General features: G+C 34.6%; 6 protein-coding genes across 21 annotated transcripts; 3 read left to right on the forward strand and 3 right to left on the reverse strand.

Moving 5' to 3' along the window:
• Window positions 1–281: 281 nt before the first annotated feature.
• Window positions 282–4,631, forward strand: LOC146898442 (cysteine proteinase inhibitor 6-like). Its single transcript, XM_085735729.1, has 4 exons — window positions 282–509; window positions 1,557–1,782; window positions 2,771–2,916; window positions 4,329–4,631. The coding sequence occupies exons 1-4, from the start codon at window positions 297–299 to the stop codon at window positions 4,464–4,466; spliced, it is 723 nt and encodes a 240-aa protein (XP_085591855.1). The 5' UTR covers window positions 282–296; the 3' UTR covers window positions 4,467–4,631.
• A 2,822-nt stretch (window positions 4,632–7,453) lies between these two features.
• Window positions 7,454–15,932, reverse strand: LOC146898443 (uncharacterized). 16 transcript variants are annotated; one of them, XM_085735726.1, is made up of 7 exons: window positions 15,459–15,932; window positions 13,404–14,714; window positions 10,090–10,647; window positions 9,828–9,961; window positions 9,474–9,706; window positions 8,692–8,794; window positions 7,454–8,200 (listed from the first exon to the last, which is right to left on the reverse strand). In XM_085735726.1, the coding sequence occupies exons 1-4, from the start codon at window positions 15,853–15,855 to the stop codon at window positions 9,936–9,938; spliced, it is 2,292 nt and encodes a 763-aa protein (XP_085591852.1). In that variant the 5' UTR covers window positions 15,856–15,932; the 3' UTR covers window positions 7,454–8,200; window positions 8,692–8,794; window positions 9,474–9,706; window positions 9,828–9,935. The 16 variants fall into 16 exon arrangements, with proteins under 16 accessions (XP_085591852.1, XP_085591851.1, XP_085591850.1 ...); XM_085735725.1 differs by having other exon boundaries at window positions 8,692–8,749; window positions 9,828–9,964; XM_085735724.1 differs by having other exon boundaries at window positions 9,828–9,964.
• A 120-nt stretch (window positions 15,933–16,052) lies between these two features.
• LOC146898444 (uncharacterized) lies at window positions 16,053–18,189 on the reverse strand (the record flags this gene model as incomplete). Its single annotated transcript, XM_085736557.1, has 2 exons — window positions 17,675–18,189; window positions 16,053–16,930 (listed from the first exon to the last, which is right to left on the reverse strand). Coding segments are annotated over exons 1-2 (1,275 nt in total), but the record flags the coding sequence as incomplete, so codon positions are not given.
• Window positions 18,190–21,520: 3,331 nt separating this feature from the next.
• On the forward strand, window positions 21,521–25,508 carry CYSB (cystatin B). Its single transcript, XM_085735728.1, has 4 exons — window positions 21,521–21,777; window positions 23,058–23,283; window positions 24,374–24,519; window positions 25,205–25,508. The coding sequence occupies exons 1-4, from the start codon at window positions 21,565–21,567 to the stop codon at window positions 25,340–25,342; spliced, it is 723 nt and encodes a 240-aa protein (XP_085591854.1). The 5' UTR covers window positions 21,521–21,564; the 3' UTR covers window positions 25,343–25,508.
• A 2,807-nt stretch (window positions 25,509–28,315) lies between these two features.
• On the reverse strand, window positions 28,316–32,056 carry LOC146898446 (uncharacterized). The gene is made up of 6 exons (XM_085735730.1): window positions 31,761–32,056; window positions 30,770–30,842; window positions 30,587–30,680; window positions 29,728–29,859; window positions 29,584–29,641; window positions 28,316–29,122 (listed from the first exon to the last, which is right to left on the reverse strand). The coding sequence occupies exons 1-6, from the start codon at window positions 31,791–31,793 to the stop codon at window positions 28,595–28,597; spliced, it is 918 nt and encodes a 305-aa protein (XP_085591856.1). The 5' UTR covers window positions 31,794–32,056; the 3' UTR covers window positions 28,316–28,594.
• Window positions 32,057–53,960: 21,904 nt separating this feature from the next.
• Window positions 53,961–55,174, forward strand: LOC146898447 (F-box/kelch-repeat protein At3g06240-like). Its single transcript, XM_085737638.1, has one exon. The coding sequence runs from the start codon at window positions 53,973–53,975 to the stop codon at window positions 55,146–55,148; it is 1,176 nt and encodes a 391-aa protein (XP_085593764.1). The 5' UTR covers window positions 53,961–53,972; the 3' UTR covers window positions 55,149–55,174.
• The last annotated feature ends 7,227 nt before the right edge of the window (window positions 55,175–62,401 follow it).

Consider the following 62,401-nt stretch of genomic DNA (forward strand, 5'->3'; position numbering starts at 1 on the left):
TCCAAAACTTGCAGTTACAGCCCCCTAACTAATTTAAATACAAAACAGCCCCCTAAGTATTGAATCTTTGGCAGTTTTAGCCCCCAACGCTGACGTGGCACCCTAAATGAGGTGCCACGTGTCATTTTTTTTAATTTTTTTTTAGCCTTGGGGGGCCAAAACTGCCAAAGATTCAATACTTAGGGGGCTGTTTTGTATTTAAATTAGTTAGGGGGCTGTAACCGCAAGTTTTGGAAAGATAGGGGGTCAAAAGTGCAATTAAGCCTAAAATAAAACTTAAGATCGATACACCTACAATGCTACTCAGAAATATTGACCAGTCAGAGGGTTTGTGTAATGGAACAAGACACATAGTAACAAGACTAGCAAACCATGTTATTGAAGCAAAGATTATTTCAGGCAAGAACATTGGAGCAATTGTATATATTCAGGATTCCCCTAACTCGGAAAATTCTCTCGAAATTGAATCTCTTGCTCGATTTGCTGTCGATCAACACAACACCAAACAGGTATTCTTTTTTATTTACTTTTTAAATTCCCAATATTTTGGTTCTGTGATTAATGATCCTAGTTTAGTTGGTTCATATGAATTGTTTGTGATTATAATAAGCCTTGTTTGGATAAACAACTTAGTTAAGCACTTATTATATAAATGATTATGCATAAACTATGAAGTCAAATTGTTTCATTATAAGCTATCCTGAAGAGTGTATGGAAAAGCTGAAATCAGCTTATGATCATGTCATAAGCTAGTAAATAAGCTGTTACTGCAACCTCTTCCAAACTGTCCCACCAGTGTTTATACATGTAGATGAACTCAAATAAACAAATCCAAACAGTCATCAAGTATCACAAGTGTCTATTTTGATTTTCAGAACATTTTGTCAATTATCTCTAAAGGTTACCAAAAGAAATTGTGATCTATAAAGCATTGTGCTTATGTTATCTTGAATTTGACCAGTTGTTGTGACTAAAACATTTTGCTTATGCTTGCTTGGGAGATCATAGGCTCTTCAAGTGGGATTTGGTTTCTCTAAAGCGAACTATTCACTTTAGAGGGTAGAGTAAATAATCTCATCAATTGATGGGAAAATCAACAGTTGGTGTTGTAAAAAATAAATGTGTTATACATGTGCACGAAATATCAACCTGTTTAGACTACATACTTTTGTTAATTTCATAGAAGCTTAATAAAGCAGTATCTGGTTTGATTCTTGGTTAGTTGGAGTCCAAAATTGTGTTCCTCCAAATGTTGGTCATTTAAGTACAATAATGTTCGGAACCTGGTTGTATTGATTGGATAAATGAAAGAGTTGAATAACACATATGTTTGATAAAAAACGCGGGGGGGGGGGCATATTAATAAATTGGGCAGCTCACTTGTGTTTTTTGTCATAAGATTGCTCTAATGTAGTTTTTTACTGAATTGCTGATATTTTTAATTTTTGAGGTGAAGTTCAATCTTTCTTGTGTTGTCTCCCGTCTTACTTTCAATGCGACGAAGAATGTTTTTTATGTGAACTAAAACTGTTGACTTTTGTCAAATGGTGTTGTAGAATTCACTTCTGGAGTTTGCAAGGGTGGTGAAAGCACGGGTACAGCTTGTTGCTGGTTTACTGCATCATCTTACTCTCGAGGCTATTGATGCGGGTGAGAAGAAGATCTATGAAGCCAAAGTTTGGGTAAAACCCTGGATGAACTTTAAAGAACTTACAGAGTTTAAGCATGCTGGTGATGGTCATGCACCATCATTTACCACTTCAGATCTTGGTGTGATAAAGGGTATGCCATTTTGTGTAAACCGCTTATTTCTTGATATGATCAACAGGCTAGTCATTAATAGGGGTGTTTGAAGGGGTGTAGTGAAGTACTCCTTTGTCCCTTTCCAATTGTCAAAAATTTTTTTAGCAGATATTTGTTTCTATTTATCATTTGTTTTCAAATTTCAAGGTTATATTACTATTTTTTTTTGTCAATTATACTCTTATTTTATCAAATATTTTACAATTAAATTAATGAAAAGAGATAGTAAATTACCATTGAAAGGTAAGATTATCTTTGAAATTTGCTTACTAATCAAATCTATTTCTTTATTTGTCACATCAACCTTAAAATCCGTGCATTTGAGTGGTTAGAAGAAGGAGTAAAGATCCTCTCCATTTGCTTAAAATAAGTGGACAATGCCATTTGATGAGAGATAGATACAAAAAAGTATGTAGTGGGTCCTACCACTAAATAGGTCCCACCACTATTAATTATTTAGGTTTTTTTTCAAACTTTTTGCGTCTTTATCTCTCCAACTGGAAGAAATGGAGAGTAATAAATGGAGATGATGCTAACTCGGTTAGAAGGCCTACAAATTGCTAAAATTGCTGTGCATCATCATAAATCCCGCTTTAAAGTGAACTTGGAGATAGTGTTTGTTTTTGTCAGCGGGGTAGTGAATTTATGATATCCTATTTAGTGCAACATCAGGATGTGAGCATTGGTATTTTTATCCATGCGCAATTTCCATTGAAAATGTAGAAAAAAGGCTTGTAGGAGTGAGGCCTGAATTTTATCTGGAATTTACCTTAATACTTGGTTCCTGTTATTTTATAAGTAAAAAAGACAATCTAACCGTTATAATCATAGTTATTAACTGATAAGTGATGTATTAAGTTCCTGGACATAGGTTATGATTGCTTAATTTGTCTTGTATTTCTTTTTGAACATTTGAACTTCAGGTGTTTGCTAATACCATCTTCTGCTGTTCTGTTTTTGTTATCAGATGGCCACAAGCCAGGCTGGCAGTCTGTTCCATCACATGACCCTCAAGTTCAGGATGCAGCAAATCATGCTGTTAAGACCATCCAGCAGAGGTCCAATTCACTAGTGCCCTATGAGCTCCATGAGGTTGCTGATGCAAAGGCTGAGGTCAGTGCCTTATTTCTAGTTTTGAAATGCCACATGGTTGAGTTCTCGGTTGTAATTTGATGTTTATATTTTCAGCTCTAGGAAAATGTCATATAGAAGGTCTCATTTGTTCCAAGTTTTATAAAAAACTAATAATAAAAGTGAAAATTAGGTTAAAACGAGAAACAATATAAAGTTGTTTTCAACCATGTCATGGTTTTGTCTTTAGTACTATTCTTGTATGCTTTTGCTCTTTCTGTACGAGTTCTACTAGCCGTTTTTACTACGTATTAGCATGTTGTCCCCTTTATTTTGTATATTATCATTGTTATTTGCATAGAGATAATGCAAGCGGATGAGATTCTCTAGTGCTCGTGCTTTTTTTGAACAAAGAAATGGCAAAATAGGGTAAGGAGAAACAGACTCGTGCATAGTTGGTTTTCTTAACTTAGTTTATCAGTTAAAATTGTTTGGTTTGACAATGGAACTTAAAAAATAATAATCTATTGAAATGCTCATTTGTTATGCGTTAGTAATCAAGTAAAGAGTTATATATGATTCGCTTATGAAGTATGGGGAAACTGTAAAATTGTCTACAGTCTAGACCCACAAAGATTGACGGACGGACAGGCATACATATACATTTCAAATCCGTAGTTATATTTGTGGTGTTTCATCTACTGCACACTGAATGAATAGATAGAAAAGGTGTAATGAAACAAAAAAATTAAAGTGCAAGTTGCTTAAAATAAAATCATTGATTACAGAAGTTTAAGCTAAAAAGCTCATTTGTGAAAATTATGTGCATCTCTATCTGTGACCTCTTTCTTTGTTTATTATTACTTTTTACATACAGGGTTCCGTTCTGTTAAGGAAGAAAATATGTTACAACTTGCCAGATTCCGTCAAATGTGTCTTTTCTCATCAAAACCTATTTTAAACATTTGAAGTTAACATGGATGATTTTGTCCAATATGTGGAAGAGGCCTATTGAATATTTAAGTTGAGAAATTTTAACAATAGGCCTCTCCCATTATCAAGTCTCATTAGTATAGCATGAGAAAACGGAATATATCAATGAATAATGAGTAGCTATGTTCTTGCTGTTAGGACACTGTTCCCAAAGTTATGGAGTTTATTTTCATTAGTATAGCATGAGAAAACTGAATATATCAATGAATGATGAGTAGCTATGTGTTCTTGCTGTTAGGACACTGTTCCCAAAGATATGGAGTTTATTTTCATTAGTATAGCATGAGAAAACTGGATATATCAATGAATAATGAGTAGCTATGTTCTTGCTGTTAGGACACTGTTCCCAAAGACATGGAGTTTATTTAGTGAATAAAACCATACATAAGAGAATATGCATTTGGGTTGCTTAGAAGCTTCTTGGTTTTTCATCACTGATGGATGTCTAAATTGTTGTGCAGGTCATCGATGATACTGCCAAGTTTAACTTGCTTCTCAAGGTCAAGCGGGGACAGAAAGAAGAGAAGTTCAAGGTAGAGGTGCACAAGAATAACGAAGGTAACTTCCATCTAAATCAGATGGAAGCAGATAATTCCTAGTCCTACTATTAAGCTTGGTCACAGTAGCATTATAGGCCTGCTTGGACCCTAAATTCGCACTTTTTATATATGGGATTGTATCATGTATGACTCACACATAACTAGTACGTTACGAATATTGCCCTTGTTACATATGTCTAAACAATTATATCAGTGCTTTCTTTATTCCTTGGCCTAGCTATTGTTTTGCAACTTTTGATGGTTTCATTTATTTATAACAAGGAAACCCATGATCTTAATTACATTAGTTTGTGTCTATGAAAATGTGTGTGTTGACTAGGGATTACAATGGTGTACTTGCAGAGAGTACGATTCTTAAAACTAGGGTTTTATGTGTTTAGGTCATGCCTTGAGAATACTCTCAAGGTTAATATTTATAGCTGGACCAGGAAAACCCGGACATGGGGCATGGTGCCCTAAACAAGGGCCAATCCGCCCTTCGTATAGGTCAAGAAGCCTGAAGCGCCCCTATCGCTAGAAACCTTCTAGAAGCTACCAGAAGCCTGCTAAATACGCATCCTAAACCTAACCGACTCGGCGCCTGAATTACCGGGAAAGTAGGCCCAAAGTTGGCTATAAATATTAACCTTCGAGAGTATTCTCAAGGCAGGACCTAAACAGATAAAACCCTAGTTTTATAGAATCGTACTCTCTGCAAGTACAAATGGATATAGCCTGTGTTAGGGAAAACTATTGGGAGGCTTGTACCGACCAAGTTCATGGATGTAAAGGACAATTGCAAACAAGAGCATATATAGAATTCAGAGTTAAATATAATTTTAGGCCTTATAAAACCATGTACCTTTGAAGTTTAGTATCACGTCTAGCTAATGCAGGGAACTCTTTTTGTTAAAAAATGAAAATGTTGGACACTTTTAGTTCGTTTAAAAGAAGAACATCGTCTCTTTGAAAAATTTCTTCATACAATACCTTTAGTCTTTGACTATATGGGATCACCAACAATACGTGACAAGATCTTATATTTGCCATTGTCATTTCCGTCACAACACCTCTATTTTCTCATCATAGTGCAAACAAATTTTAGAATCTTAATAGTAATTGACGCGTGTTTACAAGAAACATCCAATAGATGACTTAATGTAGCAAATTTTGCCTCGCGATAAAACACATTTGTAAAAGAGTGCGGAGAAAATGTTGTAATATTATTTGATAAAGTGAAGTATTTTTCAAAGTTTGTCACGTGTGGTTTTTCTCTCATTCATAAAGGGTTTTTCGAATTAAATATTGATGTTATTGAGCGGTAAATTATGCTGTAAAATTCAATTTCTTTTGAATTTTAGAGTTTTAATTTACACTCGTATTACGTTTGTTTAACCCAGCACATATATCTATCATTTGTCATTCCAATTATTTGTTTCAAAACGTCCAAGTCCTCTTTTCGTTCTCACTATGCACACCATTACCAATGTTGAATTCTACATCCTAGGTATCTCTATCATTATCTTAGTTTGCTTCACTAATTTTAAACATTTCGATAGTATCCAACAAGAGAGGCACAATATATGACAATAATCTTAATTCAGAATTAATTATATTATTATAATCTTGTTCAAAAAAATATATATTATTATAAGATCTAATTTTAGACAATGTACGTTACAACATATACCTCTATCTCTCACTTAGTTTCTCTTCACACATACAAGGATTTCGAAAATTCACTAAAAGACAAGGGAACATCATATGACGAAAATACAATAAAAGACAAGGAACATCATATGAAGTCCCTATTATTTATGTTCAAATGTATTTTTTCCACATTATATTATATTGATTACTTCACGTAGAGCTTAAAATTCTAAAAAGCACAATGCGAATTTAACTTAATCGTATGTAAAACAAATTTATTAATCAAACTAATTTGATTTACATATTCCATGAGTATATGTCATCTTAGCACCTTTACAATAAATCTATCACCTTATCAAAAATCAACATGTTCCATAATATTCAATGTCAAACTAACATGAGGAAGAGTTAACTTTTCATGCACCATCGATATAAAAAGTTGTACATTGTGACACATCACAATATTTCTTTGAAGTGACACATCACAATTAATCATGCGTGTAACTTTAAAAATAGTTATAGCGAAAGTCAATTGTTTATAATGGTTTGATGGTTATAATTAATTGACGATGTAAAAACACTTTTGACTACTAATGTAAATGAATTAAATCCTATAAACTAAAATTGAGGTATTCAACATAACACATAACAAGATATCATCAAGCAATAACGGAGAATAACTATTTTAAAACAGACTTTTTCCTATCAAATATGCGCGGGAATGACACAATATGAATGAAATAAAATTCTACAAAAATTCAATTATTTCGATGAAATACAATGAAAGTATATCAATTGCAATGTGGTAGGACCTTGGAGTGCGACCGAAATGAAGTCAGAAAGAAGAAGATCGAGCATAGGAATAAGGGAAATGCTAAAAGTAGATGTGAAGAGGGAACAAGATGTGCGTTTTTTTTTTCTAATTTTTTTTTTAATTGGTATTTAAGTATTTATCAAAACACTATAAAATTTAGTCACCACTCAATCAATAAGTTTAGTAGCACACTCAAAAAAAATATAACTTCTTTTTTTGATAAAATAATTCATATAACTTAAAATCATTGAATTGAATTAGTTTCCAGATTTTGTAGTTATTTTACAAAGCAATAAATAAACCTTGAAATACATAACAAGTTTGATTTAAGGAGATACCGCAGTAAAGTTTAACATGTCAAAAATTCCATACAACCAAGGAGGCCACTATCTACTCTACGCAAAATGAGGTTGATTCATCAATGTCATGCTCTAAACATGTAAATTTTCTTCAAATAATTTGTCAAATTTGTTTACTACTCAAGGTTCAAAAGATATGCAAACTAATATTGAACTTCCATCTTTGAAAAAGGTTTAACAATCATATGCAGAAACATTACAGTTAAGACTTACAGTTCCAATGGTTTGAATGCATAAAATAAAATTTACTACATATGGAACATTGATATACAATACACAGGCCTAAAAGTACAACAAGCTAACATAACTGACAGATACAACAGCTTCAGAGAACACGAACCAGATTAAACAAATGGGACATTCAGAACCCTTTTTTTCCCAGTCAACATAAGACATGTTATGACGGCTAGTGAATACTTATAATCATAACACTAGTATATACTTCTTCTACACTTATAATGAGCTTTTAGCTAATCTAACCTCCCTTTCCCGAAGACTACAGTTTACCCTTCCTCGTCGTAATCTTCATCATCTTCATCCATTCGTGTACCAAGCTGGGCAAGCTGCATCGAATCAATGGCCATCTTGTCCACCTCAGAAAGGGACCAGCCCGGAATTTCTTCATGATGACTGCTGTCTGTTGGAGGAGGTTCAGACACAGGGAGATTAGCGGCTTCAGGATTAGTGGTTTCGGGATTAGTGGCTGTGAGTCAGAGTTATAAATCATCATTATTGAGTGAGTCAGAGTTATCAACAGGAAGAACAACAACATTATTCTTTGGTAACTCGTTTGACTCTGTGCCATCACGTATAGCCACATTTGTATCTGTAGTATTTTGGCTAACTTGCTGAACAGAAGGACAAGGCTCAGACTCAGTCTCCTGATGATGTCCCTCTCTTTGAATAGCTCGTCCTCTTCCTCTACCTCGGCCTCTTCCCCTACCAGTAGGGCTAGTGTGGCCCAACTCAAGCTGCAATAGAAGGAAAATAACCCTAATCAAACAAGTTTTAGAATTGCTTTTTCTTAGAATAAGGAACGGCTAGAAATGCAGATATTCTTCACACTGGACATATTATTCATTCCTACAAGAGATTTCAGGATTGTCTTCTGCTTGCACAAATGGTAAACATTCTGCTTGCACAAATGGTAAACAATGATGATAAATACTAGAGCTTGTGAAAAGAGTACAAAATTATAAATCATCATTATTTTCAAATTCCAAGTATTCCAGTCATGAAATCTCGACAAACGAGGTAAACGCGTGCACGTGAAAGTATTGTTGTAATTTTGGGTGAAAACATCTGTTGAGAAAATAATATAGAACCTTGTTTTTTATGGAGAAAAAAGGACTTAGTCCAAGACATGTGATTGTGTGATTGATGCTGACCAAATGGTGCTGAGAAGTGTTTAAGAAATTAAAACACGGGGCTTTGATACTAATATAAGGAAAAGTACAATTACCATCTTGCCTCTCTTAGCTTCTTCATCACTGTCATTACCATCATCACCTGCAGCTTTCCTGCAAACATGGTTTAGGTGCATTAATTCAAGCACTCAATATAACCTGCACACATTTATCAACAAAGTGTGAGTAATTGAACTTTTCAGCGGTACATCTTAAAACTTTTGTCAAAATAAACTTATACTCCCTCTGTTTCAAAATGAATGTCACTTTAACAAAAAAAATTGTTTCAAAATGAATGTCACTTTACATTTCCAATACAACTTTAATTTTTTCTTCCAACTTTACCCTCTTCAACTTCTCTCACACAATTTCCAATGCAACTTTAAATTTGTCTTTTTCTTATAAAGTAAGGGCAGTTTAGTAAATGTGTTATATCTAATGATTATTTCATTTCATTTCTTAATCTGTGTGCAATTGGCTAAAGCGACATTGAAACGGAGGGAGTAAAATTCATCCAAAACTTTATAATTCCTTGAGGCAGCCGCGTGGAGCAAAAACAATGGGGATTTAAGAATTTATAGATAAAGAATTATGCATATTTGCAGCCTAACACAATAAAAGGTTTTGGTAGACTTAGAATTCTAAACACGTCAACAAAAATAGCACTGACTCACCGAGCAACCAATATATATATATATATATATATATATATATATATATATATATATATATGTATGTATATATTCAATTTATTCAAATGAAGCAATAAAAATATATAAATATATAATACATAATGAAAAAAGAAACACAAACAACCATAGATGAGTGAAGCAATAACCATAGATGGTGTTTTATTTAGAAAGAGGGAGCTCAATAATGCAGCGCCATGAGAGTACGCAATCAATATCATTAGCTCTGTCAGTTAGAACAAAAGGAAATACTTTCGAGGGGCTTTCCTCCAACCATTTCAACTTTGCTATCAACAATTCCGCCAATTGAAGGATTTCATTTTCAGTAACAGACATAAAAAACGTTGGTCCATGCCTTTGAAATCTATGAGCCAGATCCTCCCTGACAACACAAACATGTAGCAAAATATTACTATTGAATTATTCCTTCAACAAGTAGCTACATAATGATCATAAATAGTCAATGGATACTTATGAAAAGAAGATCTACAAAAATAGCAAACCTGCTTCTTGATCGGGAAATAAGACGCGATCCTCTAGACGAGAAAACAAAAGATTCCACATCATCCCAAAAGGAACCAGTAGAAAATAACACAGGTATTTCTGAATGATTAATAATGTCTCTCTGCTTCTTCTTCTTCTTCTTAACATTAGATGTTGTTGATGGGATCAAACGTGCACAAAAATTATTATCTCCTATATACAAGAGTTGTACGTGTGGTAAAGATGCTATAATTTTGGTAAAGATATCAATAGTAATTATACCTAAGCTTTTTTGGTAATGAAGATCTCCGATGGAGATCCCGTTCGGGTACAAACTCAATACATCCCTAACCTGCATAGAAAACGAACTGAATAACTCCCTAACCTCCCTAGAATCCAACTCTAGATCTTCATGAAAAAATAACCTTAAGTACGAGGATGGTAAATGGATTTCTATATTTTGTGAAGATGTGGGCTCCTCTGCAGCTGAGAAGGGGTTTTCATGAGGCACCTTCCAGTTTCTATACCACTCGGGAGGATATTCAAGAGGCACCTGCATCCGCCCCTTAACATACCAATAAGGAAGACGCCTGAAATATTTACCGGTAAGATATTTCCCCTTGAGCACTGAAGACCACTGCCACACTATAGTTGCTACTCTCCATGCATAGCCAACAACCTTCCCTGGACATACAAGCAAGAGACTGTAGTACCTCGGAAGGATCCGATACAAAAGGTTGCAAAAGTCGAAGTCTATATCACCAAGTATCAAAAAGAGGTGTCTGGGTGAGGGATTTTGAGAAAGCCAATCCACAAAGCATTTGTTCTTGTTCTTTCCACCTATAACAAAGTAGTTAAATGTCATTATTATTTTAAAGGCTTAAATATGCAAAAGGTCCCTGCAAATAAGGTTTGTTTGGCTTTTGGTCCTTGAAAAAAAATTAAAAAGGTCCCTGGGCCCACTTTTGAGGTTGGTTTGGCCATGTGGCAGTTGCTGACTGTGCAACTTTTGGCACGTAATAAAAAAAATAAAAAAATCAGAAAATTATTTTTTGAAATTAAAAAAATTGAATAAATTTAAAAATGACAAGATATTTCCAAAAAAAAATCTGAAAATAACATTTAAGAAAGAAAAAAATCCGAAATAAATTTTAAAAAAAAATCTGTTAAAATTAAAATTTTTAAAAGAAAAATTGATTTTTTTTTTCAAAAATTAAATTTATTGAAAAAAATTTAAAATTATATATTAAAGTTTTTTCAAAAAATATATAAATTTTCAGATTTTAATTTTCAAACAATTACATCCAGATTTTAAAAAATATATAATTTTCGATTTTTTTTCATATTTCAAAAAAAGAAATATTTGAAAGTTATATAATAAAAAAAAAAAATTGAAAATTAATTTTATGATTTTTTTATTTTAAAATTTATTTTCAGATTTTTTAATTTCAAAAAACAATTTTAAGAATTTAAAAAAATTAATATAATATGTGGTCCGCCATGTGGCAAAAGTTGCACAATCAGCAACTGTCATTTGGCCAAAAACATGCCACTTCAACTGTTTTGTGGGCTAGAGACTTTTTTAAAAGAGAATTTTACAAGGGCTTTTTAATTTTATTTTTTCTTTGCAAGGACCAAAAGTCAAACGAGCCATATTGAACCAAATTGTTGATTACAATTTGCAAACTGAACCAATCCTTAACAGACAGTTCGTAAACAGAAACTTGTAACCCAGTTCAGTTTGTGAACTTAAGGGAACCGAACCAAAGTGATTGTGCAATTCGTTTAGAAAAGTACAGCTGCTGGTTAGTTTTCATTTTCATTTAACTGAGTTAGCCAGTAGGAAGATGGACTAAAAATAAATATAAAATGTTAAAATAAAATGATTTAACAGAGAAAGCTGGCGAGTTTTTGTTTCTCAACGAGTCAGTCCCCTTTAAAAGAAAAATAAAAAAAAAATGATTTAATATCCTTTATAGTAAGTTTTTGTGATCAAACATACCAACAATTTTTCTTTCTTTTTAGAGTCCTGAACAAGTATAAATAAATAAAACAAATAATATTGGTTAAAAAAAATGACATTAATTGAAACAATACAACTAAGTATTGATGATTCCGGTATTAATATAGAAGGAAACGTGAAATGAATTGGAAAAAAAAAAACTCTGAAAGTTTTCTTTTAATTTACCTTACTGAAAGTTCATCAGATAACATAGATAAAAGACTGTGATGCAGGTGCAGTTATATGGCAGTTCAACACAGTTTGGGTTCTAATAGGTAAACCATGGTACATCAATCCAACGGAGCAGTTTGGTTCAGTTATTGTGAACCCAGTCGACATTTCGGTTCAGTTCAGTAAGGTTTTCTGGAAGAACTGAACTTTGAACAAGCCTAAGTCTATCATTTAGATAATAATTTTAATTTTATTAGAATATCCTCACTCATATCCTGGACAAAAGAACAAAGCTAATTTTCCTGAAATGGTCTCTATTGCATTTAGTGATTGGAAAAGTCCAAAATTCTCAGCTTGCATTTACGAACTTGTGATGAATGATGAAGATGGTTCAAATCCATTCTCAATAGATTTATGTAGAATTTCATCAACAACAAATTATGCAGAAAATCTTCCACAGTTATTTCCTGTGTAATTCAACCAAAACTCGCCAGAGAGGACGGTCTTTACCTAATTGCTTTGTGGGACTTTATTGATCTGGTGGCAAATGGACTCGATGAGGGTAGAGCAACAATCGCAATAGCATGATTGAAAATCAAACCTTATCACCAAAAAATGGTCGAACCTAAAAATGAAACAATCCCACCTAAAATCATAGGACTCTCTTCCTTTTTCTTCTCAAAGTTTATCCATTATTATAACCATTGTTCCAATCATATGTATTGCAAATAATGTAATCAGCTTGCTGCTAACTGCTCCTTTACTGCTCTTAATTCTGCTCTCAATTTCTTAATCTTGCTATCAGCAAACTTTGTTAGGTGCTCTCATTATTTTTACCCTTCGATATTGTAATCATATAGAGATGTTGATCAATGATAAAAAAATATTTGAAAAACAAAAAGTTCACATAAAAAAAAAAAGTAAAATTCTATTGCAATAATAACCTTATTAATTACTTTTTATGAAGTTTCTTTTGATGCGGTTGGTTTATGCCATAATAATCTTTTTAGACTATGAAGTTGCAATGAAATAAATAATAATTGTACTAATATTACTTTTCTTTATCTCAACATTATCGTTTTTTGTTATTTTTGTCTTTGATACTCTTAAATTTTGAATGTATGCTAACATTAATCAAAGTCATGTCAAATCTCAAAAGGTCAAAAATCTGTTTAAACCTTATAAAGTCTTATGATACAAATCCTTTAAAATTGACACAAAAATTTTTTGGAAGCTCGGCGGAGTCTTAAAAGTCGTAAATTTTTTATAAAGTCTTGTAAAATCTATTGGACTTTTTTCCTAATAAAATAGTCCTTTAAAATACAAAACCAATTCACAGCTTAATTTCTAATAAAGAAATAAAAACAAAAGAACGGAAAATGAAGATGGTAATAGTTTTAGTCATAAGGTAAGAAAAAAGAACCTGGAATGTGGTGGAGATCAATGCCGGATAAGAAAAGTGCTTCTTGTTGGATCTGTGAAAGTTGAGAAACATCGCCATAAGCATCCATATGAATAGGGCCCTTAATCCCGTTAGCTCTAAGAACTCCCATAATTGAAGGTGCTACATTCAAAACACTAATGTCGGAAGGGACGCCACAGCTGTCAAAGTCCCACCATACCGAAACCTTATATTTAAAGTTATCCCGATGAGGTTTCTCTTCAACATGACTAGGACTCTGGTCTACTTCGGACTTAGCATTGCTTTTCCAAAATGTCCACCAACTACTAATCCAACTATAGAAAGTTGAAGTAAATGGGCTACGACAAACTTCATCAACCTCCTTTCTAGCTGGAATCTCATGTTTGTTTTTGAAGATGGTGCAATCATTACAAGTAGAGAGATTCTGTGAAGGGTTTATTTTTTCCAGAATTTCAGGATTTGCATCAACAGACTTAACAATGTCATTGTCAGATTTTTTGGAAATATTGTTGTCATTTAGAGGAAGTTGAATCTGCGGCAATGGTGTACCATCACTGCTAACACATGATGAGGATATTCTGTGAATCCCATCTGCACTTCTATCCAAATTTTTACCCTCATTATGTAGCTTTTGAGCTGCGGCACTATCCTTCTGCTTATTCTTAACAGCAGATTTCGTTGATGGGACCAAACACACCCAAAAATTATCTCCTCCTAAATACTGGAGTTGTACATGTGTTATATATACTAGAAAGTTGGAAAACTTTTTATTTCCATAGAAGCGTTTAACCAAAGGCGGATCAAACTTTGTCAACTCTGCACGAAGATCTCCTATGGAAATCCCATTTGGGTGTGAACACAATATTTTCATAACCTGCCTAATAAACGACTTTGAAGCTTGACTTAACTTTATGTCCGAGGTAGGTTTGTAGATCTCCGACGCATTTTGTGAAGATGTATGCAACTCAACAACTGAGAAGGGGTTTTCAAGAGGCACATTTGAGTATTCATACCACGAATTAGTGGGACCATCAGGAGGATAGTTGAAATGTTTTCCAGTAAGGTCTTCCCCCTTGAGCATGGAAGACCACTCCCACATTATAGTTGCTGCATGGCAGAGATCAGCAACATGAGCCCTTCCGGGACATGCAAGCAAGATATTGTAGTTGCGCATTCTTAACCGGTGCAATATGCCACTGCTAGAAAAGTCTCTATTACCAAATATCAAAAAGAGGTGTAGTGGTGGAGGATTTTTGGAAACCCAATCATTAAGATCCATAAGAAAATGCTTATAGGTATTGTACTTTTTAACTGCAACAATGTAATCATTATTAGTTGAAAAGATCAAAAATAATATGGAATTGAAATAAACTGATAAGGTATTTAGAATAAGGAGTATACATGTGGCGACTAAGCTAATTCTAGAAAGAAGTACGACTCATCTTAATCTAGAAGGGATCTCTTAGGCATATATTCTATTAGTTAGTTACTAAGGTGTGCTACTGTGTAGTCATTGTGGCTATCTTATTATATTTTATGCACAAATCTATATAAACATCTCTGTTGTCAATGCAGAAATGTGGCGCAGCGTGATAGCGGAACGCGTAGTGGGCGCTATTTCGGTGGTGCGGCCACTAATAAATTTAATACTAAATACCATACTATTCAAAAAGAAATACTAAAAAACCTTAACCATTACTCTAAATATCATGAAGTATTCATAATATGAAATAAAAGAGATAGCAAAATCGAAAATCGCTAATACCAATTATATACAACTAGTAAAGTTATTGTTTTACTATTGATAGGTCTGTTATGACAGCTTCCCACTTCTGACAAGCGCCGACGCGGCTTGACAACAGAGATAAGCATTGTATGCCTCATTGGTTAGAATGAATGAAAAATATACCAAGTTCCTTGTTTTTATCTCTAGTTTATTTCTCTAAATTATAGAGTGTGATCCCTACTCGAATTGGAGAAACAATTAACTAAGTTCTAACACTATATAACAAGAAAAAGGAAATAAAAGGTAAGGAGGAAAACGAAGGAACGAACATGAAAATATTGTTTGCATATCATCAGGGCAATCGTCCACAATGGAGGAGTATAGAGAAATGTTGGTTGAATTAAGAGCCTCTTTGTCGACCCCTGAAGAATTAAAATCACCATAAGCACGAATATGAATTGAACCCATAATCCCGTTAGCTCTAACGGCTGCCATAATTGAAGGTGCTACCTTGGAAAAGCTAACTCCAGAGGGCACGGGACAGCTATCAAGGTGCCACCATACTGAAACCTTGGGAGAAGAAGAAGATGATGATGATGATGATGATGATGATGATGAAGATGAGAACCCACACACTAAAAGATGATGATGATGAAACCCAGTAAAAACCTTGCAAGAAAGACGAGAAGGGAGAATGGAGAGCTTTTTCAGAAAAAGAGGAAACATTCTCGATGAATAGGCTGTGATACGGCGGAGAGGGTGTTTGGCGGCGGATTGGCGATCGGAACAAGAAAAACATGAGTGAGGGAAGGGAAATAACACCAGGCTTTTGTGAAAGTAAAATCTAATGGGCCAGCCAAGTAAAAATAATAGGAGCCCAATAAAGTTGAAATTTGCTTTTGACACATCATCGTTGGCTTAAAAACACAGAATTTCAGAATTTCAGGATTTGCATCAACAGACTTAACAATGTCATTGTCAGATTTTTTGGAAATATTGTTGTCATTTAGAGGAAGTTGAATCTGCGGCAATGGTGTACCATCACTGCTAACACATGATGAGGATATTCTGTGAATCCCATCTGCACTTCTATCCAAATTTTTACCCTCATTATGTAGCTTTTGAGCTGCGGCACTATCCTTCTGCTTATTCTTAACAGCAGATTTCGTTGATGGGACCAAACACACCCAAAAATTATCTCCTCCTAAATACTGGAGTTGTACATGTGTTATATATACTAGAAAGTTGGAAAACTTTTTATTTCCATAGAAGCGTTTAACCAAAGGCGGATCAAACTTTGTCAACTCTGCACGAAGATCTCCTATGGAAATCCCATTTGGGTGTGAACACAATATTTTCATAACCTGCCTAATAAACGACTTTGAAGCTTGACTTAACTTTATGTCCGAGGTAGGTTTGTAGATCTCCGACGCATTTTGTGAAGATGTATGCAACTCAACAACTGAGAAGGGGTTTTCAAGAGGCACATTTGAGTATTCATACCACGAATTAGTGGGACCATCAGGAGGATAGTTGAAATGTTTTCCAGTAAGGTCTTCCCCCTTGAGCATGGAAGACCACTCCCACATTATAGTTGCTGCATGGCAGAGATCAGCAACATGAGCCCTTCCGGGACATGCAAGCAAGATATTGTAGTTGCGCATTCTTAACCGGTGCAATATGCCACTGCTAGAAAAGTCTCTATTACCAAATATCAAAAAGAGGTGTAGTGGTGGAGGATTTTTGGAAACCCAATCATTAAGATCCATAAGAAAATGCTTATAGGTATTGTACTTTTTAACTGCAACAATGTAATCATTATTAGTTGAAAAGATCAAAAATAATATGGAATTGAAATAAACTGATAAGGTATTTAGAATAAGGAGTATACATGTGGCGACTAAGCTAATTCTAGAAAGAAGTACGACTCATCTTAATCTAGAAGGGATCTCTTAGGCATATATTCTATTAGTTAGTTACTAAGGTGTGCTACTGTGTAGTCATTGTGGCTATCTTATTATATTTTATGCACAAATCTATATAAACATCTCTGTTGTCAATGCAGAAATGTGGCGCAGCGTGATAGCGGAACGCGTAGTGGGCGCTATTTCGGTGGTGCGGCCACTAATAAATTTAATACTAAATACCATACTATTCAAAAAGAAATACTAAAAAACCTTAACCATTACTCTAAATATCATGAAGTATTCATAATATGAAATAAAAGAGATAGCAAAATCGAAAATCGCTAATACCAATTATATACAACTAGTAAAGTTATTGTTTTACTATTGATAGGTCTGTTATGACAGCTTCCCACTTCTGACAAGCGCCGACGCGGCTTGACAACAGAGATAAGCATTGTATGCCTCATTGGTTAGAATGAATGAAAAATATACCAAGTTCCTTGTTTTTATCTCTAGTTTATTTCTCTAAATTATAGAGTGTGATCCCTACTCGAATTGGAGAAACAATTAACTAAGTTCTAACACTATATAACAAGAAAAAGGAAATAAAAGGTAAGGAGGAAAACGAAGGAACGAACATGAAAATATTGTTTGCATATCATCAGGGCAATCGTCCACAATGGAGGAGTATAGAGAAATGTTGGTTGAATTAAGAGCCTCTTTGTCGACCCCTGAAGAATTAAAATCACCATAAGCACGAATATGAATTGAACCCATAATCCCGTTAGCTCTAACGGCTGCCATAATTGAAGGTGCTACCTTGGAAAAGCTAACTCCAGAGGGCACGGGACAGCTATCAAGGTGCCACCATACTGAAACCTTGGGAGAAGAAGAAGATGATGATGATGATGATGATGATGATGATGAAGATGAGAACCCACACACTAAAAGATGATGATGATGAAACCCAGTAAAAACCTTGCAAGAAAGACGAGAAGGGAGAATGGAGAGCTTTTTCAGAAAAAGAGGAAACATTCTCGATGAATAGGCTGTGATACGGCGGAGAGGGTGTTTGGCGGCGGATTGGCGATCGGAACAAGAAAAACATGAGTGAGGGAAGGGAAATAACACCAGGCTTTTGTGAAAGTAAAATCTAATGGGCCAGCCAAGTAAAAATAATAGGAGCCCAATAAAGTTGAAATTTGCTTTTGACACATCATCGTTGGCTTAAAAACACATGTAAATGACCAAAATACCCCTCGACACTTAAGTGTCGCCGTTTAGGTAACCGGCGGCAGATAACAACCGATGGAACCGGAAGCAGTTAAGTGTCGAGGATTCCATCGGCAGTTAAGTGTCGATTCTCTGTTATAAGAACATAACAGTGTAACGCCCTACTTCTATTAAAGCGATAAAACACGCAAATAATACAAATATTCAAGATATAGATGTCACGTCTTCAATAAAACTCAAACAACATGCATAAAATTTCTCAAAACGTCGCAGCGGAATATATTGCATACATCTCCAAATAGCCATGTCATAAACATCATACTACATCAAATAAATCTCCAATCTCAACATGAGTAAAATCTCAACAACATAGTCAACGCCAAAATAAAAGAAAGACCAACATCCTAAATTAGAGACTTATACTAAGACCCCAAAAGCGGTAGACGAGGTAGCTTCAAAATTCAAGTTCTATCACATTCTACAGAAAAATTCAAGTTTCTCCCGTCCCAAAAAAAAAAGTTTACTCAAAATCATTTATAACCACTTGTTTTCCAAAATCACTTAACTAGATTTTCGTATAAAAACCCAAGTTTCTTCCCAAAACCATTCACAAGCAAAACTCATAACCAAAAACAGAAGTTCAACTAAAACTCTTCTTAACTCCCCAGAATCCGCTGCTAATACCTCACTTCTTGTTTTTCTAGTTGAATTTGCTCCTCTCTTAGAACAAATTTCTCATCTCCTCATTGATATGAAACATCTTGTTGAGGAACTCAAAGAATGGGGGCTTCGACAGCACCATTTTGACTAATACGTTACTACTAAACTTGAAACTTTATCTCTCAAAACATAAGTTCACGGAACGATTCGGTCAAAAGCTTCTAAGGCTATCGAGCACCATGAAAGGGTTGTCACACTTGGAAAGATCATAGAATCCCTGGTTCTAGAAGAAGAGTTTGTAGACTTGAAGTTGGAGATTTGTGAATCCCTCTACGAGAAAATGAAAGCTAACCTTTACATTTGAATCAACCATTAAGTTGTCTAGCTTTCTAGGTCTTTGTTTGCAGCTTTTGATTTCGATTGGTGCTGTTATGTGTTGTGTTGAGGCATAACAATGTCCAATTTTCTTCTTTTTAATATTTCGGCAATGTTTATAATTGTTTTATTAAATTCAAAGCCGAATATTTGCTTCTTTGTCGATGTTTGTGTCATTTTTTATTTCACACAAATAGGCCAATATTCTCAATACATGCCTTTATTTCGACATATATACCAAGTAAATCCATTCCTTTGACATTTTGAAAGAATGGTAAAGATCTTTTAACAATTCGAGATAAGAACTACTTGAAACAAGGCTATGCATTTGCAAATAGACCAAATTTGTAAGTAAAACTTCGCTAAACATAATTGCTTGCCCCTAAATTGTGATATTGACAAATTCGCCATAAAGGGTTCTAACAAGAATTATATCTATTTCGGTTTCACCCATTGTTTATGGTTTCTTATCCAAACTTTTGAAAATTTTAAGGCAACGAATTCCAAATTTCACCATTTGATTCTTAACTCAGGAATCATACAAATTCCTTATTAAAGATACAATCAATTTTATGGTCAATTAACCAAAATTTCCTTAAGCCTAAACTTAAGTGTTTCGATAGCATCTCCTCTAATGGTTTCTTAACCATCTTTTACTAAGTACCAACGGCCTTCTTAATCTCACACTCCGGCTAATACAATCGTAATTCGATCTAAGCAACTTGCTTAGCTGTGATGATCATCTTTATCATTCCCTAAGGTTAGGGAATCCATCCATTCTAAATTAAACTCTATGTCGAGAGTTTGGTTTTCAAGGTTTGTAGTGGTACCTATCTTAGTCTTCTGGTACCTCCTCCACTGAGTTCTTGTCATGGGATTCTTTCCCTTGTAGCCGCTTCTATAAGCATACTTCTTTGACTCAAAGGTAGTACCATTTCTGTTGTTGTTAACAACATTGGTGTTTCTTTTCACCACATTGTTCTTCCCATGTTGCACATTCTTATGGGTAGACTGAATCCATTTCTGGTTGGGTGCATAAGGGACTAAAGCTTTTCCTTGACCACTTTGATTTACATAATTGGTGGTCGAAGAGTTATTGATGAAAGGAATATAACTTTTTTGTAAAGGAAAACTTAGGTCAATGATCACCAGACCTTTTCCCCCTTTTCTTAGGTTTTGGGATAGAACCTTCGAGACCTTTGGTTGCCTCTTTGTCAAACACAACACTACATCGAGGGCAGAGCATTACCTCAGAATTCTTCAGCCTGCATCGATTGAGGAAATCGATCAATTCTTCTTCAACTGTAGGGTAAGCTACCTTTGACTTATCGTTGAACTGAGGCTCTGGATCAGCATCTTCGATGTGTTCTGCATCTTTGGTGATGTCCACCATTTGACATTCTGCAACTCCGGTTTCTGCTTCCACTTCCACTTCAACAGACAGGTTTTCTACAGCATCAATGATTGCTTCGACCATATTGCAGCCTGCAATGTCGGCGTACATCATACTTGCATCCTTCAAATTATCTTTAACCAAATTAGTTGTATTACTTTGATCCTTTAAATGTATTCTCTTATATATGTTGATTCCGGCGATAATTATCGTAATAGCTTGCGAAGCACAGGTCTATTACTAGTTTGCACATAAAACTAAGGAAGTCATAAGTTTTATTAAGAACAATTATGAAATTTTTCTATTTTTTTATATAAAAAATTTGTTACACTTGTGATGAGCATTATCTGCAATTAATTTTTTTTTAACCAAATAAATTAGTTCTATAGTTATCCGTGAAAATTGGGTACATTTGTGATGAACATTATTCGTGATTAATTTTTAAAAAAATAAAGAAGTTAAAATTTTCAAAATAACTATTATGGACATAAAATTAAGGAAAAACGAGTTATAATAAAGACCTTTATAAAATTTTGCTTGAGTTTGATTTTTTTATATATATCTTAGCTCAACTGACAAATGTCGAAATTGCAAGGCCAGACGTTATGACCCAAGTTTGAACTCTAGACTTCACAATTGTGTATGAGTTTAATTTCAATGGATTTCCGCTTCGAATACAACAAAAAAAATAAAAATTGCTTGAGTTCGATGTGAGAAGTAGACATAACGTGTAGAATACGTGGCTTCGAAACTAAGCAACACGGAGACAAAGCAATACATACGGCACTCACTCACATAACTCCCAACACTACTGCGTTAAACCAAAGCACACTTCTTTCATTCCTAAGTAAGTAACAAACAAACCTAATGAGAGCAACCACTTCGCTTCTTCCCTTCTTATTCTTCTTCTTCCTCGCTATATTCACTGTTCTAGAATCTTCCGGTCACTGTTCCGATTTCGATCACGCGCAAATGGCCACTCCACTCCCCGGAGGTATTCACGATTCCCCCAGCTCTGAAAATTCTCTCGAAATTGAATCTCTTGCTCGATTCGCTGTTGATCAACACAACACCAAACAGGTATTCTTTTTATTTACATTTTTAATTCCCAATATTTTATTTACTCCGTGATAAATGATCGTAGTTTAGTTCGTTCATATGAATTGTTTGTGGTTATAATAAAGGCTTGTTTGGATAAAAAAAACTTAATTAAGCACTTACCATATAAATGATTATGCATGAACTATGAGCCCGTTTGGATTGACTTTGACATATTTTATAGCTTATGAAAAATAACTTATGCAAATAAATAAGCTTTAATATTAATTTGTAAATTCTTACTAAGGAAAATTGTATCTTCATAAGCTCTTCTTTCATAAATTACCTTGACAAGCTTATAAATAATACATAAAAGCTTCTTTATTTCTATAACGAAATATAAAAATAAGGTAAAATTGTTTCATTATAAGCTATCCAGAAGAGTGTATGGAAAAGCTGAAATCAGCTTATGAACATGTCATAAGCTAGTAAATAAGCTGTTACTACAACCTCTTCCAAACAGTCCCACTAGTGTTTATACATGTAGATAAACTCAAATAAACAAATCCAAACTGACCTCAAGCATCACACGTGTCTATTTTGATTTTCATAACATTTTGTTGAAAGAAAAATTCAACATAACATTTTGTCAATTGTGATCTAAAGGTCACGAAAAGAAACTGAGATCTATAAAGCATTGTGCCTATGCTAATGTTATCTTGAATTTGGCTGGTCGTTTTGACTATTAAACATTGTGCTTATGCTTGCTTGGGAGATCATAGCCTTTCAAGTGGGATTTGGTTTCTCAAGCAACTATTCACTTTAAAGAGTAGAGTAAATGATCTCATCAATTGATGGGAAAATCAACCGTTGGTGTTGTAAAAAATATATTATGTGTTATACATGTGCACGAAATATCAACCTGCTAAGACTGCCTACTTTTGTTAATTTCATAGAAGCTTAATAAAGCAGTATCTGGTTTGATTCTTGGTTAGTTGGAGTCCAAAATTGTGTTCCTCCAAATGTTGGTCATTTAAGTACAATAATGTTTGGAACCTGGTTGTATTGATTGGATAAATGAATGAGTTGAATAACACATGTTTGATAAAAAACAGGGGGGGAATATTAATAAATTGGGCAGCTCACTTGTGTTTTTTGTCATAAGATTGCTCTAATGTACTTGTTTACTGGATTGCTGATATTTTTTATTTTTGAGGTGAAGTTCAATCTTTCTTGTGTTGTCTCCCGTCTTACTTTCAATTCGACGAAGAATGTTTTTTATGTGAACTAAAACTGTTGACTTTTGTCAAATGGTGTTGTAGAATTCACTTCTGGAGTTCGCAAGGGTGGTGAAAGCACGGGAACAGGTTGTTGCTGGTACACTGCATCATCTTACTCTCGAGGCTATAGATGCGGGTGAGAAGAAGATCTATGAAGCCAAAGTCTGGGTAAAACCCTGGATGAACTTTAAAGAACTTACTGAGTTCAAGCATGCTGGTGATGGTCATGCACCATCATTTACCTCTTCAGATCTTGGTGTGATAAAGGGTATGCCATTTTGTGTAGACCGCTTATTTCTTGTAATGATTAACAGGCTAGCCATTAATAGGGGTGTTTGAAGGGGTGTAGTCAAGTACTCCCTTTGTCCCTTCTTAATTGTTGATTTTTTAGCAAATAAGTAATTGTTTCTATTTATCATTCTTTTTCAAATTACAAGATTGTATCACTACTTTTTTGTTAGTTATGTCCTAACTTTATCAATTATTTTACCCTTAAATCAATGAAAAGAGAGTAAATTAGTGAGTGGACCTATGAAATGTAAGAGTAACTTTGAAATTTGCTTATTAATCAAACTTATTTAGTTGTTTGTCAAAACAACCTTAAAATATGTTGAGTGATCAGAAGGCCAACAAGTTGCCAAAATTGTTGCGCGTCATCATAAATCCTGCTTTAAAGTGAACTTGGGAGATAGTGTTTGTTTTGGTCAGAGGTTGGTGAAATTATGATATCATATTTAGTGCAACATCAGGATTGATATTAATCTATGTGCAATTTCCATTGAAAATGTAGAAAAAGGCTTGTAGGAGTGAGGCCTGAATTTTATTGGGAATTTACCTTATAGTTTCTGTTATTTTATAAGTAAAAAAGACACTCTAAGGCTCTGTTTGGGAGTTTGTAGGGGAGGGGAGGGGAGGGCTTTGGAGGGATGAGATTAGAGGGAAAGATAGAGAAATTTTTCAAATTTTCTGAGGGTGTTTTTTAGCGAATGATAAATGAATGCTTATGATCAATGCACTTTTAATTTTGGAAGTATTATAACATCATAGATTGGATTTGGAAAATTTACCCAAAACCTTCCTCCGATACAATTTTTTAGTTCCCACAATTGAGGGGGATTTTGTTTTATGAAGAAAACTAAACCCCCCAAAGAGCTCTATAATTTCCACTTCTTCCTTCTTTTTTTTCTTTCCTTCTAGCCCTCCCCTCTCTTCCCCTCCAAACTCCCAAACAGAGCCTAACCGTTATCACCATAGTTATTAACTGATATGTGATGTACTAAGTTCTTTTACATCGGTTATGTTTGCTTAAATTTTCTTGTATTTCTTGCTGTACATTTGAACTTCATTTTTGTTATCAGATGGCCACAAGCCAGGTTGGCAGTCGGTTCCAGCACATGACCCTCAAGTTCAGGATGCAGCAAATCATGCTGTTAAGACCATCCAGCAGAGGTCCAATTCACTAGTGCCCTATGAGCTCCATGAGGTTTCTGATGCGAAGGCTGAGGTAAGTGCCTTATTTCTAGTTTTGAAATGCCACGTGATTGAATTGTTGGTTGTAATTTTTTGTTTATATTTTCGGCTCTAGAAAAAATGTCATTTAGAAGGTCTTATTTGTTTCATGTTTTATAAAAAAAAAAAAACTAATAATAAAAGTGAAAATTAGGGAGAAACATTAAAAAGTTGTTTTCAACCATTTAGTACTATTCTTGCATGCTTTTGCTCTCTGTACAAGTTCTACTAGCCATTTTTACTGCGTGAGCATGTTGTCCCTTGTATTTTGTATATTATCGTTGTTATTTGCTTAGAGATAATGCAAGCGGATGGGGTTCTCTTGTGCTCATGTTTTTTCTGAAGAAAGAAATGGCAAAATAGGGTAAGGAGAAACAGACTCGTGCATAGCTGGTTTTCTTAATCTAATTTTATCAGTTAAAATTGTTTGGTTTGACAATGGAGCTTAAAATCTTTTTCGATTGAAATGCTCATTTGTTACACTATACATGTGCGCAAGTAATCAAATTAAGACTTAAAATCAGTGAGTGATGAGTAGCTATGTATTCTTGCGATTAGGACACTGTTCCCAAAGATATGGAGTTTATTTAGTGAATAAAACCAAACATAAGAGAATCTGCATTTGGGCTGCTAAGCTTGTTGGTTTTTCATCACTGATGGATGTCTAAATTGTTGTGCAGGTCATCGATGATACTGCCAAGTTTAACTTGCTTCTCAAGGTCAAGCGGGGACAGAAAGAAGAGAAGTTCAAGGTAGAGGTGCACAAGAATAACGAAGGTAACTTCCATCTTAATCAGATGGAAGCAGATAATTCCTAGTCCTACTATTAAGCTTGGTCACAGTAGCATTATAGGCCTGCGTGGACCCTAAATTTGCACTTTTTATATATGGGATTGTATCATGTATGACTCACACATAAACTAGTACGTGACGAATATTGCCCTTGTTATATATGTCTAAAAAATTATATCAGTGCTTTCTTTATGCCTTTGGCCTAGTTATTGTTTTGCAACTTATGATGGTTTCATTTATATCAAGGAAACCCATGATCTTAATTGCATTAGTTTGTGTCTATGAAAATGTGTTTGTTGACTAGGGATTACTATGGATATAGCATGTGTTAGGGAAAACTATTGGGAGGCTTGTACCGACTAAGTTCATGGATGTAAAGGACACTTGCAAACAAGAGCATATATAGAATTCAGAGTTAGATATAATTTTAGGCCTTATAAAACTATGTATCTTTCAAGTTTAGTGCCTATAAATATTTTTATCCATTTTTTAGTCTTCACATTTTATAAAAATAAGTGCTTTTAGTCACTATATTGACTAAAACCACCCATATTTATTTATAAAAGGTAGAGACAAAACACTCGTTTTTATAAAATATGAAGACTAAAAATTGATAAAATTTATAGGGACTAAAACATTTAACCCTAAAATTTATATTAATTAAAATAAATACGAGATCAATTAACATTCAGGACTTAAAAAATAATTCAAAATTGAAGATCATGGATTCATGATACACCCTCATCCTGATCCTTGTTTACAGCATCACACGTCTAGTTAATGCTGGGCACTCTTTTTAAAAAATTAAAAACGTTGGATACTTTTAGTTCGTTTAAAATAAGAACATCGTCTCTTGAAAAAATTCTTCATACAATACAAGGTGACAAGTCTTGACTATATGGGAATGGGATAATACTTCAGTGACATAATGTCACGGTGACATTAAATCTGGGCCACACAAAGGTTTGTGTTGTGTGGCCCAGATGTGTTGTATGGGTGACATTAAATCTGGGCCACACATATGTGTGTGTTGTGTGGCTCAGATTTAATGTCACGGTGACATTATGTCACCAAAGTGCCACCCGGATCACCAACAATAGGTGACAAGATCTTATATTTGCCATTGTCTTATATTTCAATAGGTAACATTGGCGCAACCGGTAAAGTTGTTGTCATGTGACTAAAAGGTCACGAGTTTAAGTCCTGGAAACAGCTTATTGTATAAAAAACAGGCAAGGCTGCGTACAATACACCAATAATGGTGGGACCCCTTCCCGAACTCTGCGTATGTGGGAGCTTTAGTGCACCAGATTGCCCTTTGTCATTTCCATCACAACACCTCTATTTTCTCAGCAAAGTGCAACTTTTAGAATCTTTATAGTAACCAACGTGTGTTTACAAGAAACATCAAATGGATGATTTAATGTAGCTAATTTTGCCTCACGAGTCACGACAAAACACATTTGTGAAAGTGAGCGGATAAAATGTTGTAGTATTATTTGATAAAGTGAAATATTATTATAACATCTAATTTTAGACATTGTATGTGACAGTATATACCTCTACTTAGTTTTTCATCACACACAAGGATTTCGAAAATACACTAAAAGACAAAGGAACATCATATAAAGTCCCTATTATTTATGTTCAAATGTATTTTCTCCACATTATATTATATTGATAACTTCACGCAAAGCTTAAAACTCTAAAAAGCACAATCCAAATTAACATAATCTTATCTAATATGCAAAACAAATTTAAATTTATTAATCAAATCTACTTTGATCTACATATTCCTCGAATATATGTCGCCTTAGCACCTTTACAAAAAAATCTACCACCTTATCAAAACTCAACATTTTCCGTAATTCAATGTCAAACTAATATAAGGAAGAGTTAACTTTTCGAGTTCATACACCATCATAAACAGTTATGATACAAATTAGTTGTTTATAATGGTTTGATTTGATGGTAATAATTTATTGACGGTGTAAAAGCTTTTCACTAATGATGTATAAATATGTCGCGGGAATGAAAATAAAATTCTACAAAAATTCAATCATGTTGATGAAATACAATGAAAGTATATCAAATGCAATGTGGTAGGACCTTGGAGTGCGACCGAAATGAGGCCAGAAAGAAGATGATCGAACTTTATGTATAGGGGAAAGCAAAAAGTAGATGTGTAGAGGGAACAAGATGTGTTTTTTTCTATACTTTCTCCGTCTTATTGTAATTGTCTTTTTAACATTTTTTTCTCAAAATAATTATCACTTTAGAATACCAATGTAACATTCATTATTTTTTTTCATTATTATACTCTTGTTTATTGAATTTAATCCAACTTAAATACTCCACTAACTACAATTAATAAGAATATTTTAGTTAATGATATTTATTTTATTATTGAAATCAACACAATTAATCATTTATTTAATAATCATGCACAAACCTTAAACGACTATAATTTAGAGTCGGAGGGAGTAATTGGTATTTAAGAATTTAGCAAAACGCTAGAATTTAGTCACCACTCATTTAGTTATACATTCATATCCAATAGAACTTCTTTTTGTTGATAAAATAATTAATGTAACTTAAAATCATTGAGTTGAATTGGTTTCCAGATTTTGTTTTGTTATTTTACAAAGCAATAAATAAACCTTGAAATACATAATAAGTTTGATTAAAGGAGATACCGCAGTAAAGTTTAACATGTCAAAAATTCCATATTACATTGTGCTCGTTTGCATTGGCTCTTGTCATGTCAAAAGATGCAACCAAGGAGGCCATTATCTACTCTACACAAAATGAGGTTGATTCATCAATGTCATGCTCTAAACATGTAAATTTTCTTCAAATAATTTGTCAAATTTGTTTACTACTCGAGGTTCAAAAGATATGCAAACTAATATTGAACTTCCATCTTTGAAAAAGGTTTAACTAATTTGTTTACACTGTAACGCTAGAAACATTACAGTTAAGACTTGCAGTTCCAATGGTTTGAATGCATAAAATAAAATTTACTACATATGGAACATTGATATACAATACACAGGCCTAAAAGTACAACAAGCTAACATAACTGACAGATACAACAGCTTCAGAGAACACGAACCAGATTAAACAAATGGGACATTCAGAACCCTTTTTTTCCCAGTCAACATAAGACATGTTATGACGGCTAGTGAATACTTATAATCATAACACTAGTATATACTTCTTCTACACTTATAATGAGCTTTTAGCTAATCTAACCTCCCTTTCCCGAAGACTACAGTTTACCCTTCCTCGTCGTAATCTTCATCATCTTCATCCATTCGTGTACCAAGCTGGGCAAGCTGCATCGAATCAATGGCCATCTTGTCCACCTCAGAAAGGGACCAGCCCGGAATTTCTTCATGATGACTGCTGTCTGTTGGAGGAGGTTCAGACACAGGGAGATTAGCGGCTTCAGGATTAGTGGTTTCGGGATTAGTGGCTGTGGGATTAGCAACTGTGCTAGCCTTTTTGTCATCATTTTCGTTCATATTGGCATTCAGATCAATATTAAGGAGTGAGTCAGAGTTATCAACAGGAAGAACAACAACATTATTCTTTGGTAACTCGTTTGACTCTGTGCCATCAAGTATAGCCACATTTGTATCTGTAGTATTTTGGCTAACTTGCTGAACAGAAGGACAAGGCTCAGACTCGGTCTCCTGATGATGTCCCTCTCTTTGAATAGCTCGTCCTCGACCACGTCCTCTTCCTCTTCCTCTACCTCGGCCTCTTCCCCTACCAGTAGGGCTAGTGTGGCCCAACTCAAGCTGGAATAGAAGGAAAAAAAAACATTAATCAAACAAGATATAGAATTGCTTTTTCCTAGAATAAGGAATGGCTAGAAATGCAGATATTCTTCACACTGAACATATTATTCATTCCTACAAGATTTCAGGATTGTCTTTTGCTTGCACAAATGGAAAACAATGATGATAAATACTAGAGATAGTGAAAAGAGTACAAAATTATAAATCATCATTATTTTTAAATTCCAAGTATTCCAAACATGAAATTTCGACAAATGAGGTAAACATGTGCACGTGAAAGTATTGTTGTAATTTGGGTGAAAACATGAGAAAATAATATACAACCTTGTTTTTTATGGAGAAAAAAGGACTTATTCTAAGACATGTGATTGTGTGATTGATACTGACGAAATGGTGCTGAGAAGTGTTTAAGAAATTAAAACACGGGGCTTTCACCCTAATATAAGGAAAAGTACAATTACCATCTTGCCCCTCTTAGCTTCTTCATCACTGTCATTACCATCATCACCTGCAGCTTTCCTGCAAACATGGTTTAGGTGCATTAATAACTACATGTATATCAGAAAGGTAAAAACACATGAATTAGCAGATATAAGACTTCAAACCTTCTTTTTGGAATGGTCTGATCATCAGCACCACCAGCATCAGTATGGCCATGACCATGGCTGTAGTCAGGAACCTTGCTGACTACATCCTTCAGAAAGTCAAATACATTATAGCTTTGTACACAATGTTTTCTGCAGTTTACATTTGACACTCGTTAGGCTTGATTTTAGAGTTTGTTGAAGATAAAATGAGTTTGGAAGGAAGGCACAAGAAAAAAAATAATAGACTACTTGGACAGGATCTGAATACTAGTTAAAATTAATCAGTTCAGGAAGATCCCAAGCCGTGCATTATTTGATCAAGCATTGCAGGATATATTGAGTAAAACTAATCATGCCTTAAGCCATACAAGAACAGATATTAGAATCACAGTTCAAAGTTCAAAAAATTCATAAGCATTTGGTTGGTTTTAAGTGAATCATGATTGCATGATAAAAGTGTCACATGAGACCGCTCATTGGCTGCAGATATTGATTGTATTCCATTTTCACATGTTCAATAAAAGAAATCAAATCAAATTATCTAAAAAGGAAAACATCTAGAAGGAAAGACAGAATAAGTTATTATCTTCCATTGTTGTAGATGATAATCTTGCAAAATAATCACACTGAATGTTAGTTTTTCTAAACATTCCAACAATGACCACTGACGATAAATTGAGTTCATTAATTACTCTTGTTTACTTTCAATGAAATTACATATTCACACTTACAAAAAAGCGAGTTTTAAATCGAAGTTATAAACATTAAAATAACTAAATAAGTCCATTATAGAGACACACCGCTCTGATTTCTTGAGTTAGTTTGACCACTAAAATGGGAAATCAGAGAAAAGTGTTACAAAGCATGATATACTCACAAATGCAATGAATTCATGGTTTTTGCCCCTCTTTGAAGAGTTATTTCATAAGTACGGTCACAAAGGTCTTGCAGAAATAGCTCCAAAGCTTTAGCTGTAATGAATTCAACAGTAATGTAAACAAAACCAGCAAACAGCAGCTTAAAGTTAACAACATAGTTAATCGAATTTAAAGCAACTCACAAACTAAAACAGGCACAGCCAATGCTATCTTTCCAACATCTTCATCAGCTTGCATTATTTTCTTTATCCGAGCCTGCAAATTTATGTTTCCAACACATCAAATAGTGTTTCTTTAAATTGCAGAAATTCAAAGAAATCCAAAATTGGTATTAACGGTGGGAATCATAGACTATGTAGCACCAAAGAATCCAACATGTGTCAGTGTTGGACACCTAGACACCAAACACGATACTGACACATGCAGTTATGTTGACTTTTGTGTCCGGTATAGTGTGTGTGCTTCACAGATCATATTACCTAAATTAAGCCAAACAACTAAAAAAAAGGTAACATCACACAACTCCAATATGAAATTTTTAGGTTCATAGACTATGTAGCACTGAGGCATCCAACATGTGTCGATGTAGGACACCTGACACGGACACTAGACACGACACTGACACATGTTGTTATGCTCAATGTGGTGTCTCAATGTTGTATTTGTGTAAGTGCATCACAGATTTATAGAACCCAAACCAAGCTAACCAGCTAAAAAATGATAACATCACTCATAAACCATCAAATCAATAATCAAGCATCATAAAACAAAAGAAAACAAAACAAAAAAGTACAATATCCAAAAATTAGGTTAAAATTAAATTATGTAAGCCAAAAACTACCAAATAATATGAAGTAAAAGTATATTTTCCATAATTAAGCTAAGCAGCTAAAAAAATTAAAATCACACAACTCCATAATACCACATCACTCAAAACCCATCAACTTCATTAATCAAGCTCAAGCATCATAAAACCCAAAAATTAGGTCAAAATTAAATTATGCAAACCAAAAAATGTTATCTTAATTAAGCTAAATTACCAAATACAATTAAGCACATAAAACACAATTTAAGAAAACCCACATAATAAAAATATACTCAATTGAATTCCAAAACAGTATAAAATAACAAAAAAGATCAAAACTTTGGAAATAAAAAACAGAAAATACTCACAGCAGGGAAACGCGTATCGAGCTTCTTCTTCATGGTAATAGAGAAAGTTGAGAGAGATCAGAAGAAGTAGAAGAAGGAGAGTAAGAAGGTGAAATCGAAAGCTTTGAAGAGAAGAATTGCTCCTAAGGTCAACGCGATGAGATCAAAGGAACCCATTTTTCAGATCCAAAGGTACAAAACACACTTCATCGTTTCTGAGGATTCGTTCAACGCAATGTGTGAGAAAGGTTTCTGAGAGTAACACGTTGGTTACGGAGTTTTTGTGACGGACCAATGGTTTTAGAGCATTGTGGAATGGATCGAAGTTGTGGAATGAAATGAAGATATATAGAGAGGAATCAAAGACTTTACTAAGTTTAATTTTAAAAAAAGTTAAATGTATCACTTCGAATACATCCGATAAAATTGAAATGATATAGAGAAAAAGTTAAATGTGTATTCAATTAAATCACATTAAATTAAATTTTGTAATAAAATCAAATCAACACGTCATATTGAAAAGTTTTTCTTAGGATGCATGTGTAAAAAAGAGATAATAAACCGTGTATTTAGTCGAATCATCTCACGTCCTCGTGAGCTTAGCTCAGTTGGTATGGACAATGCATAAAATATGCAAGGTCTGGGGTTCGAACCTCGGCCACCACAAAAAAAAAGTCAAATCATGTCACTATTTAAAAAAGTCAAATCATGTCACATTAAATACTTTTTTAAATGCATATATAAAAAAGTTTTTTTTTCTTTTTTTTTTTAACAATGCACATATATTAAATCATTTGTGAATAATAGCAATAAGTTTTAGTCAACACAATATATTTATAATAACTTATTATAAATAAATTAAATATTAAAGATGTCATGTTGCATTTACCAGTTGATAAAAACAATGTATAGTATATATAGAGATTGAAGTTCGATTTTTAGATATCTTATTTATTTATTTTAAAAATGTGAATTTTTAATTACTGGTCTACTTGACAAAATAATATATTAAATATTAGATATTAAATCATGATTTTTTTTATATGAAGAAAAGTTAATTGAGAGAGATGACTCATTTTCTATGTATAACAAGATCTTCAACATATATTAATTATTATTTATTTATTTCAAAAGTAATTATTCATTATCAATAAGTTGTGTAAACTTTATACAGAAATATGATAAACCAAAAAACAAAAATTAAATAGTCATCTTTGTATAGTCATATTCGTAAAAATATTGCAAAAATATTTTTTTTTTGAAATAATGCAAAAATACATTCCATCTGTCTCAAAATAAGTTGTCTCTTTAGCATTTTTTTTTCTCAAAATAATTGTTATTGTAAAATATCAATTCATCATTTATTATTTTTTCCACTATGATACCCTTATTTATTGAATTTCATACAAATTAACAACTCCACTAACTACAATTAATAAGGGTATATTGATAAATGATATTAACTTTATTAATGAAATCAACACAATTACTAATTTCTTTAAAAACCGTGTACAAACCATGAACAACTATTATTTGAGACGGAAGAAGTAATATATACACCCTCCGGTCACTAATATAAGCAAAAATTCACTTTTTAGATACATTCAATTAATGATGCATGTGGTCTTTATTATATGTCACATACATCATTAATTGAATGTATCTAAAAAGTGGATTTTTGCTTATATTAGTGACCGGAGGGTGTATATGACATATGTTCAAACTTGCGATTCCTCCTTTTCCAAAATTTAATGTATAAGTTTTAACGTAAAACTCGTTGCAATAATTATTTTAAACATATCATAAATAATATAAAACAAATTTTATTAATTTAAATACATTTTTATATTAAAATAAAGTTTATATTAAATATGCATTATTTTTATAAGATAGAACTTTATTCAAGAAATAAAAAGAAAAACAAAAAGCTGAAAAAATAATGTGAGTAACATGCTAGTTACCAAAATTTGTGTGACAAACAAATAGTTTCAAAGCAATGAGGCATCAAAGTGGTGAACTTTTTTTGATGTTCTAGAACATCGAAACTAGATCAGCAAGACTGAAGAGCGGATTTTTAACCTAGTGATTCTAGGGTAACCGACATCAAAGTTGTGAATTGATCAAAAGAAATAAGATACATAAAAATAATTGTGACATTATATTCGTGAAGATTTGAAATGTTATATTTTGGTGATTTTGTGACTAATGTGGATTGTGCTGATATATCATGTTTTTAAAGTTTTTGAATATTATGTTAGTGATCTAACACGTACGGTTCCAATTTGATTTCTTGCGTGTCTTTCTCAATTGTTTTATACTATTACATATGTATTCAAAACTCACCCCTTAATTGTTTGTGTTTGTTTTTCTTCAAAAAAAAAAATTATTTGTGTTTGTTTGGCTTTGCTGCGTAGTAAATACAGGTTGATTGTCTTGAAGTTCAAGTTGGGAGAATTCCGCTTTGATTGTGACAATTTGGGATGAGTTATCAAGTCATGTATTTGATTACTCTATTTTGGTTACAAAGTCCAAATTGTAATTTTAGAGAAAAATCTTGTAACTGTGGCATGGAAAACTATCTGCACACCTATTTCAGAAGGTGGTATGGGCATAATATCCTTTTTAATCTTAAACGAAGCTTTGGGCTATTTTCCTTAGAAGTAGATTTACGAGGGGAAATACTTACATTAAGAGTAATGATATTTTGACATCCATTTGATGACAACTTTGTTGACAACCTTGTTTTTCTCACTTCTTATTGGTCAAAAACAATGGAGAGAAAAAAAGGAAGAGAGAGGATAACAACATCATGTGAGTATGAAAGAGAAAGTTGTCCAAAAGTTGTCAAAAAGTGGTTGTCAAAATATCATTTCTCTTACATTAACTACCATATTTTTTCTTTTATTTGGAGTGGTCTTAAATCACATTCAAATCACATTATTGGTAACTCTTATTGGCTAATAGGTGATGTGAAAGAAAATTAATTGTTGGCTCAATGAATGATCTGGAGTGCCTTTAGTGGATTTGTTTCATATCCCTCATCATATCCACCAAAACCTCAAGTCAGCAGTGAATGATTACATAGCCAATAATCAATGGAGTCTCCCTGAGAGTTTACAAGCCCTTTTCCCCAATTTTCTCCATCAGATTAGTAAAGTGGTGATCCGTATAAACTTCAAAGTAGATCAATTCATTTGGAAACACTCAACTTAAGGAGACTGTTGAAATATGATGCACATTTCTAGATATTTCTAGAATACATTAGAGAAAACTAGAATGAGCTTAAAGTTACTATATGTTTCTAGATTGTTCCATTAATGTCTAGGTTAAGTTGTAGCCTAGAAACATCAATAATATTCTAATGTAGAAAAGGCCTAGATTATTCTAGTTCTAGAAACATCCTCAAGCACCTATAAATAGACTTAGATGGGTGCAATTGTATTTAAGCCTTTAAACCTTTGAGATGCAATGTCAATAATATTGAAGGCTTCACCATATCACTAATGTGTCTCCTCCTACAATATGCTCATCACTAATGTGTGTCCCTACCACTAGCTCCCTAACGCTCTATATATTTTCCAACAGTGGTATCAGAGCTGCGTTCGGTCATTAACAGGGCGTAGCAAAATATGACCTCGTGTCACCAACTATATGTTCTTCTATAACATGAATTCTACAAAAGTAGAAATTCTCAGTCTATGACTCAAACACAAAAGGAGTACATGTAGCCACAAGGCTCTACTCTGTTTGAGTTCAAACAAAAAAAACTAAGAAGGCTATAGAGGAGTTCAGGTAGCCTAACAGGCCGATCCTCTAAAGTTCAAGTCCGACTCATGTCGAAGACCTATGGCGAATAAGACACTCAAGTTCGAATAGAGCACAAGTCCAGGCAATAAATATAAATGGAGACCTGTGACCTCTGATGCTTAACTTGAGTACAAGCATAGGTAACTACCAGAGCAAGAATGAGTCCCTGTCAAGAATCTACTACATGAGTGACAAGGAGACTCACAAGCAACTATGAACAAGAAATTCTCCCTGTCAGAAATCTTCAACAATGTCGACAAGGAGATTCACATGCAACTAAGGAGGAAGAATGGTCCATGCAGAAGTCTTCAACAAGACTAGCAAGGAGACCAATAACAAATATTATGGCAAGAGGTGGCACAAATTTTCTATCATGTCAAATTGATCAACTATGAAGAGTATCAATGCAGGAGGAGATGATAGCACAAATCTATGTTTGAGCAACTACGTACTACATTTGAAGTTTTCGAAATATGCATCAATGAGGAGTGTTGAAATATGATGCACATTTCTAGATATTTCTAGAATACATTAGAGAAAACTAGAATGAGCTTAAAGTTACTATATGTTTCTAGATTGTTCCATTAATGTCTAGGTTAAGTTGTAGCCTAGAAACATCAATAATATTCTAATGTAGAAAAGGCCTAGATTATTCTAGTTCTAGAAACATCCTCAAGCACCTATAAATAGACTTAGATGGGTGCAATTGTATTTAAGCCTTTAAACCTTTGAGATGCAATGTCAATAATATTGAAGGCTTCACCATATCACTAATGTGTCTCCTCCTACAATATGCTCATCACTAATGTGTGTCCCTACCACTAGCTCCCTCACGCTCTATATATTTTCCAACAGAGACTTTTCTCTTAAGGATGCAAATTCCTTTAGCCTACTACTGGTCATTAGAAGAAATGGGCCAAAATCATTTGGAATGCTGATATTCCACCCTCTAAATCATTCATTGTTTGGAGACTCATTCACAAAAAAAAAAAAAGCCTACAAATGAGAACTTACATATTAGAGGCTGCCAGATGCCCTCTAGATGTAGTTTATGCCGCAAGAAAACAAAAATTTCTAATCATCTGTTCTTCCAATGCACATTTTCTACTGCTCCATGGAATTGACTCCAATCTATCATTCAACGTACAATTGATCTTTCTTCTATTTTGTCTACACTTGAAATTTCAGATAAAGGATGGAGTCCTCATTGCAGAATAGTAATAATCAACAGTTGTTGGAATTCTAAACACTATTTGGACATGCAAGAACAATGAGAAATTTATCAAGACTCCCAACATTAATGCATCCATCTCGCTCATCACTGCAAATGCTTCCATGATTAGTAACTTCACCAAGCTAGCAACAAATTCCTCAATCTTTGATTTTGCAATTCTTAAAGCTTTCAAGGTTGACTGTCACCCCCCAAAAGCCCCTAAAATTTTGGAGGTATTTTGGCACCCTTTAATCTTCCGGTGGATGAAATCTAATGATAGCGAGGAAATTGCTGGCAGACCCCCAAGGAATACTCAAAAGCCTATATGGACTAAGGACTATGTGTTAAAAGTTTAAGGGCTTCTTGTTTTAGCTTTAGCAAGTTACTTGTTTTTCCTAAGAGGCCCAAGGCCCATAATGTATTAGGTCTATCTAAACCTAGCTATATAAGCACTGCTCATCTCTCTAGAAAGGATATGAATGAAAACTGAATTTTTATTGTTATCTTCTTTCTTTACGTTTTGTTTTTCTTTATTCCTTTCTGCACAATTCACTTTGATTGCTATTCGTGAACAAAGATCCATCATTTGGTGCTTTCATTGACTCACTCAATGCCTCCAAAACCCTCAAACCCCCCTACCCGAGAAATTGATGAAGCCTTGCTGGCCACCCAGCAGCGCCTTGAAGATTCTCTCCAAACCACCAAACTCCAATTCACTGAACAACTTGGTATCCTCAACACCAAACTCGATAACCAACAGCAGCTGATGGATTCTCGTGATTTAAACATCCAGCAACAAATGGCTGCTCAACATGAGTCCCTCACAGCACTGATCATGGAGGCCCTCAAATCTCATCCTACAACCAACCCCACACCGACGGCATCGACACCAGGTATCACTACAACACCCTCTGTTCCGCCTGGTTATGAATCTATTATCACCTCCACACAAACCAACCCTTTACCCATTTCCTTGCAAACTCTAACTCCTCCAACCCCCACACAAAGCCCCACCACCACACATACCACCCCCTTATCCATTCCCTTACAAAACCTAAATCACCCAAACCCCACACATGGCCTCACCGCCACACAAACCATCCCATTATCCATTCCTTTCCAAACCGTGAACCCTTCAACACCACCCTTTAACCCTTTTATATCATCTCCTTACACCACCGCCCTGCAAGTTCCAATTCCCACTCAACCGTACCTGTACTCCTTTACTCAGCCCATCATACATCCTTCGGGTTACCCTCCACCACCCATACTTACGACCGGCACCACATCCCCCAGCTCCGTCCCATTTCTTTACCCTACCTCCACACCACAGCAACCTCAATCATTTTATCAATCACCCCTCCATAACTCCACCTCTCCTTACGTCACCGGTTACCACACACCTACACCATCTTCTTTTCGCTCCCCAAAGGTCGAAATGACAAGTTTCGACGGCTCAGACCCGCTTGAATGGTTGTTTCAGGCAGACCAGTTTTTCGCTTTCTATAATATTCCTACTGAATCCCGATTATCCTTGGCATCTTTTTACATGAAAGGGGAAGCTCTTAGTTGGTACAAATGGATGTATCAAAATCATCAATTGACTGATTGGGACTCTTTTGCTCGTGCTATGGAGCTTCGTTTTGGGCCTTCCACATATGAAAACCATCAGGCACAATTATTCAAGTTGCGTCAAAATGGGTCAGTCGCTGATTATCAAAGCAGTTTCGAAAAACTGGGCAATAGAGTTCTGGGCTTACCACAGGAGGCTCTTTTGAACTGTTTTATTTCGGGCCTCATTCCAGAAATACGTCATGAGCTAGCAATCCAGCGGCCTTATTCCATCTCCCAAGCTATCGGGTTGGCCAAACTTATTGAGGCCAAAATCAAAGACACACGCCCTAAATTTCCACGACCTTTTGCTCCCTCCCCAAGCTCAACCACCAACACTGCTACGTTGTCCAACAAAAACCATATCCCTACTACTACCACTCCCAAACCAACAATAACACCCCCGCCACAAACCCAACCTCCATCCCAAAATCCCACCAAGGTACCAATCCGTCGTCTGTCTCCAGCACAGATGCAAGAGCGACGAGCTCAAGGGCTCTGTTATAATTGTGAAGAAAAGTATGTCGCCGGACATCGTTGCGCCTCGGGAAGGTACCTCCTACTCATTTTGGAGCCAGAAGAGACCTTGGGTGTAAATGACATTCAACTAGAGCCAGACCCAGACATACAAACAGTTGACACTTATTTTCAACTATCACTCCAAGCACTTACAGGCCAGCCATCCCCACGCACACTCAAATTCAAAGGTCTCCTATTTGGTCTTCCGGTCACTGTCCTTATAGACACCGGCAGCACTCACAATATAATCCAACCACGCATTGCCTCTCACTTACACCTACCCCAAACACCTATACCCAATTTTTCAGTTATGGTTGGAAACGGCTCCCATATCAATTGCGCAGGGTTCTGTCCGGACATTCCTATTACTCTACAAACTCACACTTTCACCATTCCCTTCTATTTGTTTCCTATCGAAGGCGCCGAGGTCGTTTTAGGCATGGCCTGGCTGCGTGATTTGGGACCAATCAACGCAGACTTCTCCGTTCCATTTATCTCATTTACCCATAACACTCAAACAGTTACTCTTCAAGGCGAGCCTAACATACCACCTACATTATCTACCCTTAATCAAGTTCGCCACCTATTACACACAGATGCAGTAGCTTCTATGCATCTAGTAACCCTTTTGCCTAACCACTCCGCTGCATCCCCACATACAGCTAACAATCAACACCCCAAATTACCATTACCCACCCATAACGACCCAGACATTCAGAAACTCTTACAAACCTTCTCTACCGTTTTTCAACCACCTCACGGCCTACCTCCACCCCGCCCTCATGATCACAAAATTCCTCTCCTTCCCAATACTCCACCCATCAACGTTAAACCCTATCGATACCCTCACTCCCAAAAAGATGCCATGACCTCCATAATTCATGACATGCTCAAAGAGGGCACCATCACCCCAAGCAACAGCCCTTACTCTTCCCCCGTTTTACTTGTCCGTAAGAAAGACGGAACTTGGCGTTTTTGCGTCGATTACCGTGCCCTTAACACAGCCACTGTCCGTGACCGCTTCCCTATACCTACCATTGATGAACTTTTAGATGAGTTAGGAGATGCCTCAATTTTTACCAAGTTGGATCTGCGTTCTGGATATCATCAAATTCGAGTTGTGCCGGAAGATACACATAAAACAGCATTTAGGACCTTTGATGGTCATTATGAGTTTCTAGTTATGCCTTTTGGTTTAACTAATGCCCCTTCTACTTTTTAGTCCGCAATGAATGATCTTTTTCGACCTTTTCTTAGATGGTTTGTTTTAGTTTTCTTTGATGATATTCTCATTTACAGCCGTTCTATGTCTGATCATTTAATTCACTTACGTTTGGTACTAGATCTGCTTGCTACACATAAATTTTTTGCCAAAATCTCTAAGTGTGTTTTTGCAGTTTCTAAGGTTGATTATTTAGGTCATGTTATCTCTGCTCAAGGTGTTGCACCAGATCCGGATAAGATTCAAGCTATTCTAGATTGGCCACAGCCACGGTCTCTCACGGCACTCAGAGGTTTTCTTGGCCTCACGGGATTTTATCGCCGTTTTGTTCATCATTACGCTACTGTAGCAGCTCCTCTCACTGACTTACTCAAATCTACAAAGTTTTCTTGGAATTTACATGCCGAGGAGGCTTTTACAAGCTTGAAGAAACTAACGACTACAACTCCTGTGCTTCAGCTACCGGATTTCTCCAAACCGTTCTGCCTCGAAACTGATGCCTCTCAAATTGCTGTTGGTGCGGTCCTTTCACAGGCTGGTCACCCATTGGCCTTTTTCAGCAGAAAAATGTGCAGCCGGCTCCAAAATTCTTCAGTCTACACCAGGGAATTATGTGCAATCACTGAAGCAATAAAGAAATGGCGTCAATATTTAATTGGAAGGCAATTTTATGTGTTCACAGATCAAAAGAGCTTAAAGGAACTGATGACGCAAACTGTCCAGACGCCCGAACAGCAAAAATGGGCCGCAAAATTGCAAGGTTTTAGTTTTCAAATCTTTTACAAACCTGGTAAAAGTAATTTGGTTGCAGATGCCCTCAGTCGGAAGCACGAAGACAAGTCCCCGGATGCTCTGTTACTCTCTGTCTCCTCTGCGGTTCCAAACATCATAGCTCAGCTCAAGTCTTATTTTGCCACAACAGGGAAGGAGTTAATCTCACAGATCCTCCAGGATCCTAACAAGCAGCAACACTACAACTTTAAGGAAGGGTTATTGTACTACAAAGGTCGCATCTTCATACCTGATATTCAAAACTTACGCAACACCATCATTCTTGAGTTTCATTCAACACCTGTAGCAGGACATTCTGGTTTGAAACCAACCATTGCCCGTCTCACTGCATCCTTCCTCTGGCCTGGTGCTTATTCTGAAACCAAACTGGCCATACGCAACTGTGTCACTTGCCAACACAACAAATATATTCCTGCAAAAAAACAAGGTCTGTTACAACCCTTACCTATTCCAGAAAAAGTTTGGGACGAACTTACTATGGATTTTGTAACCCATTTACCTGCTTCCTTCGGCCACACCGTTGTCTGGGTAATTTGTGATCGCTTGACCAAGTATGTTCACTTCCTAGCCCTACCAACTAAATTCAATGCGAAGGATCTAGCCAACAGGTTTTCTACAGAGATTTGCCGCTTACATGGGTTTCCCAAATCAATTGTCTCCGACCGGGATCCTCTATTCCTGAGTCAATTTTGGAAGGAATTATTTCGACTCCAAGGTACTTCCCTTCAATACAGTACGGCTTATCATCCGGAGACCGATGGTCAAACGGAAGTTGTCAATCGCAGCTTAGAAACTTATCTCAGATGCTTTGCAAGCGATCACCCAAAGAAATGGTTCAGATATCTACACTGGGCAGAATACTGGTTCAACTCGTCTCTTCATTCTGCAATCCAAATGACCCCTTTTGAGGCACTGTATGGCAGACCTCCACCCACCATACTTGACTATATTGACAAACAGACCACCATTCCAGATCTGGACGCGACTTTACAGCAGAGACAAACAGTGTTAGCCACATTAAAAGAAAATTTGAAGCGTACCAGACAAATTATGGAGCATCAAGCCAACAAACATCGCAGACCTTGCGTTTTCCAACCTGGTACCTTGGTTTTGCTCAGGCTGCAACTTCACCGTCAACAAACAGTACACCGACGTCCCTCTGCTAAGCTTTCCAAACGTTTCTTTGGTCCATTCAAGGTTCTTCGCAGGATAGGCAACTTGGCTTATGAATTGGATTTACCTCCAGCGTCCAGAATCCACCCCGTGATTCACGTATCACAGCTACGAGCATACTATGGCACCGATCCTGTTTCTGATTTCAAAACCATCCCACCAGACTTGCAAGATGAATCTTATGAAGAAAACGAAGAAGAAGGAGACCTCACTGTGAAACAAAACCTCTCTCCACCTTTTGATTCTCAACCATCAGAGCAGGTCTCAGCTACCTCAGTCCCTACACCAAATTCCAACCTTGAGGACAAGGTTGTGACTGAACCGGAGGGTAATGATAGCGAGGAAATTGCTGGCAGACCCCCAAGGAATACTCAAAAGCCTATATGGACTAAGGACTATGTGTTAAAAGTTTAAGGGCTTCTTGTTTTAGCTTTAGCAAGTTACTTGTTTTTCCTAAGAGGCCCAAGGCCCACAATGTATTAGGTCTATCTAAACCTAGCTATATAAGCACTGCTCATCTCTCTAGAAAGGATATGAATGAAAACTGAATTTTTATTGTTATCTTCTTTCTTTACGTTTTGTTTTTCTTTATTCCTTTCTGCACAATTCACTTTGATTGCTATTCGTGAACAAAGATCCATCATTTAACACGGATGGAATTGCACTTAGTGCTGTAGGTTCAGTAGCTTGCGCATGAATTTTCAGAAACAATTTGGGACATAGTTTAGGTTGCTTTGCTTATAATATTGGTGTTTTGAATGCTCTATATGCTGAAATCATGGGGATTATTATAGCAATTGAATGTGCATATGATAGAAATTGTCCTTCTATCTGGATTGAAAGTGAGTCTAAGTTAGCTACCTTAGCGCTTAAGTCACCTCAGTTTGTTCCCTAGCAATTGAAAAATAGATGTTTGTATGTCAAAGTTAAAAAAAAATATGAACTTTGTTGTCTCTCATATATTTAGAAGGAAACCATTGTTCACATAAGCTAGCAACCTTAGGTTTAGATCTCCATGAATTCACTTGGTGGGAGGCACCACCTGTAGAGAGAGATCTTGTCAACAATTCTACCCCCCCCCCCCCCCGCCCGCGTATCCCACTCTTTGTTGGTGCCTTCTTGGGGCTCATCAGTTTATAAAAAAAAAATCTATTCACAATTCATATGACATTTTTTGTGGGTTTATAGTGAATATTGCTTTCACCGGTTGAGACTTTAAGATCATTAATGTAATATGTAATGTCCTGAATTTTGATCCAAGACATTACATCTATTTCTTTCATTTAGAAATATAAGACTATTTTTTTTCAATAATAATTCCTACAGGAACTTAGACAAAATTTCTTAAAGTAATTTAATTAAAATTTTTAAAATAAACAACCTTTAAAATGATTAAATATTACAATCCAATCAAAAACCCAACTTTGTCCCCCGTACGCGCCACAAGCAAACATCAAGCGCACATAATCACTTCTTTGCTAACTTAAATGTTGGTTGTAAGGGTTAGTCTTCAACACCCATGAAATAAAATCAATAATAAATTAAGACATCAAACAAGAATATACAACCATCATCTAGGAATCGTGCTAAGACATTCACCACTCTAAAATTTACTATAAGAGCAAACACAAGACTTAATGTTAATGCAGGTGCATGAATTGCAACTAGACCATGATCCGAATATTTCCCGATTTAGCATAATAATTTTAATCGCACCATTTGGCAAAATGATTTTAATTGCCCCATTTGGCAAAATGATTTTAATCACCCCATTATGCTTATGAATATGAATCGTCCTATTTGGCACATGAATATGAATCTCCCTTTTTGGCACTTATGACACTATTATATGCTATGCTATGCTATTTTATGTCATGCTATGGATGCAATATAATCTCTATTTACATCTTTGTAGTTTTATACTCACAAACCACATAGCTTATCAATTCCACAAAATTACCACTTTTCATAATTGAATATATTTCTTAAAACATCTAAAGACGAAGGGGGTGATTAACATTATTATGCCAAATAGGGCGATATCCGGGTCATGGTCTAGTTGCATATCATGCATCGTATGCATAACATAAAGTTTTACTTTTATTCCTTTTATTTCTATGTGAATGTTTATCTTTCATGTGGGAATGTTTGCTACCCTATTTACATTGTGCTTTTATGTCTATATATATGATTGTATTTTCGTGGTTTAGGAATTATTACCCCTTACACCAACATTTGGTACACAAGAAGATGCACAAGATTGATGGTTGATGCTCGTCTACGAACGGGGCAAAAACATTATGGGATTTTGTTATCTATTTTTAAATAAATTTTTTACGGTAGTTTATATATTGTTTTGAATTATTTAGTAAGTTTAGGAGTGCGGAGATGAGTTATCTTCTGCTAAAATAACTTTCTGTTAGCATAATTGTAGGGATTGTTAGTGTCATTATAAAGATATACTAACAATCCCTACAATTATGCTAACACTTTCAACTAGTTTCATTCTTATCATACAAGAAGAGAAATATTTTATGATATTTTGTTTTTGCTTAAATATTTCCCCCACCGACAATACATATATAATTAAATTGTCAATATATATAATAATATTTTAAATTTAAAATTATAAAGTAATTTTTTTAACAACAAATTAGTTAAATATATTTAATATTGACAATTTATTATGACGTTTATTTGGACATCCAAGTGAACGAAGCTTTCACCAGGTGAGTCTCACCTGAGGATGGCAGATGTAAGGAGGACATCCCAAGTCAAAAATATTTCATCAAGTGGGATATATGGGGTAGCACTTTGGTGCCATTAATGACACCGTACCATTAAATCTGGGCCATACAAACACATTGCCATTGCATCTGGGCCACACAACACATCTATCTTGGTGTCATTAATGACCCAGATTTAATGGCACGGTGCCATTAATGGCACCAAAGTACTGCCCGGATATATGAGGGTAGTAAGCAGTCTTATCACAAAAGTAAAAAACAATTCTTTAGAATTTTAGGAGAGTATTTTGTTTTTTCTTCTATGCTAGTTTGAGACCCGTGCAAGGCTTTCTTTTTTTTTTTTTTTTTTTTTTTTTTTTTTTTTTAATTTTGTTGATAAAGTTTGTTACAAATTTTTCTTGTTGATAAAGCTTGTTAAAAAAAACAAAGAAGTAAAAACATGTCAAATTGCATGCATACACTATAACATAAGGTCTTCAACCTAAAATTTTCAACGTAATATACGTGGGCTTTTATAACTAAACTATGGTTAGTCTATTGCAAAAGAATATACTCAACAATAACAAAAATCTAGTTTTCATTACTGATGGCTCTTTTTAACTAACTAGCTAACTTTTGATTAGCGTAATGGCAAGTGTACTATTCGTTTTCATCAGGTAATAAAGTAGTAAGTAGAGTATCATATCCACATGGATTGTCTTTTCTTCCGAACAATTCTAGTTACTTATATTTGTAAGTTTTGACGGTATAAAAGTAAGTAATTGCAATTTTTTATCTGTTTGCAATAGAGCGAATTTACCTATTTTGGTTGTAGAAACGTAAGCAGCGATTAGGATTCTTCGCATCCCCTCTGTATATTAGTTGTTGGATAATATGTAATCTAAATGTCACGCTCTTTTTAACTAACTAGCTAACCTTTGATTAGCGTAATAGCGTAATGGCAAGTGTACTATTCGTTTTCATCAAGTAATAAAGTAGTAAGTAGAGTATCGTATCCACATGGATTGTCTTTTCTTCTGAACAATTCTAGTTACTTATTTTTGTAAGTTTTGACGGTATAAAAGTAAGTTGCAATTTTTTATCTGTTTGCAACAGAGCGAATTTACCTGTTTTGGTTGCAGAAACGTAAGCAGCGATTAGGATTCTTCGAATCCCCTCTGTATATTAGTTGTTGGATAATATGTAATCTAAATGTCACGTTTATTTATCTTTTGGTGACTATAAAAGTGATAAGGTCGTTGGGAGTGTCCTAAATAGGTAGGGTACCACCTGACCCAAATGGGTTTTAGCCACTAGGTACCTAATTACGCCTTTCCCTCCGATGGCTAACTGCACCTGCTGATCGCACGGTGATCCTTACGTGCGGGGTCTTGCTAATTCGAAGGTAATTGAGACATAGACTTAAATTGGATTTCCAATGTTTCCTAAGGCAATGAAGGCCAAGGTCCCCTTAAGTCTGCCCATCTATGAATCTTAGGACACTCATAACACACTCTCTCTAAGCTTACTCAATATTTCTACAAACGGGCAAACCCTAATTTACGTCTACCTTACTAAGGGTTTCAAGAGAATGGTCTTACTAGGTTATAGCCTTAAGTTGGACAGCTAGGTGTTTGTTTCCCTAATTACTAACCAGTTAATTCCTAGCTTCGGTAATGCACCACACGACCCAATGGGTTCTAGCCACTGGGTACCTACGTCTAGGGTCAACAATTCCTATTGCATCTTTTGCTAATTAATAATCACTTACTTCCTAGACATATAGTTATCAGTAAAGGGATATAAATATCAAGATATAAGCATCCGGTTAGTGATAGAAATATTAGGTCCTGTCACAACCTAAGTACCTAATCTAGGGTTGCACCTCTCACAGAAATAAAGACTATAATCTAATAAAACTATACAGTGGACAAAAGCATAAATAAATAAATAAACAAATGACAAATTAAATTAAATAAATATCCAACAAAAATATACAGAGGTTCATCTTAGAACTCTAACCTAAAAAGATTTAGTTACACATGGTAACTAAAAACAAATTACTGAAGATAAAAACATACCCTAGATTAGGAAGAAGATTGGTATTCTGAACGAGAAATTCTAGATGAGGAAGACTGGTATTTATAGTGAGAGTTTCTACCTGGGTTTGAGCTAAAAGTGCTGACTTTACCTAAAACGAAAGCAAGAAAAGACAGTTGCTCCCCAACTTTTTGCATGCACGAGGCGCTTGACTGATGCACGGGGCGCATAATGCATTCCCCGATGCATGCCCTAGGCGTATGAAATGTGTTTTCATGCCCTAGGCGCATTTCAAATGCCCTAGGCGCATTTGTCTTCCTTTCGGGTCCAATCTCTGATTTTCTATCGTTTTTATGTCTTCGTCTTCAAATAATTTGCCTTGGTACTTTGGGAACAAAATTCCTCCCATTTGTAAGTCTTCTGAGGCCTCTTGAATCTTTATTCTTTTCTCTTGAATCTTCACAATTCTTCGGTTGTTTTTGATTTGACGATTTGCATGATTTCTTCTTGAATTACTCTAAACCCCCCCTAAGCGATCATTTAAAGACAACTTGACATTGGGATTAAAAGGAGCAGTGAATGAAAAATGACCTAGGGATTGAATTGACACTTGTTGACTATTACCCACGAGCACCTGTTCTAGACCATTGTAGGGGGTGCGATAAGCAAGGTTTTAAAGATTGAAGGTGAAATCATGAGAAGCTCTAGAATCTGGACACTAAGAAGCTTCAGACTATGAAGAAGATGCTACATATTCAGAGGGAGGAGCCTGAAACCCTTGCATAGAAAAATTGGCCAGTGGACGCATGTGAGAGGTAAAAGGAGGTTCTCTTTGTTATAGATGAGAACGACCAGCTTGATCATAGTGAAACCAATAACAAGTAGCATCATTCCCAGATTTGGCTCAAATTTGACACTGAGGGCGATTTGAATTCGATCTGCCCCTTCCTCTTCCACAACCATGTCCTCTGCCACGACTACATCCAACATTGTAGCACTCAATCCCAACCTCTTAGGTCTCCTATTGGACAGGTTGAGAAGGTAAATCAGAATGTGCAAGATTAGCTCAAACACTATAAGGTTTGTTAATTCTTAACGATACTTATCAAACTATGTTAGAACAAAATGTGTTTAACATTACCACCTTTGAGTTTTGATGATAACAAGGTATTAAAATGTCAATTGGATATGCTAATATTTGTTCAACTGTGCATGACCATAGTCAAAAATTATAAGTCAAGTATAGGTTCTGAAAGAACAAATGAGAGTAATGGGATTTACAAAAAGGAATCTTATGTTGCAAGATTCAAGACAAAGTCTGAAGACAAAGAGCGTCTGAAGACCATCAGAAGCTGACGTCATCAAAGAGTCTGAAGAGCCTCAGAAGCTGGAGTTCATCAGAGTCTGAAGACTTGAAGCTGAAGTTAGTTAAAAGTTGTTATTCTGAATGCATATGATTGCAGAAGGAATGGAAGCCTAGAGCAACGGCTATTTCAGAGGAATTAGAAGGCATTGAATGCTTATCCACTGAAGAGCACAGGATAAGGACATAGTACAATCGTACAACCACTACTCCACTCCTCATGTCTGTAGTAGTACAAGATAGCAGCTGTGACTATGCTGGTTATTCTCTATTCATGGAATGAATTTGAAATTGTTCCTTCATATTACAATAACCAAATCAAGCAACAGATCATTGGTGATTATCAAGCTTCAACAACGACTCTTTTGATGTGCTGGCAATCAACAACGTCTCTTTCACACCTCTATATAAATGAGTGAAGACTTGAAGATTGTAAGAGACTCACAACAATTTTACAAGTGCCAAAACTCTGTTGAAATTGTTTTCACATCAAATTCACTTAGAATTTCTTATTAACTTTCATATCTTAGAAAGTATTAAAGAGTATGTATCTGATTTGTATTGTGAACACCACTGATTGTATATCAAGTGTTCTACCTCAAACATTTTCATTGTAATTGTGTTTATTTAGAAGTCTCTTGCTTTTGTGCTTGAGCATAGGAAGTCTCTTGCGTGTGTGCTTGAGGATAGGAAACATTCTGCTTTTGTGCTTAAGTAGTTTGAAGTCTCTTGCTTTTGTGCTTGAGCAATTGTAATCAGATATTGATTTTAGTGAACTATCCTTGGAAGTGCAAGGGGGACAGGACTACTTCGGGATTGTGGAAGGAACCTGTATAATTGCTTTGTGTCTTTCTCTTCTCTCTATCTCTTTACTTTATCTGGTGCATAAGACTCTGAACTTTTTTCAAGACTCTGAATTCTATCAGACTCTGGACATTAGACTTAGTTTTAAAAAGAAGAAAAAGCTAACAAAATTTAACTCTCCCTTCTTGTGTTTTTCTCATCTTCAAACTGTACTTCTTGCATCATAAGAATGTATTCAACCTCTTCAATGGAAGGTGAATCAAGGCGACTGTAAATCATAAGAACAAAGGAATTGTACTCTTCTAGCAATCCATCTACAATAGCATTGCTGTGTTCTTGATCTGAAACAATATCCCCAATTGCAATCAGCGAATTAACAATTTTTTGATGTGAAGCAAAAATTCATTAATAGATCGACCTAATTTCTTAGTGTTCTTCAATTCAAAACATAATTGACGTGCCTTTGCTTTGAGAAACGAATTGAAGAATTTGTGAATTTTATCCCAAACCTAAAACTCGTGTTTACAGCCAAGAACACGAGGAAGAAATTTATCTGATAAGTTAGAAAGAAGCCATATGAAGAGAACTTGATCTTTCGTTAACCACTTGCGATATTCGTCGGAGATCTTGTTCCGAAGACGATCATTCTCAGATGCGAGTTGAAGTGGAATTTTTTGATCAAGAATGAAGCGATGAAGATCATGCACAGTGATAACACCATCGACTTGCTAACTCCAAAGTAGAAAGTTCTTCTCATCACATTTGATTGTGAGAGAATGAGTCAAACCAGATCTTGTTGAATCATTGGTGGTGACGGGAAGAGCAACACAACTAGATGAATCACTATGATTAGATTCGTGTTGTGGCGATGAAGACGCCAATGATGAGAAAAAAGAAGCTTAAGGATGAAGAAGATTGCGTTATGCAGAAGCTTGAAAGTCAAGGACCTTGAAGCATCGTGATACTTCATGAGAACGGTTATTGCTTGCAAGCTTTCATATCCTCATTATGATTATTGTTAACAGTAACAATAGAGTGTTTGCTTTATATAACATAAGTAGAAGTGAAATGTATCAGGTAAGTAACTTGCCACATCAGCATAGTTAGTTATAGATTCTCTAACTATTCTAACAGTCTTAATCTAATACAGCTAGCATCTACAGTCCTTACAGGTGGACTTAACAATGTACACTATTACTCTCCCTTGTGAGGTTGCTCTGGCCTAGACCTAGATGTGAGGACAGTCACCCGAGCTCCGCTCATGACCCAACACTTTGATCTACATATTAGATTACTTTCCCTAATTTTTAAATGACTGTGTTACAACATACCGGAGATAAACCCAGGACCAATATGGGCGTGAGTTCCACTTAAAGGGGCAATGGCGTGTTACATAAAAGGTTTGATTTGAATTCTCCTAGTCAAGCGAATAATCATTAAGTCACACAAGCATGGGATAACGACATTGGATGAAGATCAGTCACACAAGCATGGGATAACGACATTGGATGAAGATCAGATGACTGATATTCTATTTTTACGAAATTAGTTCTAATTTAGAATATAAGCCTTCAAATATTCGTCCAATGACTATAATAGTTCTGCGTGAATACATGGAATCCAATTTTGACAGGCCAATATATTATGGGTTTATTGTAGTATTACAATTTATGAGGCTATATTGGATGTTACTTGATATGAAAAATAAATACTTGATATGAAAAATAAATTAACTCAAAGGCATTAACAACTACTCTATTAGCAGAAATCTATCAACAATAGTCAATCTATCAACAACTACACTACTATATATAAGTTATCCAAAATCTTCTTCGTGGTCAATCTATTGCAATAATTTCTTATCATGGTAATATATTGAAAGAAGATCAGTTACTATTGTTACCTTGCTTTAAGCCTATCAAGTACTTTGATAGTAACAAGCTGTAAAGCCATACAAGCATCAAGATTAACAAAAACTACCCTGTTACCCTTAGGTTCAGCATCAATAAAAGCACGAGATCAAAACCTAAAGTGAACCCCAAATGCAATCCAATGAAATTAGATGATCCTACAAAATATTCCTAAGAGAAATTTTTTCCATAGGGGATACATCCACATACCTTATTGTCATTGATCAACAACTAAACCAAAAGGCTCCGGTTATTTGACTTTAAAAACTTGCACACGATTTTTTGTGCATTTATTCTAGAATGCATTGATTTTATTAACTAGTTTGCAATATATATAAAAGAAAAAACAAGAGCACACAATTAAGCATGGTGGCATGTAGCCAAAATAAAATATAAAAGAAAAAACAAGAGCACACAATTAAGCATGGTGGCATGTAGCCAAAATAAAATTAAGCATGGTGGCATAGATATTTATTGAAGAATGTAATGAAATTCAATCAGAGATATAGACTACCTGGTTTCCCAATTATTAGTTATTTCTACATAAATCAGTGGCAATTGAGTAAAGGCAAAAGCTCATTCATATAAATTACAATTGAAATAGAAGTTATATCAATTTGATGATAGAAAGACAGCAAATCATCAAAATAAAATAGATAAAGCTAAAATCATATGATTAAAAAAAGTTTCTTAATTCGGCATATACTTTAAGAATTTAGTCTATGATTCCTTTACACCGAATGCACCAAAAATTTGAAATGTACATGTCTCTGTATTATTCAAGATGAAAGCAATAGACCCATTCAATCTCACCAAGTGACTCAGTACCAAAAATCTATTAAAACAATCTTCTAATTAAGAGGGTATGGGTGTTCTAATGACAATATCATCGTTGAAGTCAAACGACAACAACAAATGTGTGTGTGGTCAACTAATGAGACACTCCACTCATATACACTTGTTCATCGTTTATTCTATAAGAACTTATATCGATATAATTTTTCCTCCAAGAGTTACTGTGTTTAGGCTATATATCTCTTAAAAAGAAACAATTGTGCCATGAAGGTTAAATGGTTGTCAACTTAATAATCACCTCATAGTATACTTTAATCCGGTCATTATTTGGACTTAAAATAATTCATTCAACAGGTCTAGAGATTAAAGAGGTTGTGATGTTCCTCTATGTTGATCCTTTGTAGCACATGATCTTTTGTACCTCTAGTAACCTCTGGACCTCTAGAATGAATTACTTCAAGTCCAAAAAATGAATGTGTTAAAGATGACTATAAGGTGATTTGGTTCACAGACAATAAACCATTTGACCTTCATGACTGAACTATTTTCTTCTAGGGGATATAATGACGTAAATTTTTTTTGTCGCACTACCACTTCAAGAGTTAAATCTAAACATAAAACACAAAAAAAAACTCATGAATATCATGAAAATATATCATAAAACAGAAGCAAAGTTCATGAATATAATTAAACACGAGTGATATTCATGAATTTGTAGAGTATCTTGAAAAGATTCAAAAAACATTCTCAACTTCAATTGTGTATATAAATCAAAACCAACTTACATTCAAATATCATAAATATCAATAAAATTCTTTTAAATAATATTATTTATCATCATAATATAGTTGTATTTGACCAAAAAGTAATATTATTATTTTTCTAAGGGAAGTAATATAGTTGTATTTGACGAAAAAGTAATATTATTATATTTCTATGGGATGTAATATTCTTTTTGAAACCACAATAAATAAGAATAAATTTTGCTTGACAAAAGTAAAATAAAAATACTATTATATTGACCATTTTTTTTACAAAACATTATTATATAATTTACATTTAATTATATATTATTTATTCTTTATTATAGTGTTTGTATAAATCTCATTCAATTTTTTTTTTTTTTAAGATAAGTGTCTTTTCTTTTCTTTTCTTTGTAGTAGAAGAATATGGTGATTTTTTTTTTTATCAAGCAATTAAAATAAAGACAGGATAGGGCCTGAACCTCATACAAAAAATGTTACTGAAAAGAGAACCTTTGGAAAGGCTGCCTAGACTTATCTCCAACTAGAAAAGGCAAAATAAAGCTAGGGGGCTGACCCCACCATTGGGAGGCAAAAGGGGCTAATCCTTGACCATTTTTGGCCAAAGCATTGGCCACTTGATTTCCATCCCTGTGAATATGAGAACAAATACAAGACAAGCGCATGAGGTAGAAGAAGATGATGATGATGAATTGAAGAACCTTAAAGAATCTCTTGTTCAAGGTACTTCAACTCAAACCCTAGCTTGACTTGAATTCAATTTCAATTTGATTTGATAAATTGTTTAAATTTATTTTCTAAATCAATGAAAAATCTTTGAACTATTTAGGTGTTGCTTCAATTATTACCCGTATAATGAAATTATTATTGATTTGTTTTTTGTTTTTCTCTTCAATTTGATTCAAAAAATTAATTCATTTATTTTCAAAATCTATTTAGGTGTTGCTTCAATTATTAACGGATAATATTTTTTTAGTGTTATTTGTCGATAGAATTTGTGTGAAATGATTTTCGGTTTATATGAAGTTCATAGATTTGGTTGAGCATTTTTTACTTGTGTGTGTGTGTGTGTGTGTTTTTGTTGATAGTTTTAATTGAAATAAGTAAACTTATTTTTTTTTCTTCAAGAAAATTAAATTTCAATCTGATCTTATATTTTTAATATTTTATTTTGTAATTTTATTGTTAAGGTTCATGATTTTATCAATGGATTTGTTGATCCGATCAAATGTGTGTGAAATGATTTTATGTTAATATTTGATGGATTTTTATTTCCGATGGTGAAGTTGATAGATATTGTTGTTAAATTGATGATGTATATAAATTTGAATTTTTTATTTTTTGGTTGGCCAATTAGAGGGTTTTGATTTCTCAGATATAATTGAATAAATTTGGTTTATGGATGATCTTTAATTGAATATTGTATCCAAATTTATTATTGATTATTGTTTCTTTAACTTACGTTTTTTGTTAGAGATGATGAAGAGTTCGCTGATGACTCCAACAAATGTTGAGGTTAGCAAACATATACCTGATGATATTGCCTTTTATGTTCTGTCAAAACTTCCCATCAAATCTTTGAAACGATTTGGATGCGCACGTAAGTCATGGTCTCTCTTATTTGACAACCGACATTTCATGACTATGCACCACAATAACTTCTTATCAAAGGACCATTCTTATTATCATGATATGTCTCTTCTCCTAAATTTGACAAGACGTCAAGAACATGTTTTGTATTTACTTTTTGGTGAAAGGTTTGAGAATAGAGTTAAATTAGATTGGCCGAAAGTGGATGGGGATGACAGACAACCTATTCAAGAGGACAATGATGACCCACCATATGATTTGGATGAGGATGCCTCTGGTTTTGAAATTTTGGGTTCAGCGAGTGTTAATGGCACTCTTTGTCTGCATTCTTACTACTATGGAATTGAGAAACTTACCTTGTGGAATCCAAGTACCAACGAACTCAAGACAATTCCTTCCATTCCTGATTTCTGTGTACCTCATCAGTCGTATGCTAATCACATTAATTATCTTGTTGGTTATGACGGCGTTAAAGATGACTTTAAGGTGATTCGGTTCACAACTTGCAGACCATTTGATGATCCTCACTCAAGTGTTTCATTCTGGGTGATATATAGCCTACGCAAAAACTCTTGGAGAAAAATTGATATGGATCAGATGCCCCCAACTTATACTGGAACTGAAGAAGTGTACATGGATGGGATGTCTCATTGGTTGGATCAAAGAAGTACACATATATTTTTGCTATCATTTGACTTCAGCAATGAAGCTTTCATTACAACAGCTATACCCTCTGACATTGATGATGGTTCTTATAATTTTTTGGTATGGAGAAACTTAATGATATTGAATGGGTCTATTGCTTTCATCTCAAATTATGAAGAGACATCTACGTATCACATTTCCATTTTGGGTGAACCCGGTGTAATAGAATCATGGACTAAACTTTTTATTGTTGAAACCTTCCCTTGCCTCGAGAATCCTATTGGAGCGGGGAAGAATGGAAATATACTATTTAGAAAAAAAGACGGCGAAATATGTTGGTTTAACTTAAGTACCAGGATGTTTGAGGGGATTGGTGTTAGAGCAGAGAGTTGTTCCATACTATTCCATAAAGAAAGCATTCTTCCAATTGGATGAAGATATAGTTAATTTCTTTTCTTTGATTTCTCCCAAGAGATATATGACATGGCCTTTAGGATTCTACTTCTTAAAGTGTATTGTCAAATACTCATGCTGAATTGTAAAAATGTTTGATCATATGAATTTTCCTTTATCAATTTCATTTATTTTGATGGTTCTTGCTATCTATAAACTGATCTATTTATGTGGTCATAAATTGTTAACATACAATGTAACCGTTATGTTGTTGATTTGATGCTTATAAGTTATAACCATCTATTTCTCGACTGTATTTGAGATTGCAACAACTTGCACTAACTTTTTTCTTTGGTGTTGTGTTAGTTTGCATCATCTTGTTACTTGGTTTCATAGTTCTGACATTGTGCTTTTATGTTTTACACGGCTTATCCTCTTAAAGTCTCAATGTTAGTAGAATTCATTGGAATTTTTTGCAAAATACTTAAACTTATACCATGTGCGTTGTTAGTTATAAATATTTCCAACCTTAATGTGGATTCTCTTTCTCATTCCTAGACATTAGAACACTTGAGAAATATGCAATAGTGTTAAATCTTTTGAGGGAGACTTTTGTCACACATTGTGGTCCTATATGGTTCAAGAGATATGTCGGCTCTGTTGTTGCACACATAGGATATCCGATTCATACACACATATAATTTATTCATACACGAATTGAATTCAATTTGATTTTTTTCCACAAATACCCAATCTAATTTTTTTTTTTTTATGTAAAAGCAATTTTTTTATTTTCCAACGATCAGAACAAATACACTTCTTGGTAGGAATCACAAGAATCTATAGGACTGTCCTGCTAGAATGTAATGTGATATTGTAATGAATGTAGACTTAAATATCAACTAAAGAAATCTTTTTAGGTCTATGAAAGACAAGAACATTATAGAAAACCCATTGCACTAGAGATCAATATAATATTTGTAATTATAATGAACAATATAATTATAGGTGATTTTGATATTAAATAACACACCAAAAATTATATTAATCAATATTCTTGTAACTAAAGACATGAACATTAAGGAAATAAAGACTGAGATCAATATAATTTTTGTTGTGTTATTTAATGTCCAAAACCCATTGCAGCAATGTCGATTATGGAGTAATGTTAACTGTTAGGTCAATCTTTAAAAATTATCTGTGCAAGTTCCATATTAGTTACAAGAGGAAATTTATTAATCAAACGAACTTATGTAAATTTGCAAAAACAACAGCAGAAAAGGAGATCATATGCAATAAATAACTACCCTGATCCTCGATCGTAGCATAACTCGTTCTTCTCTCCATATGTTATGTGATTGAATTCACAAGGTAGTCCAAGTACATTTGGGCTAACATCACCACAATTTTATTGACAAAATCAACAACAAAAATATCCTATGTAATATTCAAATCTTTGAGAAAAGATACAAAATCATATCGAATGTTCACTCAATCTCTCCAACTTTTCTTTCAATTGTTTTCTCTTGCTTCATATTCCATTCTCCTATTTTCCGATTTCTTTTATACTTCTTATGATTTCCAATCTTCACGGGAATGCTAAACCTTGTTATCTTAATCAGGTAGCATATTTGCTTGCATACAAAGAAAACACAAAACTCTTGTTTACCAAAACATCTCGGTTGAGAAAACGTTGATTGTCATTAATTAACATCTAAAAAGAAAAGCTTAACTTATATACTATTTAACTTCAACTACTAGAACACAATTCTACTTTTTGTTCTGGTACACTTTGATTTTCTAAGCTAATTTGCAAAAGAAAAGCAAAAACAAAAGTCCAAAATTAAGCATAGTGACATAGATAGTTTATGTAGAATGTGATGAAATTCAAACATAGATATGATCCTTATTACACTAGACTTTGGTTTTATTTTTACATGGTTATTTCCACATTCTTGCAATTGAAATAGAAATCATATCAATTTGCAGATAGCGTTAACCATCAAAGTAAATAAAATCGATAAAGAAAAATTCATATGATTAAATAGTTTCTTATTTCAGCACATTCATGTTCATAATTATTGTAACGTGTGCATTTGAAATGCGGCTTTTAGTAAAAAGTAGAATCCTAGTAGCCATGATCATATATCTCTTCAAGAGATCAATGAAAAAAAATTAAATATATGTTCATCCAATTCGAAGAATGTTTTTTTATTTTTTATTTTTATGGAATAACATGTCACATGTCTCTGTTGTAACACTAGTCTCTTCAATCACCCAAGTTATTAAGTCAAACCAACACTATAAGAAACTTGACATTTAGTGACAACAAAAACCGTAGGTTAATATCCTTTCGCCATAGGTATAGCCCTAAATAGCTATACAAACGGCCATTTTTTTCGTGGTCGATACTGGGGTTACCTACGGATTAGATCCATCACTATAGCCTATAGTGATGATATTTAGCTGTTAGACAAAACGATTAGGTTTTACCTATTCAGAACTAAAAATGTTTTTTTTTTTTTTACATACGGATTTGGACGTAGCTAGGTATAGAACTACAAATGGTTTTTACCTACGACTACTTCTGTCACTACAAACTTGGCGACCTATCATTTGTTCGTATAGATTTGTTACCCTGAATAACAATTTGTTTTCAGGCATTTCATTGCTATCAATATACACATCACATTTTATGAAATTAATTAAATTACAAACTAGGCAGTTAAACAAATATATATAGAAAGCAAAAAATATTTCCATACCAAATATATTGAATCATAACACCAATTCTTCCAAACATAAAAATTAACAAAAGCTAAATCATGTGAAATTCTATTGTACTTAAGAGCATTAACCAAAACAAGACATACCCATATTAGACATACAAAGCCTTATATATAACAATGTCAATATATAAAACCAAAAAAATGTCTAGCCTAGTGTTTTATCTTGGTTTTTCGGGTGTCAAGCATCGATCAAGCTTGGACCTTTTTAACCTTTGATATCTCATTTTTTCTTGGGAAGGGAAAAATAAGAAAAACCCTTGAAAATCAAGGTCCGGGAGTTGTTTTCGCTATAGGAAGGTGTTAGGCACCTATAACGACTATAGTATTCTATAGGAACCGTCTTTACTTTCTACACACGCGCTTTATTTTTAAATGCTATTTGAAAATGTTATTTACACCTAAGGGTTTGCTAGGTTAAGAATTGGAGGGAGAAGAATGTGTTTGAATTTTTGTTTTATTGGACTTGGAGAAGTTTTGACTTCTTTCCTACATACCCTTTTAAGGGATCAAACTCCATGTAGTTCTCTTCCAAAAAGAGTTTTTATTTTTGTTGGTTGATTTTAAGTTTGAAAATGGAATTTTGAAGAATTGAGATGAGAGGCCTCAAGGGCATAAGCATTGGGAAAATGTGAGGTGGAATTAGTCATTTTGCAAAAAGGTCTAAGTATGTTTAAAAATTCATTGAGAGTTATTTAAGAAAACAAAGAGAAAAAGGGAGGAGTTTTGACTCCTATTTTTTTGGAAAAAGGTTTTCAAGTGAGATTGTTCACGTTTTTTTGGAAAATGATTTTTGACTAAGTTTCAAATCCTAAGCATACATCTAAAGCATGCATACCCTAAACATACATCTAAAGCATGCATACCCTAAACATACATCTAAAGTATCCATGTGAGGTGTGTGCTTGTGTCGGTGAGTGTCGGTGTACATGTTTAGAGTCCATTGTCCTTTTACATCATTGGCCTAGATACACACTACTATCCTTGCGAGAACTTAATCTCGCATAAAATGAATTAAAGCAAAATAAAGTGCTAGAAATTAAAAGGGGAAGGAGGAGATGGAATATGGAATGCTTATGATGTATGAAACATGGAACAAAGGGGTTAGTAGCACATGATATAATATCAAGATGTAAAAGCAAGTAAAATTACCATAACGAAAGTAAGAAAATTACCACAAAAACATAGCAAAATAATGCAAAATATAGCTAAAATCACACCACAAAATGCAAAAGTCACATGACTTATGATTCTCACAATTCAACACATTTTCAAGACATGAATTCAGATTTTATGATGAGAACCAAAGTAACATGATAGACTTTGCATTTTAAAGTGAATTTAGACATATTTACATCATTTATTCACAAACAAAAACTTGCAAAGCAAGCAACTAAGCATCATACACACACATATGGTAAAAACATATTCAAACAGTAGCAAATCTTCACAAAATCATATATCATGAACCACAAACATTTATCAAGAATTGGAATTGAAATCAAGCAATTTTCACAAGTTTTTTAACATGAAATTCAAGAAATAAAACAAGAAAACATCACAATATTTTTTAACAATTTTCAGATAAAAACTAACACAAAAAAGATCATAAAAAAACAGGAATATACACAAATTTTTATAGAATTTTCCAAAGCATTTTGAACATAACAGAGGTGTGAAAATCAAAAGTCAGTGTGCAGGTAGCAAAAAAACAAGTAAAACACAAGATCTGCAGAAAAGGAGGCCCAAGCCCAAGGTCTTGATGGATCCGGATCATCCAAACGCCTCAGAGGCGTTGGATTGATCCGATCTCATCAAAACCCTAGATCCAAGGGTTGGAAATACGTAGCGCATGGTAAGCAGGTTCAGGTGCACAAAAACTTCACATCATAAGCATACGCGTGGCGAACCACTGATCTAACGATTGAGATCTTGAGAAGTGAAACGAACCGGACCGGCATGGTTTAAGCAAACCGAGCGGTTCAAAACTGTTTATAAAAAGAAGAAAGGACCGGTTCGCCTCACTTCTCACTCTCCTTTCTCTCTAGGTTTTTTTGTAGAGAGAGATGCTCTGCAAAACTCTCCTCTCCTCCGGTCTTGTTCTCCGGTGAACTCAACGTCGCCGGTACGGTGGTTCGCCAAAGGCGCCGCCGTACCGGAGTGATTTTCAAAGCTTTTCTTACATCGTTGAGTTCGCCTTTTCTTCCTCTTTATGATTTTGAAATTATTTTCTTGAAAAGAGGCTTAGATCGGAGTATATCTACAACTAAACCTTTCGGTTTTAACGGTTTTCGAAGCTTTTTGTCAAAATCTTTGGATTGAAACCTCCTACTCTCGGATTTACACCAATCTAAGCTTAATCATGCGAAGAAGATGAAATTTAAAGCAGATGAAGGAACGATGAGGATTTACCTCGGTGTGAATCGGAGAATCGAGCGAAAACGGAGGGAAAACTTCGAGTTGTCTTCTGGTGAGTTCTTTGATTCACAAACCGAAAATAAATCGGTGAATCTTTGTTTCCTTCTTCGTTTTCTGCTTCTTCTCTGCGATTGTACCGAACCGGTTCTTCTCACTTCGATCTCTATTCTTCTCGTCTTCACTGTGATCGTTCAAATTCGTCACTTCAGTGATGAATCTGAGCTTTAATTGCAGAGAGGAAGGTTCGGTGATGATGATTCTCCGTAGAATCTCTGAGAACCTTTGTGAATTCGTTGCAATTGGTTGTGAATTGAAATTCTGGAAAATTAGGGTTCATAGATGAAGATGAATCTTCATCATGTTCTTGGGAGAATTCGGTTTTGGATTGTAACTGAATGGAGAGAGAAAATATTTTCTGTTTCTGTGGTTGTGATGTGTTGGCAGAGAATGAATGGAATTGGTTACTGTGCATTGATGAGATGGCTCCTTAAATAGGCTGCCATGTGTTGCCTTAGACCACCAAGCTCTTGACACCTGTCCCTGGAACTGAACAACTCGGCCTTGTTGAATTTTAACACTTGAGGACTTTTCTGCAATTTTGGTGAACTTGAAGGACTAATCTGCAATTAATTAAAAGGACAAGGACCAAACTGCAAAAAGCAAAAGGACTAAAACAGAATTTAAAAACTTTAGAGGACTCAAATGCAAAAAAGACCAAAAAATAAAACTAAAATTAAAATTGAATTAAAATTGGTAATTTGGAAAAAAAACTTAAAGTGAAACAAAATAAAAAACACAAAAAGGACTAAAATGAACCAACTACAGAATGAGGTACTTCAAAGTAACCTCTCTCTGTCAAAATTTTATGTGAAATGACCAAAATGCCCCTAGGGAGTAAACTGACTCAAAATGACTCAAATGCAATTTTTGAAATGAATTTTATCATAGAATTAAAGCAAGGATTTATACAAACTAAATGAAAAGACTCAGAGACAATTTTCAGGCATTAAAAGGAGTTTTAATACAGGAAATGACTAAAATGTCCTTTTTCATGATTTTTGCAAATAAGATTGAAATACAATGCAGAGAAATATGCAATTGATCAGAGACAAATTCAAATGACTTGAGATGCAAGAAAAACCTTTGTGTGGTTTCAAATGCAAGAAAACATAGACAAAATCACAATTGAAAAGATTTTCAAACACAAACAGTAGAAATATGCAAATACAGCAGAGTAAAATATCAGAGTAAACAGTAACAAATAGGCAATCTCTCAAAGGTCAAAGACACATATCAGAGATAGAAAACATTTTTAGCAAATATTTTTAGATCCAAAATTAGGGTATAACAGCTGCCCCTATTTAAGTTTCTTTGTCCGGAGAGTCACAAGACGAAGTCTTTGTTTTGACGGGACGAAGATACTTAAATATCAAACATGACATTATTTTTGGACATAAAAATATGCTTTCATATTTTCAAAGCCATGAATGCCATGCAACATTTCAATTATGAATGCAAGACAAACAAACCGGAATCTACAGGCTGTGTCACCCCATCAAGGGATTTACAGACATCAAAGTAGAAAGAACAGGCAACAAACAGGAAGGTACAAGCTGTTCTTTGGATCGAACTAGCCACTTGACCGGGAATACAAACAAAAGACAGATAGATACAAGCTGTTCTTTGGATCGAACTAGCCACTTGATCAAAAACACAAACAGATAGACAGGTACAAGCCGTTCTTTGGATCGAACTTGCTACTTGACCAGAAACATAGGCAAAAAGCAGATACAAGCTGTTCTTTGGATCGAACTTGCTACTTGATCAATATCACAACATGCAGGCAGGTACAAACTGTTCTTTGGATCGAACTTGCCGTTTGACCAGAAACACATGCATATAAGCAGGTACAAGATGTTCTTTGGATCGAACTAGCCACTTGACCAATAACAAAACATGTAGCAAGATACATTGGAGGTTTGATTCAACAAGATACAAATTGAGGGTAAACAGACATTGACTTGATTCGAAGATAGACATGACCATTATCGTTGGCCCAGAAGCAAATTGAGAGTGGATTAACATTGACGG

The sequence above is a fragment of the Medicago sativa genome, chromosome 8, assembly GCF_051527215.1.
Source record: "Medicago sativa cultivar Bolivia chromosome 8, Bolivia_mono, whole genome shotgun sequence".
NCBI lineage: Eukaryota > Viridiplantae > Streptophyta > Magnoliopsida > Fabales > Fabaceae > Medicago > Medicago sativa.

Bases quoted from the DNA above. Each gene is read 5' to 3' on its own strand.
- LOC146898443 (XM_085735710.1), bottom strand. From the start codon at position 15,855: ATGTTTCCTCTTTTTCTGAAAAAGCTCTCCATTCTCCCTTCTCGTCTT. The intron at 10,648-13,403 runs GTTCTTTTTTCT...ACTTTGTTATAG, and splicing joins TGATCTCCACCACATTCCAG to GTGGAAAGAACAAGAACAAA. The intron at 8,201-8,691 runs GTAATTGTACTT...CTTCTATTGCAG, and splicing joins AAGCTAAGAGAGGCAAGATG to CTTGAGTTGGGCCACACTAG.
- LOC146898442 (XM_085735729.1), top strand. From the start codon at position 297: ATGCTACTCAGAAATATTGACCAGTCAGAGGGTTTGTGTAATGGAACA. The intron at 510-1,556 runs GTATTCTTTTTT...ATGGTGTTGTAG, and splicing joins ATCAACACAACACCAAACAG to AATTCACTTCTGGAGTTTGC. The intron at 1,783-2,770 runs GTATGCCATTTT...TTTTGTTATCAG, and splicing joins AGATCTTGGTGTGATAAAGG to ATGGCCACAAGCCAGGCTGG.
- LOC146898446 (XM_085735730.1), bottom strand. From the start codon at position 31,793: ATGAAGAAGAAGCTCGATACGCGTTTCCCTGCT. The intron at 30,843-31,760 runs GTGAGTATTTTC...ATAAATTTGCAG, and splicing joins TCGATACGCGTTTCCCTGCT to GCTCGGATAAAGAAAATAAT. The intron at 30,681-30,769 runs GTGAGTTGCTTT...AATTCATTACAG, and splicing joins GGCTGTGCCTGTTTTAGTTT to CTAAAGCTTTGGAGCTATTT.
- LOC146898447 (XM_085737638.1), top strand. From the start codon at position 53,973: ATGACTCCAACAAATGTTGAGGTTAGCAAACATATACCTGATGATATT.
- CYSB (XM_085735728.1), top strand. From the start codon at position 21,565: ATGAGAGCAACCACTTCGCTTCTTCCCTTCTTATTCTTCTTCTTCCTC. The intron at 21,778-23,057 runs GTATTCTTTTTA...ATGGTGTTGTAG, and splicing joins ATCAACACAACACCAAACAG to AATTCACTTCTGGAGTTCGC. The intron at 24,520-25,204 runs GTAAGTGCCTTA...ATTGTTGTGCAG, and splicing joins TTTCTGATGCGAAGGCTGAG to GTCATCGATGATACTGCCAA.